Source organism: Lycium ferocissimum, chromosome 1 (genome assembly GCF_029784015.1).
Source record: "Lycium ferocissimum isolate CSIRO_LF1 chromosome 1, AGI_CSIRO_Lferr_CH_V1, whole genome shotgun sequence".
Lineage (NCBI taxonomy): Eukaryota > Viridiplantae > Streptophyta > Magnoliopsida > Solanales > Solanaceae > Lycium > Lycium ferocissimum.
This window is the reverse complement of record NC_081342.1, coordinates 39,279,081-39,348,961: the sequence shown is the minus strand read 5'-3', so window position 1 is coordinate 39,348,961 and position 69,881 is coordinate 39,279,081. Positions and strand designations below refer to the sequence as shown.

Sequence of the window (69,881 nt, the reverse complement as noted above, 5' to 3'; positions counted from 1 at the left end):
TACTCCGTCCTTGGTTCGCCGGGAGTCTTGGTAGATTTGAACATGTAGTGAACTTTTGAGATAGCACAATTTTAAAATTGAGGCTTAAATTATGCCGTAAAACTTTTGTTGTTTCGCCTCATCCTTTGGAAGCTTACAATGGTATTCGAAGTTCCCCTTTTTATGCAAATGGTTACATCTACTACAAATCTTATTTTTATAACATTATTACATCTTATTTTAAAACTTTAGCAATACTTATAAAGTTATTTTTTCTACAATATTACATTTACATCTAGCCTAATTAAATTTAAGTCCCAGTTTGGATTAACCATTAGTAATGGAATTTAGAGATGCCTAATACCTTCCTCTAGATTAGTAGAACCCTTACCTAGATCTTTTGGTTTCGTAGACTTTAAAACAAAAATTAACTTTAGATAATAACTTTAATTAACCTTAGGTGCCCTAATTCACCGTAAATAATTAGGTGGCGACTCCTTAACTTTAAATAACCCCGGGATTACCCGGATGTTGTAAACTATTTTGACCCTGGTTAAAATAGGGTATGACAGTAGGCCTTTTTTAGGTCAATGAATACCATGTGCAAGTCCCTCTTCCGCTCCCTATACTACTCCACCAATCTCCATTCAAGATGGATGGATTCTGTAGTCGAGCGCCCCGGCATGAATCCGAACTGGTTCTCAGAAATAGACACGTCTCTCCGCACCCTCATCCCCACCAACCTTTCCCAAACTCTCATAGTATGGCTTAGCAGCTTGATACCCCTGTAGTTGTTGCAACTCTGAATGTCGCCCTTGTTCTTGTACAAAGGAACCATTGTACTCCACCTCCATTCTTCGGGCATTTTCGCAGTCTTAAAAATGACATTGAACAACTTCGTCAGCCACTCCACACCTGCCCTGCTTGCACTCTTCCAAAATTGCACCGGGATCTCGTTTGGTCGCTCTTCTCTTTCACATCCTTCAAACGGCATCCTTAACCTCCTCAACCTTTATCCCCCTACAATACCCAAAATCGCAACATCTCGTCGAGTGCTCCAAAATCTCCCAACATAATGTCTCCGTTCCCTTCTTCGTTCAAGAGTCTATGAAAGTACGATTGCCATCTCCATCTACTAAGAGCGTCCTCTACCAGTACTTTGCCGTCCTCGCCCTTAATGCACTTCACTTGATCCAGGTCACGTGCCCTCCTCTCCCTTATCTTAGCTAGCCTGTACAGCTTCTTATCCCCGCCTTTGTCCCCTAGCTCAACATACAAGCGTTCAAAAACTGTCGTTTTTTCCACCAAAATTGCTAACTTTGCCTCCCTTCTCGCCATCTTATACTTTTCCCTATTCGTCCACTTCTCCTTCTCATCCTTGCTGTCTACCAACTTCGCATACGCCACCTTCTTCACTTCCACCTTCCCTTAGACTTCTCCATTCCACCACCAGTCCATTTGATGCCTACCACGGCTACCTCTCGCGACCCCGAGCACCTCTAGCTGCTTCCCTAATGCAACTGGCCGTCCTATCCCACATATTGTTCGCATCCCCACTACTCTCCCATGCCCCCATAGCCATCAACTTCTCCCCCATCTCCTGGGCACTGGTCATAGTCAAACTCCCCCATCTGATCCTTGGTCGGTCATCCACGACCCTCTTCTTCTTCTTCCTCCTTATCTCCAAATCCATCACCACTGATACTAAGACCATTTGTGGATTTTATTTTTGCCCCAATACATATTATTTTAATAATCTTTTGTTGATTTAGCAAAAATCTATTAAGATTCTATTTAGCCAGTTTATTTATGGTTAAATAGTAATATCCTTGGAAAAGGACTCGTGTGTACCACCAACCCAAAAACTCACATTTACCCTCCTCCATTCCTTAATTTCCTAAGCCAAAGCCTCCGTTCGCACAAAATCGTCATAACCCCGAATTGATAAATAATGCCAAGGGACACAAGTAATTGATTTTCCATTTCAAAAAAAAATTCTTCTGTGGCCCACTAGTTATTTAAATTTGATCGCATATATACACAGATTAATTATATATACAAATATACAAGATAACATTTTATATACATATCACGAATTAATCATACATTTATTATACATAAATTATATATTAATTATACCTTTATTATACCCACATTAAAAAATAATGATATGATATTTTTTTTTACATATACAATAGCGATACATATTGTATAACAATGATACCCCCCCCCCCATACATTTTTTTTATGATATACTTTTTATACAAGGTAAGGTAGTAATTATATACAACGATAATTATATATACACAAAATAAAGATCCCCTATGTTTTTATACGTATGATACATTTTATATACATATACAACAAAGAATGTTCCAAAATTATATATTGATGATACGGACGATGTCGATACATATGATATATTATATATATATATATATATACGATGCGAAACATATTATATACACAATGAGATTTTTTTTTTTTTTTTTTTGATCCTCGCAATGGCGTCTTCATATGAATCATCTACCATTTTCTCAAACTCTTTCAAAATAAAATTGGAGAAGAAGTGTCGGAAGAGGAAAAGGAGGAGAAGATGGAGAAGAAGGTGGAAGAGGAAAAAGAAAAATGGAGAAGAGTCCACGCAACTTAAGGGAAAGTGGAATTAGTTTAGTGGTTATAATTTGAGTTTAAAACCACACAAGAGAGATATCGGCACTGGCGATAATTTGCGACGAGCTCGCCATTATGTCCTTTCCCCAATAATTGTCCATTTGGGACTCAGAGGAATCTACTTGGTCACAAAGTTTTGATGATGCCACGTGAGCCCATATGGCTATCACTGTAGCAATATAACATTCTCAAGTAATGAGGCTATATATATTGTTATGAATAAATTAAGTGGATTTCTATTTTGGTGTACCCACTGACGATGAGGTTTCTTTGTGTATAAATGAATAAATTGGTTTATATATAGCCATGTATATTTGATGGAAACACACACAATCTTAATAGAAAGAATACAGCTTACTATTACAGGGTTTCTTATCTCTCTCTCTTATTTACCTCACAAAAGAAAAGAATTTTTCAAAAGTTATACCCAAATCGAGAGTTATTCCTATATAGCAGACCAACTGCATATAATAATTTTACGGGAAAAAAATGGATTATTTTTGGTATTAAGCAATTATATTTGGCTGCACACTTAAAGTTCAGGAAATGTGATTATTTAAAATTGATATATGCAGAGTGCTACTGACGACAAACAGAAACATAAACCTATATAACGAGTGAAATCTGACTGAATACATGTCAATTTAGTGGCACCAAATAGTTATAAGTGGGGAAGACAGCCCTTTACATCCTTTATAACTCTTTCTTCAACTGCTGTTATGAATATAAGATACACTGGTGACTCCATATTTTCAAATTCCCATCTTAGCCTTTTCTTTGGAGAAATAGTATTTGTTATACATTATACTATATTTTCTTTTCTTCAAATTAATTTAAGAAGTTCAGTGAATTATTATTTTACAATGACTAAGTCACATGACTAAATTGTTATTGGATCTTATAATGGTAAAGAGCAGCTTTCCACATGTAACCAATATTTTTTTTTAGCTGGCATATTTAATTCATTTTAATTTGCTACAAGAATGGATACAATACATGAATTTTGTTATTGTGACACTAATTTATGATCACTTGAACCTAAGAGTTCTAAAAAAATGTTCGCAATCAAAAATGGTTATATTTTTAATGTCTTGTTGAAGATTAATTCACTTACGCAAACGATCACAAAGTGGGATATTTTTAAAGGCTCAATTTTTTTCCAAATACACTTTTTTTTTTTTTTTTTTTAAAGGTAAAGTTTCTAATTTAATCTAATGCAACAAACAAATGAATACATTGAGTCCATCATATGGGATTGAGCAAAAATAACATTTAAGTCTATAATTTTATATTGATGATATGATGATGACAGAGCAAATTAATAGGGGAATTGACAAAAATATACAACCCTTAAATAATATTGGCATGTTTGTAACCAAATATTTTATTTAGAAATGAAACCCAAAAGAAATGGCATTTAGTAGCCATTTGTATATCTATTTAAAAATAGGGAGGGAATATTTCTTCCCCTAATGTCACGCTATTCACTCCCCTAAAAATAGGAATGAATATCTTTTAATATATTTGATTAGAATCTCTTATCAATTGTGGGGGAAAAAAAACACTATACTTGAAGGTTATACAGTTCATAGGTATTTTTATATTTTTTTATACATAATAAATATACATTGTTTAATTGTATAATAATTAGAATGTATACATGGTACTTTACATTATATAACAAAATGTATACATGGTACTTCACAATATATAACAAAATGTATACATGGTACGTCACAATATATATCAGAATGTATACATGGTACTTCACAATATATATATATATATATATATCGTTTGTATACACGTACTTCACAATATACACCGAATTATTACATGACTCTTTCTTCTCTATCGAATTCTTAATGTATACATGATAATGTATATTAGAAATGTATACATGGTACTTCAAAATATATAAAGATGTATACAAATACTTCTTCTTCTCTAAGAAATTCATCGAATCTATACACGTACTTTAAAATATATATCGAATGTATACATTTCACAATATATACGTAATGGTAGAATGTATACATGGTACTCTTCTTTCTATTGAATTCATAATGTATACATGATAATGTATATTAGAATATTAACAATATTTTTTAGCTATCGGAATGTATACATGGTAATCTTCTTCCCTATTGAATTCCCAAAATGTATACATGGTACTTTAAAATATATATCAGAATGTATACATGGTACTTCATAATATATATCTAAATGTATGCATAGTACTCCACAATATATATCAAAATGTATACATGGTACTTTAAAAAATATATATGAGAATGTATCGTATACATAGTACTTCACAATATATATCAAAAAGTATACATGGTACTTTACAATATGACAAATTAAAATTCTCTAACTCAACAAAACGTTCAAAAGCTATATCAATTTTTTCGGTAATTTTGAAGATTATAGGTATTAAGGGGGGAAAATAAATATCTATATAGGATTTCTAATATACTACTCAAAATAGATGAAGAGATTAGCATGTAATGTGGCTTATTTAAGGATAAAAACATTAATGGATGAGAGAGAGAATCAGTTATAGATCCTATTTTTTGGGTGAACGAATTGGCTGGATAATGCCAAACATTTTAAGGGAAATGCATATTTGGTTATGAGATGGCAATTTTTTTTTTTTTAAAAGTAGGCTTTTTTATGCCAATTAATAGCCCACGTTGTCATGCCATGCCAAATTCCCAAATTAATATGATCTTGATAAAATTGTGAAGTCCGTCCCACTGATAGAGGACAAAATAATAATAGCCTTCATTATGGTAATTATAAAAGGAAAAACACTATGTGTCCTCAAAATGGAACTTCAATGGGTGAAGATAATTTTTATCATCAATGTGATATGAAAGGTCATTGAGCATGCGGTTATTGTGCGACCTAATTTAATAGATTTTATAAATTCTCCATCAAAAGAAAGGAATACAAAATGGAGGAGCACTTGACCTTTCAAATTAAAGTGATGCTGAGGTTGGTCATATAAATATAATAAATTTCAAGGCATGACAAGGAACTTATAATGAACATTTATGAAGCACATACAAATGATTATAGTTCATTCCTTGAAAAAATGTAACTTGTGATAAGCACCGTGATTGCTGGCCCATTCTTTAAAGTAAATGTGGCAAGATGTGATAATATATATGCATAAATACATGCTTATGTATGGTTATACTATACCACAACTCACCTCATGGGGAGGTTTGAGAGAAATCAATATTGTGATATAAGTGGTCATTGATCACCTTGCCGATGATGATTATTTAAGGGAAAAGGTTAAAGCAAGAAACGGTTCTTGCCTATAATAACTTTGATCATGCTCAAAATGATATAATTTTCTCCTTTAAAGGGGATGTTCATCATACGGATGGTGTTATGAAATATGTGGTAGTACACAATTAATTGGCAACTCCGGAAGAGCTAATTTATTACTACATTGGAGGAATTAAATTGATTATCAAGAAAGCATTCTACTGTAGTAAGTCTCAAAGAAACTTATTGAGTTTCAAAGGTATTCGCCAAAGTGGGCATTCATAATGAGACTATAAATTAATGAAAGATTTAATATATTCGCATTACTACAGTCATAGCGGGTAAGAAATATAAATGTGAAATACCCTGCTTCCCTCCTGTTTGTACTACACATAATATAATTATGATGATGGAATCACATATGATAGTAAACTAGGATTTTGTTGAAATAAACATCAGTTGGCATGACCGATGGCCATCCCGGTTTAAATATAATGCAAAAATAATTGAGAATTCACGTGGTTCTATATAGAAGAAATGAAAGATTCTTCAAGAAATTCTCTTGTGCTGCTTATGATTATAAATCTATTATTAGACCAGCTAAGGTTGGGATCAGGATCCCCGTATATTTGAAACGTATAAAAGGTGGTATGTATACATGAGCTCAGTCACCTGCCATGTGGACAATTTACTATTATATGATTTTAATAGATGCATCTATGATTTGGTCACATGTGCGTTTGGTATCTACTTGTCATTTGATTTTTGCAAGGTATTAAGAGCATGGTTCCAAACAATACAATTATGTTAATAATGCTGGTTTATATCCATAGTTGGTTTGGAAGAATTGTATGCCTCCAATGATAGCTGAACCATTGAGTATGAGAATAAAACTCCCAATTTAGTATGGGATATGCTATTTAGCATGTAGTAGTGCTTGTATGCATCAAGCCAAACAAGTAATAATAAATCCCCTATCACGATTGGTTCAGGGTCAGGAACCAAATAATATCCATCTAGAAACATTTGAATGTGCGGTAATAAATTCAATTGCACCACCACAACGCACAAAGATGGATCCCCAAAGAAGGTTGGGGATATATGTTAGTCTTACTAGCATCAGGGGGAGAAATGATAAGTAATTGGAAAATATATTATGTGGAATAAATTATCATTAGCATAATCCTCATTCAAAAGGATAATTCAAGTCAAATGTCAGACGCATTTAATTGACCCAAAAGAATATTATATGCCAGCTACAAATGCTACATTTAGAATTAAAGTCCCTGAAGGACAGAGTCTACGGCATGCCTGAAGCGTGGTAGACCGATCGGTTCCAAAGATAAAAATCCTTGAAAGGAGAGGAGCAAATTATTATGATGGTCATAATAAGGAGGCAAGTGCTCTCGAAGAGCCCCAAGACATAACACTTCATCAAACCTTGAAAGAGGTTCAAGTACCTGAAATTTATGAATATAGAGAGATCTCGATAAATTATGTCTATGGAACTGATCCAAAAGATCGTCGACGACGTATATGATATAGCGCTTGATATTATGATGATATTCTTGAAGTTTAAATCTTTCATGATATAGATAAAGAAATGATTGGCCAAAATCAAAGGTGTAATCGAGTATTAGTGACTTCACATAAAAATAAAAATAAAAAATGTGAAGCTTGTGGACTTGTAGTCCAAACAAGTCCAAACACCTGAAAGTGGAAAGCCAGTGGGGTACATTATATATACTGCGGAAATAAGACGAAGAAAATAAAGTCGTTAGATATAAATCACGACTTGTAGCATTAAGGTTTTCTTTTCGCAAAGGCCTGACATTGATTATATGGAGACATATTCTCCTGTGGTGAATGCAATCACTTTCAGAGATCTTATTAGTCTGACAATACATGAAAACTCGATATGCATATAACGAATTTGTCACTATTAATATTGCCAGCTAGACAACAAAATCTTTATGAAAATTCCTGAAGGATTCAAAGTGCATGAAGCATAAAATAGTTCTCAGGAAGCTGGTTCGATAAAGTTTTGTAAGTCCTTATAAGGATTGAAAAATAAATCAGCTCGCATGTGGTATTATTGCCTTGTGTTTCTATAAAGAGGTGTGGATCTAAAGTCGTTATGATTATTGTGTATGACTGGGATATTATTTGAATTCTTAAGAGTTTCCAAAAGCAGTTGATTTTCTACTAAAGGATTTAAGATGAATGACTTTGAAAAGACAATTTCTTTTTGACCTACAAACAAATAGAATATTTGTCTATCAGTCAAGTTACACATAGAAAAGGTGATTCCACTGAATATCCCAATGGTTGTGAACTCACTTGTATAAATAAAGATCCATTTAGACCTCATGAAAATGATGGAATATTCTTTAGTGCAATAGGTGCACTTATATATCTTGCTAATACTATGATTATGGATAACATATTCTATTAATGTGCAGGCAAATATAACTCCTACACATTTATATGTGAAGGAAATCAAATATTGATATGAATTTTGTTTATTCTAACAAATATTGTCAACGTCTTGTTGTCTATACAAATTCAGGATATTTATATGATGCGTGAAGTTGTACGATCTCAGACAATTACTCATTTGCATGTGGGTGGCTCCCATATTATGCTATTCTATAAGGCAATTAATAATTGTTACTTGGGCAAGTCGCTCAAAGATACTAGTGACTCTAATACAAGCCGAGAATGCACATGGTTGATATCGATAACTCAACACATTTAGGAAGGAACTGTGGTCTCTCCTTGAAGATAAAGATTCCAACAATATTGAAAGCTAAGGCTGATGGAGACAGAACAAACACATTTCACCAAAATTCTTTCTCACATATGATCTTCAATAGAATGGTGAAATTGTTGTTCAACAAATTCGGTCAAAGTGATACTTTGGCGGATTTATTTACTAAGGGGTTGCCAACATCAATATTCAAGAAATTGAACCGCATGATTGAAATATGCCCTCACCGAGATACAAAATGATGCTCTTATCAGGGGGAATAAAATATGCGCTGCACTCTTTTTTCCTTAATCAAGGTTTTATTCCACTGGGTTTTCCTGGTAAGGTTTTTAATGAGGCAGCAAGCAATGCGTATTAGGAATAACTTGTATATTTTTCTTCACTAGAATTTTATCTTTTACATGAACATCCAAGGGGGAGTGTTATGAATAAATTAAGCGGATGACCATGTGGGCCACCACTACTACTGTAGCAAGCTTGCCTTTGCAAGTCACTACATTTTAAGGCTTTATATATAGCCATGTATAATTGATGGAAACACACACAATTCAGAATAGAAAGAAAAACAATACTATTACACTTGCTTTTTATGCTCTCTATTTTGCTACTTTATTTTATTACACCATTTTTATTTTATAATAAGCCAGTCATTCTGTTGATGGAGAGACCAACCAAAAATAGTAAAACAAAGTATAATATTGCTCCTCTCTCTCTCTCTCTCTCTGACTTTTACTACTTACTTATTTTAGTACTTAGCTCCATTTTATAACACGTTATCAGCATAATGCTCTACCATTTTGAGTATTTTCTTTTAAAGATTATTACTTATCTTACTACTTGTCAAAGGGTCAAGTATTTTCATTATAATGAGTAGCATAAAGGTTTTCTGGCAACTATTATACGTACCAATTCTTGTTAATCATGGAAATTGTATTACTGGAAATTACCGTAAGTAGTATATGTCCTATTTACATGTGATTATTTCCTTGCAATAGTTGGTTAACTTTATGAAATTTCAAGGCTCAGAATCTTACGTACCAAGGAAGTCATTCATCTATACGTAAGGTTGTAGTGATGCAGGTAAGTCCCTGTATAATTTTAAATTCATTTTGGAAGGCTTGTTATGGCTTATGATAATGATGGCCTCACAAGGAGTATATATGGCTATCACGAGTTTGCTACTAATTGTACAACTCGTTGGGTTCATTTGATTCATGGGAACCTAATTAGTTCTAGATTATTTATGCCTTAAAGTTGTTCCTGGAGAACAATAAAGAGTCATTATGATGTTAAGTTCACATCCCTTAATGGCTAAATGGGAGAATGCAAGAAATATATGATCACCAGAAGTGACAATATTTCTTATGCATTGTTGTGGCTACAATTGAAGATGTGTTAGAGGTAAATTCTCTACATAATGTATGCCGCGATTTGCTCCTTAAGTAGCAATATCTTAAAAGAGGTTCTAAGCTATCACGATTTGATATGCTTAAGGCACGTTCAAATGATTGTGTTCTATTTCTGAAGAATGAGAACTTTTGATAAAAGCTAAAAATATAGATCTATTCCCTGAAGTGAATGTGATAATATTTAGTGAAGCTATAAGTATGGACGTGCGTTTGGTTGTGAAGTTATCACGACTCATCTCCAGAAGAGATAGAATAATTGAGAAGAAATATTCTGAATATTCTATCTTTACTCCCGAAGTAGTAAAACTTTAAAATTTACTCCCGAAGTAATAGAATTTTGAAATATACTCTCGATGTAGTAAAATCTTACTTTACTCCCAAAGTGGCAAACTTGAAACTTTTAACATTAGACTTGAAGTAGTAAAACTATTTCAAACTTTACTTGCTGCTTCATAAGCAGAAAGAACTAGTAAAATATCTGAGAAATATTCTGAAGCAACGTCTTATTGTGTTTGAGCAAAATAACGAGCCATTGATGAACGTCGTATTTCAAGCACATTTGACTAAACGGTTTTCATTCCCTAAAGTGAACGAAGAAATATCACAAACTATCTCCTGTAGAGATAAAATACAAGGAATATACACGTTATTTTTGTGGTATATCTTAAAAGAGATTAGGACATTGATATGCTTAAGACACGTTCGTATAATTATGTTTTATTCCGTGAAACATATTAAAGTATCAATCTAAGGTAAAAGGAAGCAAAGTAGAATGTTTTTTACTATAACCACATTGATGCATTGTGATTAGTTGTTATTGATTTCCTTGAAGGAAATAAACATTAATGTATCCCTTCCTGAAGTATGTGATTACTATGTGGTTGCCGCTTTTGATACAAAATATTTAGATGTTAATGGCTAATCTCCGTGAAGGAGATAATTGAAATACAAAAGTTCGAGAAAAAAAAATTAACGTTTACTTGTGTCATAATTTACGAACATTGCAACACGTTAAATTTGTCTTTAAATTTTCATTTGATTATTGTTTTCCTATAACACATTGATAAATATGGTTAGTCTGCCAAATTTTCTTTCGTGATACCAATTAATGTATCTAAAAGTAATTGGTAGTAAAAACTAATGATCAAGGGCTCTAGAAGAGCTAATTGTTTATCTATAAGTATCATGACACAAGCAGTGTCTAAGTAGTATATGATTATGGTAAATAAATTAAAGTCTCTCGAAGATAATATATATCATAGCATCATTTGTCCTAGATCGTAATCGTTACGATCGGAACACAGATTATAGTAAACCTGAAGTTTACTAGCAATAAAATTGGTTATCATATTGGGACTACAAATGATTGGAATATTGAATATCTTTAAGTTACTACGGGTAAGAAATAAGTATGTGAAACATTACCCAAGCATGATAAAATCACATACCGCAATAAACCAGAATTTTATTGATATAAAATCTCATGCAATAGTAAATCAGAAGTTTACTAAAATAAATAGCACTCGTCATGGTAAACTTGAAGTTGAGGGTACATATAATTTTATTAGTTGACAAGACCACTTTGGTCATCTTGATTTAAATTTGATGTGCTAATTGAGTATTCAAAATATATTGAAGAACTAGAAGATTCTTCAAGAATTTGTTTGTGTTGCTTGTTCTCATGATAAGTTGATTATACCAGCTAATGTTGGGACTGAATCCCCAAAATTCTGAAAAATATAAAAGGTGAATGTGGGCCCCTTCACCCGCAATGTGATGTCTTAAATAGATGCATCTATGAGATGGTCGCATGTATGTTTATCGTCAACTGAAAGTTTGACATTTACGAAGTTGCTTGCTCAAAATAATTGAGTTGGAAGCACAATTTTCAGAATATGTAATCAAGACAATTCATCTTGATAATGTTGGTTTATATCTAAGTTAGTTTGGCATTAGATGCCTCCATAATACAGCTAAACCATTGCTTATGAGAACAGAGTTTCAGATGTTGGTCTGAGATATGATATATTGCATACTAGTTACCTTTTACTCAAAAAAAGATATGATATATTGCATACAACAGCATTTGTATGCTTCAGATCAATAAATTTTGATAAATTCTCCCCTCATATTTGGTTCGAGGTCGAAATAGATATTTCCATCTTTTAGCATTTGATGTGCGATATATGATTAATGGATATACCATGATGCACACGGATGGATTTTTCCTAAGAAAATGGGGACATATGTGACTAAAATAAGGGGAGAGAATAAGAAGCTAAGAAATATGTTGTGAATTATTAGTATGATCCTCAGATAATTCAAGTTAAATGTTGGAAGCATTTACTGACCCAACTATTTCATCTGCAAAATGCTCCTAATGTCCCTGAAGGACAGAGTCTACAACATGCATGGAGCATGATAGACCAATCGGTTCCAAATATAATAATCCTTGAAAAAAAAAAAGGAAGGAGCAAATGATCATAATAAGGAGGCAAAGTGCTCTTGAAGAGCCGACGACATAACACTTCATGAAACCTTATGCGAGGTTCAGGCACCTGAAAATAATGAAGTGATGAGATCTCAGTAAGTTATGTCGAATTGCGAACCGATACAATATGATATCTTGTCGACAATATTTTGATACAATATAGCGCGCAATATTGTAAAAGATTATGAGGATCTAAATTCTACGTCTATTAAAGCATGCTAACGTAGAAATTATTATCAAGTGAAATGACGCATCTTGGTAAGCGTAAAGCTTATTGGACCAACGTTTTCCGGACACCGGAAAATGTCACATCATTTAAATAGAAATAGATGTTGTCACAGCCTATATGAATCACTTGATAATGAAATCTATATGAAAATTCCTGAAGGATTTAAAATGCCTGAAGCTATTAGCTCAAAGTCTCGGGAAATGTATTCAATCAGATTACAAAGATCATTATATGGTTTAAAACAATCAGGGCGTATGTGGTATAATCGCCTAAGTGAGTACTTGATAAATGGAGGATATATAAATGATGCCATTTGTCCATGTGTTTTTATTAAGAAAACAAAATCAGGGTTCATTATACTTGCTGTTTATGTTGATGACATAAACCTCATTGGAACTCCAGAAGAGCTCCAAAAGGCGATTGAATATTTGAAGGAAGAATTTGAGATGAAAGATCTCGGAAAGACAAAACTCTGTCTTGGTCTGCAAATTGAACATTTCACAAAAGGGATCTTTATCCATCAATCTGCCTATATAGAGAAAGTTTTAAAACGGTTTTACATGGACAATGCGCATCCTTTAAGTACTCCAATGATTGTTCGCTCACTTGAAGTGAGTAAAGATCCGTTCCGACCTCAAGAAGAAAATGAAGAGCTTTTTGGTCCTGAAGTACCATATCTTAGTGCAATTGGTGCACTTATGTATCTTGCTAACGCTACAAGACCTCGACATAGCGTTCTCTTAATTTGCTAGCAAAGATATAGCTCTTCTCCTACACGAAGACATTGGAACGAAGTTAAGCATATATTGCGATATCTGAAGGGAACTAGCGATATGGGTCTGTTTTATACTAACAAAGGCTATCTGTTTACATGCGGAGGTACTGCTATATCATGGTGATCCACAAAGCAGTCCATTGTTGCTACTTCTTAGAATCATGCAGAGATAATAGCTATTCATGAAGCAAGTAGAGAATGTATGTGGTTGAGATCAGTGATACATTTCATCAGAGAAAGATGTGGCTTGAAATGTAATGCAAAAATACCCACAGTATTATATGAAGATAATGCTGCATGCATAACTCAATTAAAAGGAGGATTTATAAAAGGAGATAGAACGAAGCACACTTCACCAAAGTTATTTTTCACACATGATCTCTAGAAGAATGGTGATATTGATGTGCAACAAATTCGTTCAAGTTACAATCCTGCAGATTTGTTCACCAAATCTTTGCCAACTTCAACTCTTGAGAAGATGATATTCAAGATTGGAATGCGAAGACTCCGACATCTGAATGTTGGTCTTCGTCAGGGGGAGTGAAATACGCGTTGTACTCTTTTTTCCTTAACCAAGTTTTGTCCCATTGGGTTTTCTTGGTAAGGTTTTTAATGAAAGCGGCCCTCTCAAAGCGTATTACTAGATATGTGTACTCTTTTTCCTTCATTAGGACTTTTTCCCACGGGGTTTTTTTTTCTAATAAGGTTTTAATGAGGCACGTCATCTAATTAATGGACATCCAAGGGGGAGTGTTATGAAATGATAGTGGATGTCCATTAGTGGAGATAGTGGACAGTAGTGGAGATAATGTTATGAAAGTTATGATGACAAAGTCATGATGATGTTGCCATGTGAGCCCATATGACCATCATTGTATGAGGCTATATATATCCATTCATTCTGTTGATAGAGATGTGAACAAAAATTTAGTAAAACAAAGTATTCTTCGTTTCTCTCTCTGTGAGTAATACTACTTACTTATTTTTAGTGCTTAGTTTTATAACAAATTGACTAATTAAGCTCTCTCTCTCTCTCTCTCTCTCTTGAATCAAACGTGCATTTTTCAGGCCAATATTAATTGTGAATGCTTTGTAATATGGGATTAATTTATTATTAATAAAATAGTGGTTCCATAACATAGACTACCAACTGTTGGCAAGACTCTTTATCAACATAAATATAATGACTATGATTTTTGACTTCCACAGTGTATGAAATACGTATTGAAACTAGTTTGAATATATGATGTTTTGTCTGAATTTATGATTTTTAAGTGTCATTCTGCTTTAGGTCATTCATGTGTATATTTTGTTGGTCCTACGAGCTTTGTATTGTGGTTCGTCTCTTATGTGTGGGCTGACACCTGTTGAACAATTTAAATGTGATTCGGGTCTCATAGTTGATTGCTGTTTGTTAAAGATTGGTTTCTTCTTATTATTATCTCATGTGTATGGAATATGGTTTTTCTCTCTTATCTCTCTCTAGACAAACATATGTATGGGATATGTATGTGTAATATGTGTGTGAATGTGGTTTTTACTTTTATGTCATCTAAGACGAGACAACATTGTATGGAATATGTATGTAATATGTATGGAATGTGGTTTTTTCTTTTATGTCATCTAAGACGGTCATATATTGTATGGAATGTGTATGAAATGTGGTATCCTAAAATCATTCATAGTTTAATTGACATGTTTTCTACAATTGATGTGATTATGTATTACACGAGGAAAAAGGCCAAGTATGGGCCAAATAATCCGGCCAATACGTAACGATTGATGAATTTTTTTCAAGTCGTGGGTTGAGTTGATTTACAATCGGTTCAAGGATAACCATAATGATCCTACACTATCACTCCGAACATGATGTCGCGCAAGTTATCCGTGTATAAGTTGCTTGCAAATATCGCTTGGGATAAAGTCGACTATGTGCTTTTGATTAATGTAGGCCGTAAACATCATTGGGTCTTTGTATGTGATTTTCTATACAAATTTATGTCTTTATGTCTATGATTCACTCCCGGGAGGTCATTCATGTGTTAGAGAAATTGTTCAAAAAGCGGCAAAAATGATACCACTCTTCTTTAACGTGGATTTTATGGCAAAAGGGATGATGTAGGCCGGAAGAATAACATAGAATACATTGAGAAGGGTGTTTCGATCCTTTGGATTATGTCTTCGTGGAGAATTTGCGAACAAGATCCGATCAAAGTACGTATATTTATTCTATGAAATATGGTCTTTTGCAATTTTTAACATCTGTTGATAGTTTTCATACATAAAAAATTCTTTTCTCATACATTCCATCATCATTTTCTTTTCAGTGATTGTGGAGTCTATGTATGTGCATTTTTTAATATATATGTCTTGAAATCCCAAAGGACGAGTTCGATCATCATCTTCACCGTAGTAGGTATGGTGCCCTGTGTATTATGCAAGGCAAAAGCGGTTTTTTCTATTAGTGAGTGTGAAGCCACCGGATTGGTTACCGGTAAATTAGGTGGGCCAAGAATTCGCAAGAACCCCGTATGGGAAAAATTACCGAGACCTAAACGAAAAGTGAAAAATTAGTTTTTTAAGTTACTAGTTTGTAGTGTTTGATGTAAAAACATAGTTTGTTGGTGATTATGGGTATGATACATTTTGTCGGGATCTATCTTAAGTTTTTGCTTGTTTTGTTATGCAAATATTGTAACTCATCTTGCTATGAATCTTTGAGTGGTTATGATACATTTTGTTGGGATCTATCTTAAGTTTTTGCCGTTTTGTTATGCAAATATTGTAACTCATCTTGCTATGAATCTTTGAGTTTATTAATCATATTTGATACGTCTTTCATACAATTTGGTTTGAGAGGCGTTTTGAATCGTATCCGCTAAGTTGCTTGTAAAAATGCCAAATTGAAAATAATGTAATGTGAGCTATTTATTTACCACAATACATTAGGGGCTGTTAAATACATGCATTTGTTTGGGGTGGTCTTTAAATTTTGCCCCTCATATTTGAAATGTTTGATTCACTCCCGCTCGGGCATAAAATAAAAAAATAATTTCGCACACCGGATCTCGAATACAATCCTTAAATAGAGAAATTGTTCAAAAAATTTTTTTGCAAACTTTTTTAACGCAAAAAAATGACTTTTAGTTATGCTCTTCTTTAACATACTTAAGGATTTTATAAGGCAAAAAAATATATATATATGCTATGAGGAAAGTTATGCCCCTCGACAAGTTTAACATAGAATACATTGAGAAGGGTTTTCATACTTTTGGATTATAAATTAGTAATTAAAGAATAACCTTAGTCATTATGTTTCCTTTGGGACATATTTTAGTTATTCAACAAGATACGGAATCAAAGTTATAGCGTATATTTATTCTATGAAATATCAACTCTTTTGCAATTTTTAACATTTTCATAAAAGTTTGCCCATTAAATTTTGTTATAGTTTTCATACATAAAAAACTTCTTTTCTAGATTCGGCTTTTTAGTTCCATCATCACTTTTAGCTAAGGCATTACTTGTGGAGTCTATGTAAAGTTAAAAAAAATATATATATATATATCCAATTTCTTGGAAATCCCAAAGACTAGTTCGATCATCATCTTCAACGTAGTAGGTAAAAACCAAACACGTAATGTTGTGCCTAACCAAATTCATAAACTTTTCAACATTATTATTATTGCAAGGCAAAAGGAAAACTTTTATTGTGTTTTAGCTAAGGCATTATTGTAAATAAGGTGGGCCAATTTTAGTTATTCATACAAGACCATACATATATATAAGATTTTATTATAGCCAACCAAACCAAACACGTAATGTTGATAACCAAATTCATATCAACTTTTCAACATTATTATTATTAAAATTGTACTCGGTTCTACTCTTACTAAAAAAAAAAAAAAAAAAAACAGTTTATCTTGTCATTAAAAAAATATCACCGCCATAACATTGTCGACTATTTAATTTCCCTTTGGAATATTGCTACAAGTCTTCTTATTGTGGCCTTACGTACCACATCTGCTGCATGTATCACTTTGTTGATTTCTTAAATTTCCCCTCGTGGAATGGTTTCATTCGTTTGGTAAGCTTGTTTTGGTCTTTTACCATCTGGTGGCAACACAATCTCTTCTTTTACATGCCTCGGTATATCCCATGTACTTTCACATGGAAGAGGCACAACTATTGCATATGTATCGAGGAAATTCTTATTCTTTGTAGTAGGCGGTATATTCCGCTCCATGTTGGTGCCTATACACTATAGCAGCCATAGCATGCGCCCGCAAGGTATCTCATCCGTTGAAATCTTCCACAAGTACACGTCCTAGCTCGAAGACACACTGTGAACCTCTTAACACCATCAATCACTGTATGTAGAAATTCAGTGGAAGCTCGTACCTACAATCAAAATTACATTTGTACAAGTAATTCAGAAATTATACACTAAACATACAACATATATACACATATTATAGAGTTTTCATACATATGACGAAAAAAAAGGATACAAGTTAACGAAGGATTATCTTACACATACGGTGTGATAATACCCCATTCTTGTTGATAATTTCTTGATACTTTTTAGTAAGATCGTGAATGTATTCTTTGCTTCTTCATTGTGCGTCGCATTCCATCTTTCAACCAGTTCCCTCATGAAATCCAATAATTTTGCCACCGGCAATTCCCTAGCATTCTTCGTAGCATTGTTTATAGATTCAGCTATGTTTGAAGTCTGTGTCCATGTTCTTTTTACTGTTGCATGTATCCGTGTCCATTTATGATAACCAATCTCAAACAAGTATCTCCTCAGCTTCCTATCTATTTTGGTCACCCTTCCCATGCATTCATTAAACTCTTGGAGGTGTATGCCTTAGCCATTGCATAGTATAATTTCCTCGTCTATTCTTTGTTTACGTGGCATTGCTTAATTAAATTGTTCCACAAATGCCAAATACGGGCATAATGAGGCGAAAGCTTTGCTGCACTCGCATTCCATATACTTTCATGCTCGTCCGACACAAAGCACATGTTCTCCCTCTCACCAAAAGCTTCCCCCGAACCGCTCAAAGAACCGTGTCCAAGATGAATCATTTTCGGAATCAACTATACCATATGAAAGAAATCTACATTCTACCTGTTTCCATACACAAATAATACAATCAGTTATAAACTTTTTTTTTTTTTTAAAAAAAAAGAAGATAAAAAACAAACCTCCTGGATCCAATGTACAAGCAATTAGCATAGTCCCCTTGTAAGTTGATTTAAGATGGGTTCCGTCAACCACCACTATAGGTCTGCAATACTCCCATCCTCTAATACAAGCTTCCGTGCTACAAAGGTATACAAGAAACGGTCTTCCTCTGTTTTTTCCAATCTTACAACCGATCCCGGATATGTCTTCTGTAAAATGTATAAGTAGGCTGGAAGTTTACTGTACGAGTCGGTCGGATCCCCTCGCAACATAATCATTGCCTTTTGCTTCGCTCTATAAGCTTGCATGTAGGTCAATGTTACACCATGTTGTTTCCTCATGTCCCTAGATATATCCTTGGGTGTGTATATTGTTTTTGGATCTTCATACTTATCCATTATAATAATGCTGACGACATTGGAAGTTGCTTGACGTTGTTCATAAATTCTATCCTTTAACAAGCATGTGTGCACATCACAGAAATTCCTAATCTTGAAAAGCCTTGACTCATTTAGACTTGAGGCCTTTAAACACCATGAACAATTGTCACCAGGGCATACGAGATGATAGCTATTGATGAAGAAGTACACATCAGAAACATTGAAAATATACCTTTTTATACATACATCATAATTTTTATACATACACCCACCTATATTCTATATGTGATTTACATACATACATGCTTCATACATTTTTTATTTATCTACAATAAACAATAATATTTGTTCGTACCTTTTTGTACCGGACCTTTTCACCCGAAATTGAAAGCGCTTCATAAAGGCATATTGCCTCATAACCGCATTGAGTGTTTCTTTATCCTTGTAAATCTGTTTTTCCGCAACAAATTCATGTCGAGGGTCGCTTATTATTTCAGTTTCACAACTATCCAACAACTCAACATGTTCACTTGAAGCCATATCAATCTGTTCAATAATATTTCCCATGTATGAAGATTGAATCTCTCGACCCCTATTTATTGAACTGGAACTGCTTTCACCATCATGATGGAATTCAATTCCCTCCATTTCACTATCCTCCAATGTGATACATAAAGGAAACCTACTCAAGAAATCTTTGTACTCTTTTTTTTTTATCTAAATATACCCAAACACCCATGTCGTTGTGTATGATCATTGGTGGGCATCGGTCACTAGCAATGTATTTAATCATCATGGTTTGGACTGTGGTATCTATCCCCAGTTGAGCGACAATTGTAGAAATCAATCCATTATAGTTCGAATTTGAATCGTACTGGATTCCTTCAATTTTGAATTCTACATATCGACCTGTTACACGAAGTTGAGCTATACTTTAAACCAAAATTCATACATACTAAAATAGACAAAATTTGTCTGAACCAAATTAGTTCCACACTACAGACTCTACCTAGTATACAGAGTTCATACAACTTTCAACCAAAATCCGTACATACTCCAATAGACAATTTTTTCCTGAACAAAATCAGTTCCACATCAGAATCTACCTAGTATACGGAGTTCATACAACTTTCAACCAAAATCCATACATACTCCAATAGACAAATTTTTCCTGAACAAAATCAGTTCCACACTACAGAATCTACCTATTATATGAAGTTCATACAACTGTCAACCAAAATTCATACATACTTCAATAGACAAATTTTTCCTGAACAAAATCAATTCCACACTACAGAATCTACTTATTATATGAAGTTCATACAACTTTTCATACAAATTCTTTCATGCACGAGATTACATGCTTTTAATTGACTTCAAAACAATTAAAGTATTTGGAGTTCAAATATATTCACCTGATGCGTCCCATCTTCCACTGTGTTGTATCATTATTGACTGCATTGTGCTATCCGCCATTGTTACACTAATAAAGCTTTGATCCGTATGATTTTGATTATGACTTCTGAAATTTCAATCGCGTATAATTGATAATTTGTTTAGGTAATTGATGCATCAATCGCCTTCTATTAAATCAGATTGTATTCTTCCACAAAATATCAACAACAAAAAAAGGAAAATACCTGCTCCTTTTTTTTTTTTTTTGGAACTCGAATATGTATTGCTTCTGATACTTCAATGGTTTTTGATTGAGGAATTGATTGTTTATCAACGTTGCAATTGTTTCTTCAACCACATTCGAATCCTCAATGAAAACTGAAGAGATAGGGCGAAAACATTGAGCGAAATTGGGGGAGAAAAATCGCGGAAATATTATGGGAAGAGTAGGAACCAACGGTATTTGCGTGATTCCATGGGTTTTGGCCGTCTAATTGGGTTTTGTATATCTTGGTTTGTTTTGTAAATATTTACTCTAAAGATGTATATATATGTATTTTGCCCTAAAATATTAGCAATGACTATGAAGAGGCATATGAGTTAATACACATTCATGCGTTTTTAATATTGTAAATAATGTAATTATTTAGCTTTTTAGATTTTTAAAAATAACTTAAACTAAAGATGTATATATATGTATTTTCTATGCCTAGCTTTATATTATATATAGATTAGTATTTCATTGTATCTTTGTTAAGTAACATATTTATTGGTATATCAAATTACACTAAAATTATCTATTTATTATAAAATATAAATCCACACATTTAATAAAATAATAATTAAATATCGTTGTGCCTAAATTATTTATCGGATCATCAAACCAAACGAATCCTTTTATATTTGTAAAAGATACTTGATCACGATTAGATTAATAATAGAGAAAACAAATGATCATGTATATATTGTGTTTAAGGATGTGATCATCTCATTTAAAAGAATTTACATTATTAAAAAGAATGCATATTTATTTACTAAGAATCGTGATTCTTTTCTGTGAATCAAGTACATAATTTTGTTTTCCTTAATAAAAATGCATTTGAACTCAAATTTCTAAGCCCCTGTTTGGCCATAAGAATTATTCACTTTATTCTCGATTTTTTTTCACTTTTTCCTGAATCAGCATTTGGCCATGAAAATTCTAAATACAACTTGAAGTTGTATTCCGGAATACTAAAAACTCAAAAAACTTGTTTTTCAATTTTTTTTCATTTTTTTCACTTTTTTACAACTACATTTTATCAAAAACTACAATTTCAAAAACTATGGCCAAACACAACTCCAACTCCAAAATTTCAAAAAAAAATGATTTTTTTTTTTGTATCTATGGACGGGCCTAAAACTTTGATATTAAGTTGAAGTATGAAGGGTGTGAAGTCCGAGCTAGCGTTTGGCCATATTTTTAGAACAAATTTTAAAAATTTATCTTCAAATATTTGTTTGACCATAGATGTTCAATCATATTTTGAAAATTTGTCTTAAAAAATTGTCAAGTTTCAAAAATTGGTCGAGATCAGTAAATTAGTTTTTGAGACTTCCACTCACAAAGCTTAAAATTCTTTCCAAATAAAATACATGTCGAAACACAATTTTAAATACAAAAAATTATAACTTCAAAAACTCAAAATTTTCAAGTTTTAACTTTAAAATCTAAAGCCAAACGGAGCTAAGCTGCGACAAACCAACCTTCTAAACATGATACTAGTATTTAAATGGAAAATAGAAAAACATAAAAGGAAAAGAAATGAATTTGACTGGGACCCACATACCACCTCAATCAATCTTCTAATAGTATCATGCAAATACAGTACTGAAGCCGTATTTCTCTCTTGTCACTTCTAAAAATCACTTCATTTTTTTGCCCTTTTCGTTTTAGTATTCTCTAAAAACAAACAAACCCTAGTTGTTGTTTTGTATGTTTGTATGTTGGTTGAAGAATTATGGGTATACTTGAAAAAATAACTGAAGCGTTGCATAACAATGAGGAGGAAACAGTAGAGTTAAGGCGAAAAATACTGAAGTTAATTTTGGATGACTTAAAATTGTCCAACAACTGTTTGAAAGAATGCTTGAGTGAAGAGTTGCAATCAAATTGGAAGGCTTTGAGTGTTGCAAGAAAAGGGTTTGCTGAGACTGTAAAGTTAAGGGAAGAGAAGTTAAATGATCAAGAAAAGATGGTGGAAAGGGTTTGGGAAGAGGTTGAATTTGAGAGGAAACAAATAGAGGAAAAGTTAATGGGGATTAATGTGAAAGAAAAAGAGTTGAATAAGATACAGAGATGGGTTTATCAAGAAACACATGCTATTGACTTGAAAGATCAAGAATTGGCTAAAAAGATTGAAGAATTTCATGTTAAGGAAGATGCCCTTGAGTTGAAAGATCAAGAATTGCTTGAAAAAATGGAAGATTTTCATGTAAAGGAAGTTAATTTGATGAGCATGAAGGAGAATCTTGAAGTTAAGGAAATGGGGTGGGAATCTGTGAAGAAAGGGCTTGTTATAAAGGGGAGTAAGTTGGATAATGGGAAGAAAGAACTAAGGGTGGATGAGAATGACTTGGATTTTGTGAAAAAAGAACTGAAGGAGAATGAAAATAAGTTGGTATTTGTGAAGAAGGATGTCACTGTTCAAGAAAGTAAGTTGGATAGTGTGAAGAAAGAATTAAGGGTGGATGAGAATAAGTTGGATTGTGTGAAAAAAGAACTAAAGGAGAGTGAAAATAAGTTGGAATCTGTGAAGAAGGATGTCACTGTTGAGGTAAGTAAGTTGGATAGTGTGAAGAAAGAAGTTGGAGTAAACGAAAGTAAAATGGAGATTTTGAATGAAGAACTTAGAGAAAAGGAAAATGACTTGGAAGCTGTGAACAAGGCACTTGCTGTTAAGGAAAATAGGCTGGATTGTGTGAAGAAATTGTTAAGAGCGAAAGAAGGTATCTTAGAGATGCTTAGAGAAAAGGAAAAGAAATTGGATTATGTGAAAAGGGATTTAAACGAGAATGAATATAAGTTGGAGTCTATGAAGAAGGATCTCACTGTTGAGGAAAGTAAGGTGGATAGTGTGAAGAAAGAAGTTGGAGTAAATGAAAGTAAATTGCAGATTTTGAAGAAAGAAGTTAGAGAAAAGGAAAATAACTTGGAATATGTGAATAACGTACTTGCTGTTAAGGAGAACAGGTTGGATGGTGTGAATAACGTGTTAAGAGAGAAGGAAAGTAGCTTATATTATTTGGAGGAGGAATTTAGAGAAACACAAAAAGGTTTGGATTATGTGAAAAAGGATTTAAACGAGAATGTAAATAACCTGGAAGCTGTAAACCAGGCACTTGCTGTTAGGGAAAGTAGGTTGGAGATCTTGAAGAGAGAACTTACAGAAAAGGAAAATAACCTGGAAGCTGTGAATAAGGCACTTGCTGTTAAGGAAAATAGGTTGGATGGTGTGAAGAAAGCATTAAAAGTGCAGCAAAGTAACTTAGATTATCTGAAGAAGGAACTTAGGGTAAAGGAAAAAACAATAGATTATTTGAAAAAAGAACTAAGGGAGAAGGAAACTAACTTAGATTCTATGAAGAAGGAACTTGCTGTTAAGGAAAACATGTTGGATACTATGAAGAAAGAACTGACACTGAATGAAAGTAACTTAGATGTTGTGATGAAGGAGCTTAAAGAAAAGGGAAAAAACTTGGATGTTGTCAAAACGGAGCTGAGGGAGAGGGAGAATGAATTGGAGTCAGTGAAAAAGGAATTCAAAGCTGAAGTAGATAACTTGAATGCTCTTAGAAAGCAAGTTGAATCTGAGGAGGAGATCCTGTCCTCAACGAAGAAGAAACATGAGCACAAGGAGAAGTTTCAGGATGCAATGAAGAAGAAACTTGAACTCCAGGAGGAACACTTGAAATCATTCAGTGAGAGGCTCCATTTAAGGGAGAGAGAGCTTGATTATACTCAAGAAGCATATAAGCAGCGTTTTGAAGAACTTCATTCAAAGGAGAGGAAACTTGGTTCAGCAGAGGAAGTTACGGGAAAAAGCTATGAGGGCTTTCAATCAGAAAAGAGAAAATTCCTGGTAGAGCAAGGACTCTTTGAGCAACGCATGAAAGATGTTATACTTAGAGAGGAGAGGATTAAGAATATATTAGAAGAGCTTGAATCAAGAGAGAAACATTTTGAGGATCGGTCTAAAGAGCTCAGAGAGAAAGAGAAGCAGTTGAATGATATTTCTAATGCGCACTTAAAGACAGAACTTAATGAAGATGTAGCTGTTGACAGGGTCAATACTATTGTTGGTAATTCTGCTGTTACAAAATTTATTGTCATAATGGATGGGAAGAGTTTACAGATATTCTTAAACGAGCATGAGAAAGAGCTGGATTTGATGTCTGATGACGTTTTTGAAGCTCTTCAGATGTCTCCTGACCCTGCAAAATTGGTGCTTGATGCAATGGAAGGGTTTTATCCTCCCCATTTGAGAAAGGGAGAAACAGAGTTCGAGGCTAGTGTTGCCCGACGGAGCTGCATTCTTCTGTTGGAGCAGTTAATTAGGGTTTCACCAGAGATTCGGGATTTTGAGAGGGGAGTAGCAAGAAAGATTGCAAGGGATTGGAAAGTTAAAATTGAGGCTACAAAAGGGAACCAAGACGAGATCTTGGGTTTCTTGTATCTTTTGGCTGCGTACAATTTGGTTTCTTCCTTTGGTGCACATGAGCTTATTATCCTTCTGGAGATTGTTGCTAAGCATGACAAATTCGCAGAATTGTGTCGCTCTCTTGGTATGAAGCAGAATTTCAATTTACCTTGTAAGTATATTGGTATTTTTTAATTTTTATTATGTTGATAAACTAAGATTCCTGCCATATGTTACTTTATTCACCAAAAAAAAAAAAAAAAAAAAAAAAAAAATTCCTGCCATAGTTTGCTAATATACTTCCAGGCTCCAACACTGCTGAATTCACTTTAGTTCTCCAGTGACATTGCTCTGCATGCTTTGATAATTTCCTTCCAGTGTGCTCCTTGGTCATTGCCATATCTCCATAGCGTTTTCATTAGGGGACTTTTAGTTCTTTGATAAGGGTAAGAGTTTTATTGGAACCAAAACAGCACAAGGATTGTGCTTATGTAAGCTACACAATTCGTGCTTTCCGCTGTCCAGGTTGATAATGTCATCTGCATCTTGTACAAGGAGCTTATTACACCAAAAAGTCAGAAACAAATCTATTCGTAGAGGCTAATTACATTTTCATTTTGCATGAAACTCGACTTTTATTATTTATTGCTAAAATATGATAATATCCCTCCCTGCTCCTTTGGTAGCATAACCCGATCAGGTTGATAATGTCTTCTGCATCTTGTACAAGGACCTGATTACACCAAAATCAGAAAGAAAAAGATCTAATTACATTTTCATTTGGCATAAGGAGACTTTTATTATTTATTGCCAGAATAATATCCCTCCCTGCTCCTTTGGTAGCATAACCCTTCCCATTTCACCCTTCCCTGTTCCCTTCCATAAGAAATTTCTTCTGATTTTGTCCAATTGTAAGAACTTCGCTAAGAGTTGGAAATATAGACATGAAATAGTTGGGAATTCTATCCTAGACACTTAATCAGTTGGCCCTTGATTGGACCAAGTGGGCTGTCGATTGGGAGATCATGTTGCAAGAGTAGAAACTACAATGGTTTTCAGATTATATAACATGACACTCCATTTCTTTCGAGCTATTCGATTCTCAATTAATAGTTTGTTTGCCATACAAGTGAGATGTCTTTCTGGACAGTTAAAAGTTTGACTTGTATCTGAGATTTTTTTCCTTAAGTCTTTTTAGTACGTTGGCCACTAGTTGTTCTGGAATCTTGTTACATGTGCACATAATTGTCTTATTATAAATTGTAAATGAGAAAATCATTGCCCTTTCATTCTTTGGGAAAGTTTGTTACAAACTAAAACAACCTACTCATAATGATTTCAGGTTTTGTCCAGAATCTTCTAATGAAGCAGCAACATCTTGAAGCTATTAGATATGCTTATGCTTTTGAACTTGTGGACCAGTTCCCACCCACAGCCATTCTGAAAGATTACTTGGAATGTGTTGAACGTAATTTTGTGGATGTCTACAAGAAAGAGACCTGCTCAATCGAAGAAAAGGTACTATGCCACTTCTGTTGCCAATATTTTAACCTTCTCCTTTAATATCAAAGACTCAGTTTTTACGGTTTTCTATTTAAAATTTTGCTAATAGATTGAAGCCATTGAACGAAGGGTTGCTTCTGTTAGAGCTGTTATCAGATGTATCCTGCATTACAAGCTTCAGTCTCAATATCCGGTAGAAGAACTTGAAGAGCGGATAGAATTGCTTACAAGGCAGAAGGAAGATCAAGCTGCATTATCTGTCATTTGTGATGCTAAAAAGCCAGAGCAAGCTAATGTGAATCAGATGGGATCTAGTAATCCATCTTTTCTCACCGGCACCAAGGCCCCCGCTTGCACTTTAGGTCATTCCAATGCTATGGCAATTATCCTTATGAACATGAGGGGAAAGAATTTGCAGAATTTTTTGAACAAGCATTTGAAGGAGCATAAGTTGTTGCGCAGTGAAGTCTTTAGTGCTATTCTAATGTCACTGGACTCGGGTATGCTTGTGTTGGAAGCACTGGAAGGGTTTTATGCTCCCGAGCATCAGAAAGAAGAGATTGGATTTCATCGTGATATTATCAGGCGGAGTTGCATCCTTTTATTAGAACAATTGATGGAACTTTCACCGGGGATTAAACCAGAGGCTAAATTAGAAGCAAGCAAGCTTGCATTTGCCTGGAAAGCAAAGATGATGGCTGAAATGGAAAACCATTTGGCAATCTTGGGTTTTCTGCTTCTTGTAGGTTGCTATAGATTGACATCTGCCTTTGATAAAGATGAACTTGAGAGTTTGTATCACAAGGTAGCACAGCATGTGAATACATCTGAAATCTGTCATGTCCTTGGTATTTCAAATAACACTTCAAGTAAGTAGTCAGATCTAAGAATTGTTTATATGGCCGTGTCAGATTGTCTCCTAGCCATTGTGTTAATGTTGCGTTTTCAGGAACTGATGATTATCCTTCAGTAGAAGAATCCAAGAGACATAAGGCTCAAGGCTGTACAGATAAATCTATTTGCAACAACATGGATATGAAAGGAGAAGGACAAGATGTAATCTGCAATTGTGCGTCAAGTTTACATCGTACATCAAATCCTGCTTTGCTTGTATTGGATGCTCTTCGGAGCTGTCATCCCGTAAAATTAGTGAGGTTTGAAAACTTCCCATCAGTTATGAGGAGTTTCTCTGATCTGTTGGACCAGCTGAGAGAAGTTTCTCCAGATATTGAACATCATGTTAAAATGGAGGCTATTGTATTCGCAGTAGACTGGTATTCTAAATTGAATGTGCCCCAACTAAATCCTACTGAGATCACGGCATTTTTGCAGCTTTTAGCTATTTATAGAATAACAGACTCTTTCCATTCAGATGGACTTTTAGCTCTCCTGGAGAAAGTTCAGCCAACTGAAAGGATTGTTACTTTGGTCAAAATCCTTGGGCTGACAGATAAGATCCGATGTATGTTTCCTCTCTTTCTATTGTTGTTTGTTTCACTATGAAATTTACTCGCCCGTGTACCCACTCAATCACCTCTCAATATTAATAATGTGCTGCACTGCCGCTGGTCATATGCAGGGTCACAAATTTCTACCAGCGTTCATTTCTCATGAAATGTTCCTACTTCATAATATAATAATTGCCTTTTTAATTGGTTAGATGCTGTTAATATCCTTTGAAGAGGCAGAATTTGTAGGATACTTCTTGTTGTTTTATATTATGCATACTACAAAAAGGGATAATTTGATCAGACATGCTAGGACCAGCATTCATTTCGTATGATGATTTTATCAGTCGTTGAAGTTAGTTTAACTTTGCCCAAGGAACATGGAAATACTCCTGGGTGGCTGTGATCTTGGCAATCTACAGGTTTATTTTATTTGCTGAAATAATCCCATCTATGTGGGCTTTCTCACATTGTCAGTTTATAAAGGAGGAGGATTGTGGTAGGTTGACTTTTATTGTAAACTAGCGATTTATGTTGAATCAGCAGTCACAGAAGGTTGGACGACACTAGAAATGATCACGTTTGACAAAAGGTGAAAGGAGTACACAGTGGATTAAATAAGAGAAGGTCGCTTGCGATGATTTAGTCTTGTCCTTATGTAGACCTTGAGATGTACCAGTGCAGGTGTGCATGAATGGAGAAGTTATCTAGAAAGGTGTATAACCTCTTTAGATCCATCTAGACTTATTGAAGAATAGAGTATAATGATAGAAAAAGAAATACAATTTAGTTAACCCTCAGGGGTTGGCCTGGTGGCAATTGACTTGAGCCTTGGGGTGCTCCCTTTCAAGGTCTCAAGTTCGAAACCCGCCGGGTGCAAACAATTTCGAGGGCCATCGGACCGGGGAAACCACTCGAATTACCCGTGGTGCACTTGCGGGAAACTCCTTGCCGAGGGCCTGTGCACCCCCGGGATTAGTCGGGGCTCAAAGAGACTCGGACACCCGGTGCTTAATAAAAAAAAAAAAGAAATACAATTTAGTTGCGATTTTTTTATTTTTATTTTTTATGCTAACCCCCTTAGTTGGGATTAAGGCTTAGTTTTATTATTACACTTACTTTAGGTCCAATATTAGGAGTTTATCTTGTTACGATTTGTATTGCAGTAGAAAAGATAGAGAATTTCTAGTGTCAAAGAACTTCAATTATTAAACATTAGTTGGAGATGGGCCTAAATGGAGTGACATGGATTGTGAGGAGTTCTGATGTCGTTGCTCAGTATAAAATGGGTGATAATTTTGGAGCTGATAAACTATTATTTACTTTTTTGTTTTTCTTTGATTTTTTATTATTTTTTTTTCAAATCTTTTTATGCTAATATAACTAGAAAATGCATTCAGTTCAGTTATTTTGAGGGCGGGGTTTGGTGTTTGAAAACATCAGCATTGGCTAAAATTCTTGTTCCTTCTAACATACAATTTCTTTATCTGCTACCCGCTATTGGAACAAATTTTTTACTGTAGCTGATATTTCCTTTTGACTCCCTTCGTAGAAACTGAAGATAACCAAACACTGGACCACCTTTGCCTTTATCTGACTGATCATTTCTTCCCTTTTTTTTTTTTTTTTTTTGGGTCTTTGTTGGGTTGCAGACTTTGTCCAAAATCTTAGAAATAAAAAGCAGTGGCTAGTGGCATTCAAATATGTCTATGCGTTTGAGCTTTTTGACTTGGTTTCACCAGTGTCGCTCCTGAAGGATTATGTAAGGCACTCAGAACAGATTGCCGAGCAAAAACTCCATGCTGGAAATAGTTCTCATCAATCCCAAGTATGTAGTCTTCTCTTTCCTTTTAGCAAATAGCATCATGATCGTTTCTTCTGAAGTCCAAAATCAAGTTTAATCTAAACTTTCTCGCAGATGAAGGCTATAAACTTTGAAATGAATGCACTAAGAATTACAGTTAAACAGATTGTGGATCATGGTCTTCAGTCGGAATATTCACCTTCCTATCTTCAAGAACGGATAGAAAAGCTTCTATATCAGCTGTCAAACTTGAGGCAATCAAACTCAAATCGGGACTTTACTGCTATGTTCCAACAAGTTAGAACAAATAAAGATACTTGTGGATCTGCTCCACTTGCTCAAGTGCAAAAAGAGCTCACGAAGAAACGTTCTGCCCCAGCTGGTGGCACTGACGTTATCCACAGGGCTGAACAAAAACAGAATTTTAAGCGCCATTGTCATTTATCCATGAGGAGTTGAGTTGTATCAAGTGTTATATTGACATCCTTCACGGTTATCTTCTGTACGAACATTGTGGGTTTTACTTTGTGGAGGATGATTTTGAAGGGGTGAGGAGTTTAAAGATAATGTTTCTTTTAGGGAGAAAGACACGAGGTTAAGTTTTGGGGTTTTTGGTTAGGTTGGAGGGGGGGGGGGGTGTGGTTTGGGGGGACAGGTGGTGTGGGGATAAAATTTTGAGGCTTACATTTCCGAAATTTTTATATAAATTTTTGCCAGCAGGAGGTAAACAGTTCAACGAATCCGGAGGCTACTGGATGGACTTGAGTTTTAGGAGGGACTTGCAAGATTGGAAGGTGTCAGAATTTTAAAGCCTGATTGAATTGCTTCACAAACAAAGCACACATCAGAGGACTACGAGAAGGTAGCTTCTCTTTACATCTCAGCTTGGATCCCTAAGATTCCAAGATACACCAAACCATAGCAGAATATTCCCATATAAGCAAGAGACGGCCCTACAATGTAGAAAAACATGATCCACTAGCATTATGTAGGTTGTTTGGAGGGAGAAACATGTAAGTTTTTGAAGGGGTAGAGACTGATTCTGAACCGTTGATAGCCTCTTATGCCGTATTTCTTTTTCGTGCACCCATGAGGTTCCTGGTTGTATAGACGCTTGGGTGTGACTTGTATAAAATCATATCTTTTTGTAGGTTATCCATGTTTTTGTACATGTCTTGTATATGTGTGTTCGTACCTGGACTTTTGATAAAATTATCTACCTTCCAGAAAACTGCTCTGTACAGTCATTTCCTGAGCTCACATCTATAGATGCTCAAGATTGTGCATTGCACCAGTCCACTCAATAAAAGAATCTTCTCTGCCTGTGGAGGTGAAGCATCAACCCTCCATGGGTCACATGCGTATGTTTGCTGCTTGTGTTATGTGGTATTAAAAACAATCTGTTCGACATTTTTGCTACTAATTTTTCAGATGCTTTCACGAAGTGGATAAATGATTTACCTAATTATAGGCTTAATACGTAGACATCCCCTTAAATTTGCTTAACAAATTTCATTTAGACACTCGAATTAAGGGTTGTTTCAGTTGGATACCTAAATGTATGAAGTGTTCTTATAGGAAAGTTTTGGTTCAATTTTTTTTTTTTTTTTTTTAAATTGTGCGTGTTCTCAAGTGTTCATTACATCTAAACATTTAAAATATGTCACAACTTTTAATTTTATATATATATATATATATATATATATATATATGTACGTGCCGCATTTGCCACAATAATCCACAAAACTTCAGGCCTATTTTAATTGAGGCTGATAAGTGTACTTAAAGGAAAGGGGATGACATATAATTTAACTATCTAATTGAAGCTTGAACGTACACGCAAGTTTTTATTTTTTTTTATTTTTTAATTATAAATTTTAATCGAAAATATTTAGTAGAAATACTTTATTATGTGTTGAGGTGCTCAATTGAAACAAATCAAAATTTGAGTATATAAATGGAATTTAGTTGCGAGTTTAAGAGTTTGCATTAGACCTCAATTATACATTGTCTCGTAGCAAATGGTGGATGCAATGTTAAGTCAAGGATCAGACCCCATTGAATCCAACTTTAAGGATGGGAATTGGAATCCGTATATTCCCATACCCGGAGAACATTACAAGAATTTTATCGAAGTAGTAAAGCATGAGGTGCTAAGATAAGTTGAAGAGTGTTCTTGTCTAATGGATGTGTCAAAGAGTGGACTAAAGAAGCGCTGCTATTTGTTGGCATAGATTTTTCAGTGCGCCATATTGACATCGATTTTTCAAATGTAGGCCAAATTGTCAAGAACTTAAATATTATTATTTGATACAAGGTGTCAAGATTCAAGAATTCAGTTATGAGGTGTGCTGGCTCATTTTCTTGGCATATCAGTAACGGTTAATTTTACATCAAATTTTTGCACTAAAAATATTATATCTCTTCCAAGAGTGTTTTCTTCTTTTAATATATCATGTTTAAGAAAAAATGTATACTTGGGAAAATCATATTTTCATCAATAAATAATTTCAACTGGTAAAGTATCAAACTGAATGAAAAAATAAACAAATAACGGCAACAACCTTTAGGTTGATTAACTTAGAGATTTGGTGTAGCTTCTTCTCTGGGAAAAAGAAGAATATGGAAGCTATTGTCATCACTTTGCTTTATACTACTAGTCTCTAGGCACGCGCGTTGCAGGTGTACCCTATGTCGATAAGTACAAATTCTTATAAAGTCACATAAATATTATTTCAATATGTGATACTAAATCTCGATCAATTCATTTTTCTATTTTTGTACTTTAAAAACAAGGGTGAAACTATAACATTATTATATTAGATCCCGTGTATTTTAACTTTAAAGCAATGAACCAAACCTTCTATAGATAGTCTATAGAAACCTTGAACATCTCGAATCAAATGAATTTGGTTAATGTATATATAAGGTAATCAAACTTGGTTGTTGTCATACAATTGTGGAAGTCATACTTGATATTTATAACCTCATGAATTCATCTTCCTCAAAATCCTTTCGATGTTGCTAAATAAAGTGAAGACACCAAACTTGCTATACTCTCTGTTGTTACTCTCAGATCATAGACGCCGAATGAAGTTGAAAGACCAAAGACATGCCTCAATAAATATACAAAGATCTAATGTCATTCAGAGAAAAAGAATATAGGTTTTGATGTTCCGTAATTTATAAGAGAAAGATCATACTGGTTTCAGAAATCAAAAGCAGAGAGTATCGTTATTAATATTAGACCAAAATAATCATTTACTTAAAAATAAATAAATAAATGATAATTAAAGCAGTTCAGAGTACTTGATAAATTAAAAACCTGCTAGGTTAATATGCATCAAGTAAAAGAAAGAGAGCTTTTTAACTCACCTAACATTTCATAGCTCTATACAAAATTATTGCTAAGTGTTGGCTGCTAGACTCCAAAAAGTACTACCTTCAATAATCTCAGAGGCAAAATCAGGGTTTGTATCAGGTAGGAAACCTCAGACAATGTAATTCTGGCCCATGAATTGGTGAAGTCCAATGCTAGCAAACACATCTCACCGAGATGTATGATAAAAGTTAATATGCAGAAGGCCTATGATTTGGTGGAGTGGCCCTACTTGGAGCAAGTTATGGAGGGACTTGGATTTCCTACAAAATTCAGAAATTGGATATTTGGTTGTGTTAAAATTGTGAACTATTCAATAGTTATAAATGGGGAATCAACTAAATCTTTCAATGCAGCTAAAGAGCTAAGGCATGGGGATCCCATCTCTCCATTCCTCTTTGCCATAGCCATGGAGTATTTGAGTAGAAACCTCAATGAGCTCAAAGAGGATAAACAGTTTAAATACCATCCAAGATGTGGCAAACTAGGCATCATCCATTTAAGTTTTGCTGATGATCTACTCTTATTCACAAGAGGTGATCACAAATCAGTTGCAAAACTTCAAGAGAAGTTTCTGACCTTCTCAAAGTCATCTGAACTCCAAGCAAACTTAAATAAAAGTTCTGTGTATTTGGGAGGTGTTGAGGACTCTGAAAAAGACCTAATCATGAGATAGTTGGGATATGTGATTGGGGAATTACCTTCCAAATATCTAGGTATTCCCCTAGATACAAAGAAGCTGAAAATTGCACAGTGGCAAGCACTATTACTAAGATAGTTGCAAGAATTTCATCATGGACTACAAAAAAATTGTCTTATGCTGGTCGAGTTCAATTGGTAAAGACTGTAATCTTTGGCATTCAGTCATACTGGGCTCAAATTTTTGTCTTCCCAGCCAAAGTTACGAAAGCAATGGAAGCATATTGTAGGAGTTACATCTAGTCCGGAGCCAACATTATCACTAAAAGAGCTCTGGTGTCCTGGTAGATAATGTGCTCCCCTAAGACTGCTGGGGGATTGAATTTGCCAAATCTAAAGCTATGGAATAAGGCAGTTGTAGCAAAGAATTGCTGGGATCTGGCCAAGAAACAGGACAAAATGTGGATTAAATGGATCCATGTTTATTATATGAAAAGGCAAACACTGGATCAGAATGAACATCCCATCTCAAGCAAGTTGGATGGTTAAAAAAATCATAGGTTCCAGGGAGGAGATAAGGCAAGTCACGTCACTTGGAACACCAAAAGGAGCTTAATCAAGCAGATTTATGTACAACTCCTAGGGTCACTGCCTAAAGTAAGTTGGAGGACACTAATGTTCAGGAACACAGCCAGGCCTAAAGCTCTCTTCACTTTATGGTTACAGGTGCAAAACAGGCTTCTGACGGTGGATAGGTTGTTGAAATGGGGCTTATCAGTTGATCCATTATGTGTGTTGTGTACAGTTGAGAATGAGAATAGAGATCACTTATTTCTTCACAGCATATTTACTCAAAATCTATGGAGAAGATTAATGATCTGGCTACGATTAAAATGGTCAGATAGAGGGAACTGGGAGCTACACATGAAGGAGGTTTTTACTAGAACTAAAGGCAAGACAACTCAAGCATGCTTGTTGAGACTGCTTTATACAGAGTATGTCAATGCAGTTTGGAGGGAGAGGAACACGAGAGTAATTGAAAAGCACCAACAAACAGAGGAAACAATTGCAAGGGACATTGCATGTACCTGCAATTTTCGAGCTACTCCAACAGTTAGTCTATTGCTTAGAAAATGCTTATTTTGAGTTGAGAATAGATGTGGTATTGAGGTTCATGTTACTACTCGCTTACTGAAACAATGGAAACTCTCCCTTGGAGGTGTGCCACCTGTTTCCTGGCAGTTGGACAGGACTAGAGATGAGATTGTACATAGCAAAAGCAGCCTGTGGTTGGGCTTGCTCAGTTTTGTAATGTTTATACTTGGTAGTGAATAAAATGCATAGTTACCAAAAAAAAAAAAAAAAAAAACATTTCATAGCACCGGGAGAGATTATGTTATTGTCCCTAGCTAGAACTTGGCCACTAAAATTTCTTCTTCATCTCTTTCTCAACTACTGATTTAGTTTGAACAAAAGCAAAATAAACCAATAGAGATAAACTTAGAAAAGACGACTCTCTTCCCGTCGTGTCCATTTGTATTCCATAATATTTTATTAATTTAGTCGGGAACATAATAAGTATAATTATCAGTTATTTAGGAATACTAAAAGTACCATAAGCAAATAGCACCAGATATATTGCATAGGTTAATATAGTGTTTTTACATTTGTACACAGTAACTTTGAAGAAATAATATAGTTTTAAAAGTTTGTAAAAGACCATCAAACATTTTGAGGATGTTTTATCTATCGATAGTATACTTTTGGGATAAAGAAGACTTGCATTAAGTAGCTTGTGCAACTTTCAAGATCAGAGAAAGGTGAGATGATGGCATTTCCAAACTGAAAATTTTGAATTTGGTATATATTGTTTTAAGTGCAACTCTTTAAATTCTTCAGTTTAAGATTAAAGGGAGAAGGCTTGATTCATGTACCCATTTGAGAAGAATCATTTAATTTTCATTATTTAGGAATTACAACTCTTTACATTCTTCCGTTGTTGAGTTTCACGGAGAAAAGCCTAGTTCACGTACCAAATTATGAAGGGATAATGTAGTTTTCTAAGGAATTTAAGTCCATCAACATTAAGCTAGGAGGTGAAAAGGTTGTGAAATAAGTCAAGGAACACGTTCTACTATATTAATAACTCATCATTTAATATGATCCTATTTAACCACATTCTCTATTGCTAATTAGAGTCTTTAATTAGATTTTGATATACTGCATTAAAATTTTACTATTTGATTAGAAATTTAATTAGATTTTAATATACTAAAGGGGCGAAATGGTAATCCAACTTTACACTAAGGAGCTTCCCACTTTTTAAAATATATGATGATTTGTAGGGGAATACTAATAATACTACTGTAGGCAGAGGCGGATCTAGGATTTAAATTTTATGGGTTCAATCTTAAGATTTTTAGCATTGAACTCATTATATTTTTAAAGTTAGGGGTTCATATCTACAATTTATTGCAATTTTAATAATTTTTTACACATAAATTTAGGCTCAGTGTAGAAAGTTTGGGGTTCAATTGAACCCCTATCTTGTAGGCTAGATACGGATCTGCTGATAAGGGAAACTAGACAATGCTCGACTAGCTACTAGCTTTCTGTCCTAATCCTCGACCTCCATATCCTCCTATCCATGCAGGGTCATGTCCTGGGTAAGCTGTAGGTGTTTCATATTCCACCTAATCACCTCTCACCAATACTTCTTCGGCCTATATTTACCTCTCCTAAGGCCCACCACACCCAACGTCTCACACCTCCTCACTGGGGCATCTGTGCATCTCCTCTTCACATGCCCGAACAATCTTAGTCTCGCCTTCCTCATATAGTCCACCATGGTGGTCACTCCCACCTTGTTCCGAATATCATCATTCCTAATCTATCTCTCCTAGTATGTCCAGACATCCATCTCAACATTCTCATTTCCGCCACTTTTATCTTCTGGACGTGCGAGTTATTGGCCGTTCAATACTCCACCCCATACAACATAGTTGGTCTAACAACCAGTTTATAAAATTTACCTTTCAATCTTGTCCACCACAAAAGCTACTCCCACCTGTCCTGAATAAGTTAAGAGAATAAGTACTGTTAATCCCAAATTGTCATCTGTGTAAGTCTCAACCTCGTGATGCAAGGTTTGATGACAAGGTAACTAGATGCATGTTTGGGCAACTTTGAAAGTGTCAATTGATAGGAATCTTAAACGCGGAAACCAAAGAAATGAAGGAATTGCAATAAAAAGTTTAGGTTAGACCAAACAAAGTATTAACTAACTAAAAAATAATTGACAAAATCAATCACCCAACAATTAACAAGACAAAGTGAAACTAACACTACCCTCAAGAGAAAATATTTCCTCTTGTGAATACCTCTTAAAAAATTTGGATCAACAAGTTTAAAGTCATTGCTTCGTAAATGTTATCTTCAATATCCAAAACAAGTTAGAATGAAATAATCACTGTCCTTAATCTTTTGTACTTGGTCTAAATAGCATAAACGAAAAACATAAGAACCTTCCTTTGAAAGGGACCTAAACTACTATACTAAAAGAGGCATAAATTTGCAAAATATCCCGTCTCCGACAATCACGGCCTAGGTATCGTGAAGGTGGAACTTTGCCTTCGGGTTGGTTCGCAAACGCACCATATCTCCTCGCAATCGCGAAGGTCTGCAACTGCTCATTTCTCAAGATTATGAAGGTTTGTTGGTGCTACAATCTGCACTTTGCCAAATCAAATTTTGATTTATTTGAAATTCTAATTGGCCTTCTTCTACGTCCTCCTCCCGAGGGAATATGATAATACATTATACGGAAAAGGCTCAAATATGCCATCGAACTATCGAAAATGACTCATTTATGCCACTCATCAATAGTTTGGCTCATTTATGTCATGACCGTTATCAAAATGGCTCATCCATGCCATTTTTCATTAACACCAATTTTACCATACCAGATATGACACATGGCCTCTAATTACAGGTCCACGTCGTTTAATCAAACCAAAGACAAATTAAATCCTAAGTTAAACTAAAATCCGACCCATAAATTTGTGTTGATTTGATTAAACTACATGGACCTGTAATTGGAGCCCAAGTGTCATATCTAGTATTGTAAAATCGACGTTAATGAAAAATGGCATGGATGAGCCATTTTGGTAAAGGCGATGGCATAAATGAGCCAAACTATTGATGAGTGGCATGAATGAGTCATTTGCGATAGTTTGATGACATATTTGAGCCTTTTCCGTACATTATAAGTGTGCAAGGACTCTCCAACTTGATCTCCCTATCCCAATTCTTTGTAAGAATTTGTAAATTCATGAACTTTTATGCTAGTGACCTAGCACGAGGTTGTGATGTTTGTTATGATCTTTGATTGATATCACATATAATAGGACTAGTTGATCCTTGCAATTCATTTAAAATTTAAGTATCAAATAATATTTAGGTGCTCTTTCATTATTAAATATTTCTTCATGTTTGTCCAATATTTAGGCTTTCTTTCACTAGTAAATGATTCATCAGGTTTGTTAGTGCATGTAAACATCTGATAGTTTTGTGCACGTGACATGCACAAATATTAAATGCGTACTTATTATTAGGAAATACTGAACATGCAGTATGACAAGATCCAGTAATCCCCATTAGTACGTAAATAGGATTATTTATCTCTTATACTAATATTCAATTAATCCGAAAAAGTTTTTGTTTGTTAAGTCGATGGTATAAATGGTGTCATTGTCATTGTAGCAAAAAAAAAACAAAAAAGATCTTAATCTTATGGCCTACTAGCATTGATAGAAATCTCTCACACAATAGGAGTAAGTTCAATTCTCACTATCCTTCTTTCATCTTCTCCATTGTTGACCCCACAACATAATAAAAATTTTAAAAATCAAAGGTCTAGGGTTCAACTTGCCATTTCTAAAGCCCAAATATTCTTAATGGGCGAAATTGAAAACAAAAAAATTTATAGGCCCAACCCACCCAAATTCACTTCAAACACCCTTCCCTACTGCTTCCATCTGAATCTTGTATGTAAACAAGAAAGAACCCTTCTAATTCTTTTAGGAGAAATGAAATATCATAATCAACACTGTCCACATCCTTAGAGAAATGAAATATCATAATCAACACTGTCCACATCCTTAGACAGAACAACTATGGCAATACTGGCCACATCCTTAATTTTATACCCACAGAAAGATATAAATATCATAACTCTCAATTTAAGTTCAAAATCAAGAACCAATCACACAGGACTAGATAGAAGTAATTATAAGGCTCTTAATATGTTGCCACCTTCAAAGGAAATTAACATGAGAATATGGGAAAAATGATTCAGATCTAAGAACTGTGTTTGTATGTGACATGCAACTGTTTTTGATTTTCTTTCATGTATTTTACACTTGTTTGTATTTGGGTAAAGAGAAAATTGACGGGATGATCTAAAAGATGGGTTCTTGAAATTAAAAAAATAGAGTTTTTTAACTTCCAGCTCCTCCTCTTGAGGGAATATTCATAAAACATGTAAGCGTGCAAGAAATCTCCAATTTGATTCTTCAATGTTTCCCAATTCTTTGTAAGGATTTGTAAATCCACGAACTTTCTTGCTTGTGATCTAGAAAGGGTCGTGATGTTGTTGTGATCTTTGATCCATATCACATATAACAGGACTGGTTGATCTTCTCAATTCATTTAATATTTAAGTAACAAATAATATTCAAATCCATTTTCACTAGTAAATAATTCATCATGCATGTCCAATTAATTAATGGAATAAGTAATATCCTAATTAACAACGAAAAATCATGTTTGTTAGTGCATGTAAGCATCTAATAGATTTGAGCATGTGACATGCACAAAGATATTATATGCATACATATTATTAGGAAAAATCAAACATGTAGTATGACAAGATTGAGTAATCTCCATTAGTACGTAAAAATAAGATTATGTATCTCTTATTCTAATATTCAAGTAATCCGAAAAAGTTTTTGTTTGTTTAGCTGATGGTATAAATGGTGCCATTGTCAATATTGTAGCGAAAAAATAAATCAAAAAAGCTCTTGATCTTACTGCCTAGCTAGTGGCATTGATAGAAATCTCTCACATGTGTGAGTTCAATTCTCACTGTCCTTCTTTCATCCTCTCCATTCTTGACCCCACTACATAATAAAATTTGAAAAATCAAATGTCTAGGGTTCAACTTTCCCTTTCTAAAGTGCAAAATATCATAATGGCCGAAATTTAAAACCAAAAAACTTATGGGCCCAACCCACCCAACTTCACATCAAACACCTTCCCTACTGCTTTCATCTTGACCTTATGTGGAAATAAGAAAAAAACCCTTCTAAACCTTTTGGAGAAATGGAATTTTAGAATCAACACTGTCAACAATCTTAGGCAGGACAACTATGATAATACTGTCCGCATCCTTAATTTTTATCACCACAGAAAGATATAAATATCATAACTCTCAATTTAATTTCAAAACCAAGGACGAATAACAAAGGACAAGATAGAAGTAACAACAAGTCTCTTAATATGTTGCTACCTTCAAAGGAAATTAACATGAAAATATGGGGAAAAAAATTCACATCTAAGAAGTGTGTTTGTATGAGACATGCAACTGTTTCTGATTTTTTTTTCCCCATGTGTATTACACTTGTTTGTATTTGGGTAATGATAAATTTGACGGAATGATCTAAAATATGAGTCCTTAAAAAAAAGAGTTTTTAACTTCTAGCTCATACACTTAAGAATATTCATGAAACATGTAAGCGTGCAAATAAACTCCAATTTGATTCATCAAGGTTTTCCAATTCTTTGTAAGAATTTGTAAATCCACGAACTTTCTTGCTTGTGATCTAGTAAAGGGTCTTGATGTTTATGATCTTTGAACGATATCACATATAATATGACTAGTTAATCCTCTCAATTCATTTAAAATTTAAGTATCAAATAATATTCAGATGCTTTTTCACTAGTAAATAATTCATCACGCATGTCTAATTAAATTATAAAATAAGTAATATCCTAATTAACAACGAAAAATCACGTTTGTTAGTGCATGTAAACATCTAATAGCTTCATGCACGCGACATGCACAAAAATATTAAATGCATACATATTATTAGTAAATATTGAACATGCTGTATGACTAGATCGAGTAATCTTCCTTAGTACGTAATAATAAGATTATGTATCTCCTATTCTAATATTCAAGTAATCCGAAAAAGTTTTTGTTTGTTTAGCTGATGGTATAAATGTGGTTATTGTCATTGTAGCGAGAAAATAAATCAAAAGATCTTGATTTTACGGCCTAGTTGCATTGACAAAAATCTCTCACAAAATAGGTGTGAGTCTAATTCTCACAAAATAGGTGTGAGTCTAATTCTCAATGTCCTTCTTTGACCTTCTCCATTTCTGACCCCACAATATAATTAAAATGGAAAAATCAAAGGTCTAGGGTTCAACTTGCCCTTTCTAAAGTCCAAAATTTCTTAATGAGCGAAATTGAAAACCAAAAAACTTATGAGCCCAATCCACCCAAATTCACTTCAAACACCCTTCCCTACTACTTCTATCTTGATCTTGTATGGAAATAAGAACCCCCCCCCCCCCCCCCCTTCTAATCCTTTTGGAGAAATTAAATATAAGAATCAACACTGTCAACTTCCTTAGGCAGAACAACTATGGCAATACTGTCCACATCCTTTAACTTTTATCCCCACAAAAAGATATGAATATCATAACTCTCAATTTAAGTTCAAAATCAAGAACCAATAACAAAGGACTGGATAGAAGTAATAATAACGTTCTTAATATATTGCCAACTTCAAATGAAATTAACATGAAAATATGGGGGAAAAGATTCAGATCTAAGAAGTGTGTTTGTATGTGACATGCAACTGTCTCTGTATATACACTTGTTTGTATTTGGGTAAATAGAAATTTGACGGGATGATCTAAAAGATGAGTCCTTGAAAAAATAAAGTTTTTAACTTCCAGCTCCTTCTCTTGAGGGATTATTGATAAAACATGTAAGCGTGCAAGGAATCTCCAATTTGATTCTTCAATGTTTCCCAATTCTTCGTAAGGATTTGTAAATCCACGAACTTTCTTGCGTGTGATCTTGTAAAGGGTCTTGATGTTTGTTGTGATCTTTGATCGATATCACATATAACAGGACTAGTTGATCCTCTCAATTCGTTTAATATCTAAGTATCAAAAAATATTAAGATGCTTTTTCACTAGTAAATAATTCATCATGCATGTCCAATTAATTAACCAACCAACGGATAAAAAAAAAAAAATCAACCTTTTGAAACAACACAAAAAAGAAAAAATAGTTTGTGAGTTATTGCATTCTACTACCATAATTACCGTTATGGCTTCGCGCCCGACAACACAAATTTAAATTAACTGGGATCCGCAAATATCAACCAACCAATGGATAAGAAATAAAAAAATGTCAACCTTTTGAAACAACAGGAAAAAAAAAGTTTCCTAAGTTATTGGGTTGTACCACCATAACTACCGTTATGATTTTGCGCCCGACAATGCGAACTTATATTAATTAGGATTCCGCGAATATCAACCAACCAACAGATAAGAAATTTAAAAAATAAATTAACTTTTTGAAACAAAAAAAAAGTTGCTTATAGTACAATAATTTCTCTTTTGGCTTCTCGAACACCCAAAGCCTCAACCATGAGTGAATCATGTGGCCTTTCTAACTGACTAAAGTGGTCTCTAATGAGTTTTCATGAGAATTATGAACTAGCATATCGATTCCTGCTATTCTCGAAGCAATATCATGGAATAAGTAATGTCCTAATTAACAACGAAAAATCATGTTTGTTAGTGCATGTAAGCATCTAATAGCTTTGTGCACGTGACATGCACAAAGATATCAAATGCATACATATTATTAGGAATCATCGAACATGCAGTATGAAAAGATCGAGCAATCTCCATAAGTACATAAAAATAAGATTATGTATCTCTTATTCTAATTAAAGTTCTCGGATTCAACTTGCCCTTTCTAAAGCCCAAAACTTTTTAATGGGCCAAATTGAAAACCAAAAAACTTAAATGGACCCAGCCAGCCCAACCAAATTCAATTCAAAACCCCCTCCCCTATTTCTTCCATTGATCTTGTATGGAGAAAAAAAAAAAAAACACCTTGTAATCCTTTTGAGGGAATAGAAATTTAAGAAGAAATCAAGGTTTTTCCCCATTTCCTAAAATTTTCAAATTATTCTCAACTGAAGTCTTTCTCTCTCTATATTTCCTTCAATAACTTTTTCATCCCTAGCGCGTGACTCTTAAATGGTAAGCATACTTCTCATGTATATTTATTTTAATTTTTTAAAATATATATTTGTGTCTGTTTATGTTGTTTCCCTATTTTTCTTGTGATTTAGGGTTTTGGATCATATTTGTGTTACAAGTTTTTAACTTTCAGCTCCGCCTCTTCAGGAAATATTCATAAAACATGTAAGCGTGCGAGGAATCTCTGATTCTTCAATGTTTTCCAATTCTTTGTAAGGATTTGAAAATCCACGAACTTTCTTGCTTGTGATCTAGTGAAGGATTTTGATGTTTGTTATGATCTTTGATCGATATCATACATAACAGGATTTAAAATTTAAGTATTTCAAATAATATTAAGATGCTTTTTCACTAGTAAATAATTCATGATGCATGTCCAATTAATTAATTAATGGAATATGTAATTTCCTAATTAACAACAAAAAAATCATGTTTGTTAGTGCATGTAAGCATCTAATAGTTTTGTGCACGTGACATGCACAAAGATATTAAATGCATACTTATTATTAGGAAACATCGAAAATGCAGTATGACAAATCGAGTAATCTCCATTAGTACGTAGAAAATAGGATTATGTATCTCTTATTTTAATATTCAAGTAATTTGAAAAAGTTGTTGTTTGTTTAGCTAATGGTATTAATGGTTTCATCGTCATTGTAGCGAAAACAATAAAACAAAAGATCTTGATCTTAAGGCCTAGTGTCATTGATAGAAATCTTTCACACAATAGGTGTGAGTTCAATTCTCACTGACCTTCTTTCATCTCTCCATTTCTGACTCCACAACATAATCATTTTAAAAATTAAAATAAAATAAAATAAGGCGTAATACATAGATAGGTCTCTCGAACTTGCTTAGAAATTTCACTTGAACATCCCAATTGATCTTTGTACCACCTGAACCATCAAAGAGGATGTTTACTGTGCCACTTGGGCACAAAATTAATATGCAGCCAAACACAAAAAGTGCATGCTATTGACACGTTAAAATAAAAAATAAAATAGAGACACCTGAATTTTAACTTAAAGAAATTTAAAAAAAAAAGATATAAAAAAATAAATATATTGTTCTCTTTCTTCCGGAAACAACGCCCCCCCACCCCCTCCTCATCTTCTGCGGTTCTTCTCCTCTTCTTCGGACACTCGACGAGGAGCTTCTATCTTCGGTGAACAGGAGCAACCACAAAAATGTCACACCCCGAATCATGGCCTGGGCGTAACACAACACTTGGTGCCTTTCTACATGTGACCGAGTGAACCACATGGCTTGCTGAATCAACATGGAGCATGTACTAATGCAGAATACACTTTAAAACATGGATAGTCTGAATAACACGAGTCTTCATAAGTATTAATGAAAATGCTATTTAATCATGATGCGGAAGTAGTCTGAAAATATAATAAATACCGAGCCATTACTGGCTATACGACTCTGAACATCTGACTTAACATAACTGAACTAGTCTATGAAACCTCTGACATGAGTCTAACTGCTAAACTGTTTACCGGGACAAGACCCCTGGCATACCTTAATTGCATAACTAACATGAAAATAAATAAAGATAACACCCCGAATGAAATGGGCCTCACTAATAGCTGATACGAGCAAAGTCCTAATGAGCTGATCCATCGTCCTATAAATCTACATCGTGAAATCCAGGCCCCCGGGCAAATAAAAGGGGACTTCAGTACATTCAAATTGTATTGGTATGTAAAGCAACTGAATGAAATAAGTATGGCACGTGAAATAATAGAACTAAAACTATAAGCTAAACATGAACATGAGTATATATGTATGTATGAATATATATATATTATGTAGTGGTATGAGAGCCTATATATATATATATATATATATATATATATGTATGTATATGTATGTATAATCATCACGTGAGCACGTGGCGTCTGATCTCTGCCCAATCAGCTAAACCATCTTGTACCTTACCGGGGTACAAGACATGAACATGACATGAATGGATCCAATAACCCGTAATGGGTAAACATGAAGAAATCATCCTAACTGGGCGGAGCGATCCTTATCCTACGCTGGCATACGTAGTTTCAGACTGTCTGAGCCTTCTCGGTAATTTGTGCAACTCCCAAAACATGAACATGGATAAAATTGGGTTGATAGCCCTTGAATTAAATAAACATGATTGTAAACATGATATATAGTATAACTTGTATTAAAACATGGAAGATAGATATATATAGTATAACTTTAAGAACCCATGGATTCAAGACAAATTCATGGAAGCATGTAGAAATTCATTAAAACACGCATAATAGTTCATATATTGCATTTAAGAACCCATGGAATTCAAGACATTGGATTCATGGATTACAGACGGATTCTCAATAACCACAATGGAATATCAAGAATACAATGACGAATAATAATCCAAACATGATATAACATGATACTTGTAACTTAGGGTTATTATGAGTTTATAATAGAAACCCTAGATTTATGGAACTTCTTGTTTTCAAGGATGAACATGGTGTGGGGAAGAACAATGATGTTCCAACACATAGATAGAAATCCCATATATCTTAATCGCTTCAAAACTTGTAGACAAGATCTGAACTTGGAGAAGAAATCCACAAGCCTTAATCTTGAACCCTTGAGATGGGTTTTCTTGAAAACCCTATGTTAGTTGATATGGGTTTTCTTGAAAACCTTATGTTAGAAACAATGGACTTGGCTTAGAATTCCTGTAGGTATGTTAGAAATACTTAAAGTTACTTGGAATATGCTTACCTTGACGTCGTAGGATCAGGAGAGGAGAAAACCTTCGTTCTAGGGCTTTGAGAATATGAAAAGGATGGATCAAGAACTGAAAACACGTTTATATAGTGTCTAGAAAGGATTTACGGTCCGTGAAAGGTGACCGTAAATTCATTAATGACTCGATATTCCTTCTCCTCATTTACGGTCCAAAAGATGGACCGTAAAATATTCTACGGTACAAAGTATGGTCCGTAAAAATTATACGGATCGTAAAACCCACCGTAAATCAGTTACAATGAGCTGGGTCTTCTGGGGTTCATCTACGGTCCGTTTTACGCAAACAATTTACGGTCCGTTTTACGGGCCGTAAACAATTTACGATCCGTAAAACCTGACGTAAAAATGTAAATCGCTAAATTGAAGCGAATTTTAATCCTAACACTCTCCGTCTGGTTTTCTAAGTCCTGAATCATGAACATAACTTAGTTTAAAGGTACAAGGTGTTACAAAAATCACCACGATGCCCACTGCTCACCTCTATGCTCTCCCTCCTTTTCCTGTAACACTGAACTCTCGAAATTGCCGGAGAAGACGCCCAGATCGGGTCGTGTTGACTCTTTTTCGGTGTTGCTTCGGCAAAAGCCGTTGAAGCAACGCCGTTAATGACTGTTGGGTTTCTTTGTCGTACGTATTTTCACAAATTTGGCTAGAAAGAGTGAAACTACGACGAAGCTTCGTCTTCCCGGTCGCCTATTGTTTGTTGCTCTATTGTTTACTATTGTTTCTGATTACAATTGTTTTTTGTGACTGTTTACATTTTCCGGCGATGCTAGATACTTTAAAGAACTCCATAGGTTTCGATGAGCTCTCTACTTTATCATATTGTTGCTTTGCTTGGGCTGATGCGGTGATGTTCTGAATTTTTCGATAATTGGCTTGTCCAGAGGAGAATGAGATTGGGATGAAAAAGATGACCATTCCTTTTTTTTTTTTTTAGTTAATTTTTTTTCTTTAGTGATTATTCATCTATAGTCACATACTTCCAAGCTGAAAAAGAAATCATTATTTGAAATTGTTTAACGCATTCAAGAGCAAGTGGAATGCATGCATGGTGTCGCCTCAACAAATTATGTCCAAGTGGCACTGTAAACACCTTCTTGGACTGTTCAAGTGATACGAAGCCCAATTGGGGTGTCCAAGTAGAATTCCTGGACAAGTTCAGGGACCTATCTATATATTACACCAAAAATCAAAGGTCTCGATGAAAAAGATGACCATTCCTTTTTTTTTTTTTTAGTTAATTTTTTTTCTTTAGTGATTATTCATCTATAGTCACATACTTCCAAGCTGAAAAAGAAATCATTATTTGAAATTGTTTAACGCATTCACAAGTTTATCTGAGTCCGAATAAAAGTTTGCGACGGTAAAAGTCCCCCAACAAATTATGTCCAAGTTATCACCGAAACACCTTCGACCGTAAATTTGGTAATTCATAACAAGATACGAAGCCCGGCATACACGCGACCCAAACCTTGCCTTGCAATTTTTTTTTTTTTTTAATTTATGCTTAAGCGGGAGTTCGAACTCGAACCCTACGATTTCGCGTGAACGTTCGAGTTATCTATATATTACACCAAAAATCAAATTTAAAGACCACAAATATGAGGGACAAAATTTAAAGACCACCCCAAAAGAAGGGCAAACCGCGCAAAAAAATGGTTCAACTTGCCCTTTCCAAAGCCCAAAACTTCTTAATGGGCCAAATTGAAAACCCAAAAAACTTAAATGGGCCCACCCCAGCCCAACCAAATTCCATTCAAAACAACCTTCCCTGTTTTCTTCCACTTGTATGGAAATAACCAAAAAAAACCCTTGTAATCCTTTTGAGGGAATTGAAATTTCAGTAAGAAATCAGGGTTTTTCCCCTCTTCTTGAAATTTTCAAATTATTCTCAACTGAAGTCTTTTTCTCTCTATATTTCCATCAATAACTTCTTCATCCCAAGCGCGTGACTCTAAGTGGTAAGCATACTTCTCATGTTCCTTTTATTTATAATTTTTTTTTAGATATATATATTTCTATCTTACGTGTATGTTGTTTCCCTATTTTTCTTGTGATTTTGGGTTTTGGATCACATCTGTGTTACAAGTTTGAAGTGTTTGGACAGTCAGTGTTGAACCTTCTTTTCTCAATTTGGGGTTTAAAAAATTGCAATTTTCATAATTGAATTTTTAGGGTTTTGAATGTTCGTTGATCTGTTTTTTGGTGTTTGAATTCTGGGTTTTCCCTATTAATAATTGCTTCTCTTTGTTCATTTTTGATAAAATTTGAGCTGCATGGAGATCTCAAAGTGTGTGATAAGTGATAACCTCACATTTTAGCAAAATTCTAGTGGAGTTACCTTAACTGAGACTAAAAATGTTCAGAATTGTAGTACCGAATATGCTTTGGTGCAGATTAGTTGAAATGAGCTATTGTTTGGTGCAGATTTTGATATCTTCATATAAGCTTTTTTTTTAATGAACTGGTAACAATTGTATTAAAAAAAGCACAAAGGAAGTGCTGGGATTCTGTTCAAGTGAGCAAAAAAGCCACAGTATAGCCTCTTCTAGTCTTAGAGTGTTTACCTGGTATCTGTTACTGGTGGGGAGGTGACAGTTATCTCGTGGAATTAGTCGAGGTGCGCTCAAACTAACCCCGACACCATGGTTATCAAAAAAAAAAAAAAAAAAAAAAAAACCTTAGAGGGATTTTATGAGTTCTAGTATAGTTTCTGCCTTGTTTGCAGCTTCCTTATTACACCTAATGTGAAATAACATGATAATTCATATAAGCTTCTGGTTTTTCTGTGATTTTTATCAGCCACTTCATCAAAACCTAACTGCTCCAAAAGCACATATGTCATAACCGAAGGTAAAATTCCTTCTCCAGAGCTGTGAATAATAAAAATGCATTTTTCTATTATTTGTCTTGAGAATTGCATCATTTCCTTTTTGCTACCTTTTAGTACTCTTGCTTTGCTTTGTATATGTATGTCATTGTGTTAATACACTGCTTTGGTTTCTGTTTATATGCACACTTTTTTGCGACATTGATATAATTTTCCTTTTCTCTTGTATGGTTATAGAATTGGGATGAGGAAGACAAGCTAGAAACGTATGCTTAACTTGGCTGGTTGATTTATTATAAGTGCAAACTGCGATGGACTGCAACAAGGATGAGGCCCTAAGGGCCAAAGAGGTTGCGGAGAAGAAAATGTTGAATAATGACTTTGAAGGGGCTAAAAAGATTGCAGAGAAAGCAGAACGACTTTACCCTCAACTAGAGAACATATCCCAGTTACTTACTGTCTGTAATGTTCACTGTTCAGCTCAAAGCAACAGAGTAGGATCAGAAAGGGACTGGTACGGGATTCTTCAAATTGATAGGTTTTCTGATGAATTGACCATCAAGAAACAATATCGGAGACTTGCCCTTATGCTTCATCCTGACAAGAATAAGTTGCCTGGAGCAGAGGCAGCTTTCAAGCTAATTGTGGAAGCAAATATGGTTCTCTCAGACCAAGTCAAAAGGTCTTTATACGATAATAAGTACAGAGTTATATCCGGAGCTGGAGTAGCAAAGCAACCGCCTCATCTGGTTAATCGAAATTCATTTGTCAGGCAAAACAACATTCCAAATGGTTTCAATGCTCAGTTCAGTAATTTAAATCACCATAAATATACGCAACCAACTTCATCTGCAGTGCAGGAAACGTTCTGGACACAATGTCCCAGTTGCAAAATTAGGTACCAGTATTACAGTAATTATGTGAACAGTGTTCTACGTTGCCAGAAGTGCTTGGAGACTTTCACTGCATATGATTTAGGTTATCAAGGTGCTGCCCCTTGTGTACCTAAATGGAGTCAGCCTGGAGGTCAGGCTGTGCCCCTCAAAACTAATCTCAACCAGCCTTCTGAGCAGAAAGAGCTTCCTAACCAAGGAACCTCGAAAATGACTGCAGGCAGTGCTGGGTTTCCACCCACCCAAATGGGTTACCGATCAGGTTTTAGCAGCAGAACAGCAGGGCCTGAACCAGAGAAATCCAGAGGAAAGACTGCTCCAGTGTTCGAGAATATAAGGACCAAACAAAAAGATGTAAAGCATGAAAAGCTAAAGAGAGGTAAGAGAGAAGGACCTGCAAGGCCAAAGGTGGATCGTAAAAGCAGGAAAAGGAGTCGGAAACAGATAGTTGAATCAAGTGAGAGTGATGATACTTCAACCAGTGTCGAGACAGAAGATGTGGAAATTGAGAATGGAAACGATCCACCTGCTGGACAAGGAAATGGAGCTGATAGCTATGGTGCTAGGAGATCATCTCGGCGTAGGCAGAATATTTCATACAGTGAAGGTGTAAGTGGTGATGAGACTGATCTGGCAAGCCCTCTGAAGAAGGCACGGTCTAACCAGTCAGCTGGAGACAGCAAACCTCGGCAGAAAGAAGCTGTTGGTGGTGATGATCAACATCGAGCCAATGTAACTATGCCGTGCAGTAATTCTGTGGAAAGATTAAATCAAAATGGAGTGGGCTTTCCTGAAGGCGATGTGCAAAACAACAATTCCAAGATTGGGACAGTTAAGGAACAGGCTTCTAGACCGCCCTCAGGTGGCGGAAAAAAAGTTGAACTTATTGTTGATTCTGATTCAGAACCAGATACAGTTCCTGATAGTAATCTTCCGGAGGTTTATGATTATCCTGATCCTGAATTTAGTGATTTTGACAAGCTTAAAGCACAAAATTGCTTTGCAATTGATCAGATCTGGGCTTGCTATGATACAGCTGATAGTATGCCAAGATTCTATGCCCACATTAGGAAGGTATACAGTCCTGAATTTAAGGTGATGTTCACTTGGCTTGAGGCTCATCCGGAAGATCAAAGGGGCAGAGCTTGGGTCACGGCAGAGTTGCCTGTTGGCTGTGGGAAATTTAGACGTGGGAGTACAGAATTCACTTCTGATCGACTTACATTTTCTCATCAAGTGCAGTGCGAAATGGGCAAGAGAGGTCTGTACATTGTATATCCTAGGAAAGGAGAAACGTGGGCCCTTTTCAAAGATTGGGATATTAGTTGGGGCTCTGATCCAGATAATCATAGGAAGTACAAGTATGAAATTGTGGAGATTCTTTCTGATTATGTAGTGGATGTTGGTGTCCAAGTTGGTTACTTAGATAAAATGACCAGATTTGTTAGCCTTTTCAAGCGAACAAGGCTGACTGAAGTTGGTTCGTTCTTTGTAAAGCCAAATGAACTTTACAAGTTCTCTCATCGAATTCCTTCTTTCAAAATGACTGGAACTGAAGGAGAGGGTGTACCTGCAGGATCCTTTGAACTTGATCCTGCTTCTTTACCCGTCAATCCAGATGATATTTGGTACCCTGAAAAGGTTATGCAAGACAACAGGGCTGCAAATTCTGAACCTAGGGAACATGTTTCTCCTGCAGTTCCCCCTGGAACTAGTGATAAGTCCAGGATGTCTGAGAATGTGACGATATCTCTGAAGTCTGGAGAGGTGAAAGGCATCCGTGCTGCTAATAGAGAGTTTTCTAAGGTTCGAAGATCTCCTAGAGGAGTGAACCTATCCGAGGAAAAGCAAAGTAATATGAGCTCTCGTTCTGCCAATGACAGTCCTTCCCCTGATTTTGATGATAATTGTGTTAAAAGTGACCGTCACTCAAGTGCCAGCGTACCAAGTCATTTGTCAAGTCAAGCTGATGAAGAGTTGCATCCATGCACAAAGAACTTTGATCTCAGCAACTCCTCTGGAACCTCCAAGAATCCAATAACTTTGTCAGATGATAAAGGTTTTGAAGAAGTTTTTTGTGATTTTAGGATGGATATATCAGTGGGGAAGTTTCAAGTAGATCAGGTATGGGCTCTTTATGGTCAAAATAGAATGCCAAGGACTTATGCTCAGATTAAGAAGATTTTTCCTGCCCCATTCAAATTGCATGTAGTCCTTCTTGAGGCGGGTGGAGGGCCTAAAAATGCTCAGTCTGGTTGTGGAACGTTCAAAATCCAGAATGAAAGACACCAAGTCTATGCTCCTAGTTCCTTCTCCCATGTGGTGAAAGCAGTATCTATTAATAGAAACAGGTTTGAGATCTATCCAAGAGAAGGAGATATTTGGGCACTGTACAAGAACTGGAAAAAATTAAGTTTGCATCCAGACACATCTGAGTATGAGATAGTGGAGGTCATTGAGAATTCAAAAGACCGGATAAAAGTTTCATCCATGGTGCGTGTGAATGGTTTCAAGTCAGTCTTTAGGTCTCCAAGAATACAAAGATCAAATCCTTCTATTCTAGAAATACCTAAAGATGAGTTCGGGAGATTTTCTCATCAGATCCCAGCATTTCAGCTGACCGGGGAAAAAGGAGGAGTTTTGAGAGGCTGCTGGGAGCTTGATCCTGCTTCAGTTCCATGTTCTCGGTAAAGTAATGCACCAGGTATAGTGTGATGGGACTCTAACGAGAATTGGTTCTCCCGCTTTTAGAGAATCTTGGTAGTGAAATCTTCCCCTCTCAGTTGCTCCACACTGATGGCGCATTTGTTCTCTCATCAGTTTCTTGCTCGATTTGATGATGACCTGTAGATATGACAGATTCTTCAGTCTTCTGCTTTACTTCAGTCCAGGGTCTGTTTCACTAGAATTTACATATGCTGTCATTAGTATAACTTTAAAAGAGGACACTACAATTAGAGTATCGTTGGTATTTGGCGTGAACACATTGTTAAATGCTGTATGTTTGCAACAGCAGCTATTAATATAAGTTAGCCCTTTGCTGCAAGTCTGGTGAATGAAATTGTATCATCAGATGGTTGCTGAAACATGTAAGCAGGATATTAGACAGATGACATTCTTGTTATTTAAATGGCTTCGTGGTTTTTGTAATCTATTGCCTTTGCTCTGGCAAGTGAGAAAAGTTGCAAGTGTCCGGCCTTTCTTGTTTTCAACAAGCTAGTCTTGATACTTCCTGTGGTCATTTAACTTTACTTTGAATTGGATGACTTTAATGACTTGGGTAAGCTAGAAACTGGTATTATCATTAAAGTTAAGCTATATCAAGGGTGTGTTTGGTATGAAGGAAATTGTTTTCCATGAAAAATGTTTTGCTTGAAAATTAGTGGGTTTCTTATTTATTTCTAGAGCATGGTAAACAAAAAAAATTATATTATTCGAAGAACATTTATATGTAATCTAGCAAAATACTATGAGATGAGATGAGGTAGGTAGTTGATTCGCGGGTGGTGGAGTGTTGGATGGTCAATAGGTGGGGAGGAGACAATGAACTTGCATTGTCATTTATGAACTTGTTTTCTCTACTTATTTTTTCGTGAAAAAAATGTTTTGGAACCAAACATGAGAATTGAAATTTTCGAGCATACCAAACACGCCCTAAATGAAGAATATGTATAGAGCTAAAAGTTCGAATGAGGGCCTACTAATCTGATGAGTGCAAAAACACTAGAATAAAATAAAGCTCATGTTGCATCAAAAATAGTATAGAAAGATCTCGTCTCCGCAGGAATTGCAGTAATTCTCAATAAATTTCTTCTTGGCTAAAGTGAAGCTATAAAGATTTGATATGATTTTACGAAAACTTAAAGCAAGAAGTAAATGTGATCTTAAAGTTAAAACTAATATTCACAAAGTTTATCAATAAAAAAAAAAAAAAAAAAGATAGGGAACTTGATTTGGGATGATAAATAAAGGACTTGTTCTTTGATTAATACATATTATAACTATAATTGTTGATTATTTCTCGTGATTATAATCGTATGTTGCAAGAAGCAATTAAGCTAAAGTCTTCTCTCGAATAACTATAACAATTCTAGAAACGCTTTAAGAATCCAATTTGACGTGCATGTTTATAGGATGACTAATTCAACAATATCAGAACTTCTCTCGAGTATCCCAATTTTTAGTGATACTTCTACAACCAATTCTTCTCTCGAATAATGGATTATAGAAATCATTCTTATATTAAATTCTTCCTCCGAATAAACAAACTATAGGAATCAATTCAACCATACGGTTCACTCTTGAATATAAAAGAGTTGATTTGGGGAATATACTGTCAAACATACACAATAAACATTAAACCTTGAAACTAAGATCTAAATTAAATCATCATCGAGTTCTCAAAATATATGTTATTCCGTGAAGGATGAAAAATATACCACAATAAGAAATAACAAGTTAGAAGACATTACAATCAAGTTATTGAATGCTTTTGTCGCTTGTCCTCTCCCTGCGTTCTTTTTGGCACAGGCGGCTATAAAAATCCAAGATAACCTAATTAGGATGAGTCAAAACCTTATATAGCTTCTCGGGTTCATTCATGAAATGCCAAAATTAGCCTTGATTAAATATTTCTCGCCAACACGCTACACGATCCTGCAACTGAATCCCTAAACGCGCAATACTGCACAACAGCTTCAACACCAATTCAGCTCTCTGCCTCTTTTGCACAATCGCGCAACTCATTTTCTCCCTTTTTCTGCGTGTTTCTTCTTTAGTTTTGTTTATCTTCTTTTCAAGTTGGATTCATCTTCAACTATATACAAAATGACTTAGTTAAGCAATATCCACACATAACATCTCTTCTTCACATAATAATCACATCAAATGAGTTTATAAAACTCGAGGAACATACAACCATCATAATCATATTGTATATTCAACAGGACCTTGATATAAATATTCCTTCAAATGAGTGGAGCTAAAATTAAAAATGATTTAATTCAACAGCACCCCCGTCCTCCATCTCTTAAAAAATAAATTTAGTAGTATGATCTATACAAGGTAAATTCATTTATTTTTAGAACAATGTGAATTTATTTCACCAAATTGGACAACACAGTATAAACGGAGACGAATTTAATGTTGTAATGTTGCTACCGGAAGGATGAAAAATTGTCCAACGAGTGTATTAAGATTTGATATACTACTAGGATATTATAGGGAATACAGGTAAAAATAGATGAGTGAAGAAAAGGAAAAATTCAGCCGTCATAAAGTAGGCAACTGTTCAAATCCTACTATGAAGCTCGCATACTTCTTCATACTTTTTCGATTTAATTAAGAAACTTATCAATATATAACAAAGCATATTTGTAAAGATGCAGTGAGAATGGTGTACATATGTGGTACTTTCTCCATCCTCTTACAAGTGTTCTAGCCATTTCAATTTGTTTTAAAATAAGTTATTTTGTAACAAACCAAGAATGTATTAATTTCTTCTTCTCGAAATCACTCTTGCCTAATAAGCATTTAACAAATTTCTAATTAATAATATCAATCCATAAACTTATAGCTTAGAAAAAGTTTATAATAAAACCTTTATAGTTGTAGTTTAGAATATATGTTCGATTAGTTAATTATTTTTTATTCTATTTTACAGGTTTGACTTCGATGTTTGAGTTTGTCTTATTTAGTTCTTTTTAATAATCACGGTGTCCAGACCAGCTTGCGAGCATCTTGACTAATTCCACGAGATACCTACCGCTTTCGTTTTATTTGAGTTAATAGCAATTTTGTCTTATTCTTATTTTTTCATTTTCATTTAAGAAAAAAAAATAATGAGAGTAGAAGGAAATGCTAACAAACGTATGGAACTTAAATATATATGATGATTCACATGCATAGCTTTAGTAGCTACTCTCTCCTTTCACTTTTACTGTCAACTATATTAAAAATAAATTTTTGTATTTACTTATCCACTTTAGCAAATCAAGGAAGGATAATGTTTTTTCTTCTTTTACCCTTAATATTAATTACTCATTTTCAAATCATTCTCTAAGTCCAATAAGACTATACACTAATTACTATGAGTATTATAATAAAATACTTATTTCATTTATTAATTCGGTACGCAAAGTCAAAAGTAAATAAGTAAAAGTAAACGGAGTGAGTAGTAAAGAAGTGGTGAACTCCTAATTAATTGAGTAGCAATTATAGCGACCGTCTTTTTAAGCCAATGAAACGCACAATTAAACCACATTTTTTTATAGAAAAAAAAAATACATAAAATTTGGAAAATGATTCCTATATCAGGGGACAAACTTCACATAGTTTCAAAAGCATGGTAGAAAAACCTACGTTGGTTCAAAATTTAACTATCTGAGGCTTCAAGGTAACTTTCTTCTCTTGTTCCATTCTCTACTCACTATTATATGTACTGTATATGAGTTTTTAGCAACGTAGAATAAGGTATCATATGAATAGTTGTTTGATGATAAAACCAATCATAGTACAATGAGATGTTTTTGAAGTATTGAATAGATGTTTTTCGAAAATGTTGTTTGATCTTTGGGTGTATTCTGTATGAAGAAAATGTTTTTCGCGGAAAATATTTTTTAGGAAAATAAGTTGGGTTCTTTTTTTTTTTTTTTTTTTTTTTTTGGCGTTCGGTACGTAAGGAAAAATATTATCCTAAAAACATTCGTATATAATCTAGATAAATATTATGGGTGTGGGGTGGGGTGAAGGTGGGGGTGGATGGTGTGGAGGTTGTGGATGGGGTCGGGGGTGGGTGGTGAGGTTTGGGTGGGGTGAAGATGAGGTGAGGGTAGGAAGGAGTGGAATGCTATTTGTGGCACTTGTTTTCCCTACTTCCATTAGAGTTCCTCATTTTTAGAACTTGTTTTCCTAAAGGAAATGTTTTCTAAAAATTTGACTAACCGAATATGAGAAAATTGAAAAATATATTTTCTCCTCCATACCGAACACACCCTTTATTTTGAAGGATTGTGATCCTTGCTTCAAGTTTGAAACTTTTGGCTTTGCTGGGGTTTCTCTTTTGATCCTTTCTCATTTAATGAAATTCTATGGTTTAATATGCTAGTCTTCTTTGCTAATTTCATGCTTAATAAAAAAAAAAAAAAAAAAAAAAGCTAATTTTCCCATGAAATTTGTCGTGTGATAAAGTCATCCTTTGAACCTATATTTAAATTTCCCGATTGGTTAAAAGTTTGAAACTTTTGCTTTCTTTGAAATTATGTCTTGAGCCTTTTGCATTTGATTATATTCTAGCTTATCTGTTGTTTATTGTACTTCGATTATTTTATTTCTTTATGGTAGTACTGGTTCCTTTTTTTTAGACTGTTTTATCATGATTTTTTCGCTTTCGTTATTTCATTTTCATACTGCTTTGAATTTCTTATCCTTATCTAACCTTTTTTTGCCATGCTTTCTCTTGAGCCGGGGGTCTTTCGGAAACAACCTACCTACCTTCCAAGATAGGGGTAAGGTCTGCTTAAACTTTACCCTCCCCAGACCCCACATTGGGCGATTTCACTAGTTATGTTTTTTTTCTTGTTGTTGTTGTTGTGCTAATTTCACGTTTCACAGCAGAAATGTCTAATATTGTCATGAAATTTTTTGTATAGGGTTTTCTCTGTGCCGATTTTGAAATTTTCTGATTCTTGTGTGAAGTTTTGACTTTTTGTTTTGTTAGGGATTCCTTTTTAACACTATTGCATTTGATGATTTCCTATGTCTTATGATAGGGATTCCTTTTGACATCTTGTTTCGTCATTGTATATCTCTTTTGACGAACTTTATTTTGCTAATCCGTTGTAGCCATATCATGGTTCACTAAATATAGATTAGAGAGAGTTAATGTTTTCATCGCTAAAATAACATTATACTAGAGAAAAAAAATCTTCGCAAAATGTATTAACTAAGTGACAAACTTGTTTGTTGAAAAAGCTCAATTGTTTTGTAGTTCTAATTTTATGTTCATAATGATATGATGGGGATCACAGACTATTCTGCTTGAGATACCTGCATAGGTGGTGAGTTACCTTTTTTTTTGCTGACTAACATTTAGTTAATGCTTTTTTCTTCCTACAGCGACAGTTTTTATTGACTTGCTGGTTTTCGATTTCTTACTGTATTTAGGATTGTGTTTTGTTCCAAGATCATGATGCTTGAGATGTACTAACTTAAATGATTTTTTTTTATTTTTATTTAGATGCTTGGTTAGTCGCTTTAGTGCCCTTCCTTATGGAGTACTCCCTCCATCCCAATTATGTGGCAATTTTTGCTTCCCGAGAGTAATTTGACTTATCTTTGAAGCTAAACTGTAGATCAATCAATGTTTTGAAATTAAAATTTAGATACTCAAACAGTATACAAAAACTATTAGTTACAATTCTTCTCATGTTAATATGATGAAAAATATATCTTAAAATGTTGGTCAAAGTTTACTTAGTTTGAATCTCGAAAAACAAAAAATGCCACATAAACTGGGATGGCATAGTATTATTTTGCAGATTCGGCGTTGATAAGTAACTCTCTTTAAATTTATTTTTATTTTCTTGATCAGGTTTTTAGATTTCAAGATTGTTATCCTTCTCAAGGAAAAAAGAAGAAGAAAAGTTTCAGGGTTGTTACTCTTTGAGCCTCTGTGGTCTTGTGCACTACATCGTGATGGAACTGAAGAAAAGACACTGTCTTGTTTCTGTCACTGGGGCTGGAAGAAAACGGTGCAAGCAGATGGATCCACTTTGTATGTGGGAGATATTACTGATCAGGTCATTGTGAAGACAGGCATAAAGTACAATGATTTTGTGAATGCAGTTTTTGGCCAATAAGTCTTTGATCCTTCAGATAAGATTTTGCATTATACAATGAAGTCTGATAAGTCCGAATTGATACCGCTGAGGGATCAAGAAGGTGTCGATGCGCTGTTACAATTTAATGATAGTTCTGCTCATGTTTATGCATCAAGTTTGGAGGAGGAGCCTAATTCTGTACCGCCATCAGACAGTGCGAAAGAAATAGAACTTATTGTTGTTTCTGATTCAGAACCAGATATTACTCCTGAAGGTGATGTTGAGAATGATTTGGGAAGACCTCTGAAGAAGGCACAGTTCCAGTCAGCTGAAGACAGTGAACCTCAGCAGAAAGAAGCTGTTGGTGATGATGGTCAAAAGCATGCCAGTGTTACTAGGTCGTGCGGTAGTTACGTGGAAACATAAAATCAAAATGGAGTCGGCGTTCCTGAAGGGGAGGCGCTGAACAACAATTCCAAGATTGGGACAGTTAATGAACAGGCTTATAGACAACCATCAGGTGGCACAGAAGAAGTTGAAAATATAGTTTATTCTGATTCAGAAACAGATACAACTCCTGATAGTTATTCTTCAGAGGATGATATTCTTTATCCTGATTTCAGTGATTTTGACAAGCATAAAGCAAAAAATTGCTTTGCAACTGATCAGATCTGGGCATGCTATGATGATGATGATATGCCAAGATGCTATGCCCTCATTAGGAATGTATCCTGTCATGAATTTAGGATAAAGCTCAGATGGCTGGAGCCTCGTCCAGAATATCCAAGGGAGAAGGCTTGGGTCAGGGGACTCTTGCCTGTTGCCTGTGGAAGATTTAAATGTGGGAGTATTGACCATACTTCGGATCTCCATATATTTTCTCATCAAGTGCAGTACTTAAAGAGCAAGAGATCAGGTCCATATATGGTATATCCTAGGAAAGGTGAAACATGGGCCCTCTTCAAAGATTGGGATAATGGTTGGAGCTACAGTCCAAGCAATCATAGGGAATACAAGTATGAAGTTGTGGAGATTCTTTCTGATTATGAATATGGTGTTAGTCTCCTAGTTGGTTACTTAGATAAAATTCCCGGATTTGTTAGCCTTTTCGAGCTAACAAGGCTGACTGGTGTTGATACATTCTTTATAAAGCCAAAAGATTATTACAGGTCTCTCATCAAATTCCCTCTTTCAAAATGACTGGAACTGAAGGAGAGGGTGACCAGCAGGATCGTTTGAACTTGATTTTTATGCTCTTCCGGTCAATACAGATGATATTTGGTACCCAGGGAAAGTTAAAGAAGATAGCGAGACTTCAGATTCTGAACCTCTAGAAAACGTTTTGCCTGCAGTTCCCCCTGGAACTAGAGATAAGTCCAGTACACCTGAGAATGCGTCGACATCTCTGAAGTCTGGGAACTTGAAAGATATCCATGTTACTGATGGAGATCCTTCTATGCTTGTTGACTTGGAACTGAAATTATGGTTTTGATGAGACTAAAAAATGAATTGGTTCTCCCGGATTTATAGAAACTTGGAACTGAAGTTTTTCTTTGTCAGTTGCTCCGTTAACACACTGATGGCCTGCTGTCTCATCAGTTTCTTGTTTGATAGGGAGGGCAATGCACTAACACACATGAATCTGGAGTTTTTGGAACTACCAGTTATTTATTATGATACCCCTCCCCGTTTTGTTATGGGTTTATACACCCAAGATTATCAAGTAACTTAAAATAGCTATTCCTTGTTACTGGTGGCTCTTCTCATTTGGCACCTTGGGTTATTTTGGTGATGGACCATAACTCAATTTTGTCAGCTTGAAGGACTATTAATGTTCAAGATAATATGAATTAAGAATTAAGTAGACCTTGTAAAAGATTATTTTGGTATTTTTCTGCCCTCCATCCAAATCCCAACTCGAAAAAGATTTCTCATGTATGAAAAATGAGGAGCAACTGTCTGTTTTGTGATGCACTAACAGACAGGCGTCGTGCCAAGTTTGGCAGTGCAAACTAGATTACATTTACAGCTAAAATAAGCGGATCAGAAACTCTTGACACTTTTGTCCAGGAATACAACTATACCTTTGAAGTCGGGGGACTTGAATGACATCCATGCTACTGGTGGAGAGTCTTCTAAGCAAATGAACATCTCTGAGAAAAAAAAAAGCGAACTTAGAGAGCTCTCATTCTGCCAATTATGACAGTCCTTCCACTGATTTTGATGATAATCGTGTTAAGAAAAGAAGTCACTCATGTCTACCAATTCATTTGTCATGTCAAGGTGACCGAGAGTTGCATTCACACACAACTTTAGTCTCAGCAAATGAAAGAATACTTCAAAGACCTTGATCGATCCATCGACTATTGAGATCGATGGATCAACCAAGACTAATAACATAAATGAGTACTTCAAATGGCCTTGGTTTATCCTCCGATTACTGACCGATCGATCAACCAAGGCAAATAATAGAAATAAGTCTCTCAAATAGCCTTGTTTGATCTATCGACCGCTGAGGGTCGATGGATTAACTAAGGCAACTAAAGGGACACGCTAACAACATTAAAAACAAAGAAAGAGTATAAAGCATATGTTAGTTAATTTAGATAAAAATTATTAATTTGGTTAATAATATAATATTTATATAATTACACTAGAAGTTAACTATATGATATTAATAAATTAGCGTGATCCGATGAACTTACGAGATAACTAGTTAATGATGTAAATACATAATAAGACAAGACATTAGCTAAGGACAAATGATCTAATTAATTTAACTATAATCAAACTATATAATAACATTTAACAAAAGTTCCACTGAGATGAAGAAAAAAGAAAGAATATTTATGGGCAGTTAAATATAGGTTAACATATAATTTTTTAGTTATGCAAAAACAATGTTGGCTCGATCTAACTAAGGGTAATATCTTGCTGTGTGTATATATCTATAATCTGTACGCATATTATTCATATATATAATTTGATTTGAATATAACTTAGATAATGTAGTTTCGAAAAAATGTTAATGCTAATGTATGAACTTAGATATATATGATGGCATAGCTTTAGTAGGTACTCATTAAATAGCCGTCACTTCTTTTACATTGGAGAAAGTGAAATTTATTTTTAAAGGAAAGAAATAGTTGGAGAGATTGAAGTTCACTCACCTACTTGGACAGAGGCATAATGAGAACGTACGATCTCTTTTGCAACTTGAAAGTAGCTTTTCTCCCTTGCTCCATTCTCTACTCAGATATACTTGAGTATGTAGTGTCGTAGAGGAACAAGGTACCATGTAGTTCTTTGATGATGATCAATCGCATTTTGCGAGGGGAAGTGGGAGAACTTGCAAGTTTCAGGCTTTTTCTTGTTATAATTTTTGTGGTCATTCAACTTTAGCTTTGAATTGGATGACTTCATGATATGGGTGAGTTTAGGAAACTAGTATTATCATTAAAGTTCAGCTATATATATATATATATATATATATATATATATATATATATATATATATATATATATATATATATATATATATATATATATATATATATATATATATTAATAGAAGATTATGTATAGAGCTAAAAGTTCAATAGTGAACCTAGTTATTTTATCGAATATTTAACAGGAATTCGGATATAAACATTCCTTCAAATGAGTGGAGCTAAGGTTAATAACGATTCAATTTGATCGCACCTCCATCTCTTAAAAAATAAAATTAGTGTAGTATGATCTATACAAGGTACTTCATTTATTTCACCAAATTGGGCAACGTACACAAGAGAATGAAGTCGAATCTAAAGTAATAATGTAGATATCGGATTCAGGAGGATGAAAACTTGTCCAATAAGTGTATTAAGATCTGATACATTGATATGTGAAAAAAAAGATGGAAAATTCACTGGCCATAAAGTAGTCAATAGTTCAAATCTTATAATGAAGCTCATGTACCTTATTTGTTCCTCACAATTTTTCGATCCTCGTTTCTACGTATCAAAAGAAAACTGCTATCCACAGATTGTTCATGTCTATGTTTTTTTTTTTTATTAATTAGGAAACTTATCAATATATAAAACGGAAAATGACTAAAAATACCCCTAGCGTATTGAGAATGACTAAAAATGTCCGAGTGGCCCTTTTGGTCTATAAATACCTCGACGTTTTCAAATTTGTATAACTAATATACCTCCTATAATGGATTTTGTAACTAACAGTCCAAGCTGACATGGATTTTGGACTTTAAAATAGTCGCGTGACATGTTATGAGCTTGTCACGTGTATAATTCAAGAATAAAATTAAAAGCACCCATTTATGAAGGAAAATCAACTTGCTTAACCCGCTAACTGTATTCTAGGAAAGGAAAAAGATATATATGATATCATAGCTTTAGTAGGATAGCCGTCACTTTTTTTACATTGGAGAAAGTAAAATTTATTTTTAAAGTAAGGAAATAGCTGCAGAAATTGAATTTTACGGAAAAAGACTTTTGAAGGAAAGAAATAGCTGCAGAAATTGAATTTTACGGAAAAAGACTTTTGTCGAGAAAGAATTATTATTCCTTACTTTTATATCTTTTGACTCTTTCTTATTACTGCCCTTCTTACCTTTACTCACTTTAATTCACATCACCAAAAGGTGAAAAGTGTATTTAATTACGTGTATCATTGCATAGACACAAAAAAGTTGTTGGGTCACATTTCCCATCTCTCTCTCCTCCCCCAATGCATTTCTTCAGCCATGAAAAACAATCCACAAAAGATCCATCGACAAGTATGTTTTACTACAAAATTTCACTTATTTTTTTTTCTTTCTAAATGATTAAAAGGGAAAATATTAAACTAAAAATAAAAAATATCATGGTCATAAAGTGTATATATTAATATTTTTATTTATTCTTTATTTTTTAAAATAAGTAAAAGCTAAATTTTAATTTTTCAAAAAATCTAAAATAAAATAAAATCAAACTTATCACACTATATCTTATTATATATCAAAAGCCTAAACAATTAACATGAATAAAGTCCTTAACAAAATTAAATAGATTGACCAAAGCAAATAATAGGATTGAGATTGTCAAATGGTCTTCGTTGATCGATCGACTACTAACTTTCGATTGGTCAGTATACACAAATAATAGGATTGAGTCCCTCAAATGGTCTCCGATGAAGACTATTTGAGAGACACACTAACAACATTATATTAAATGTATTTATTATTAATTAATTTTTTAAATGCATAAATACAAGATATTAGTTTAGTTATATTAATATATGATAAACCAAAGATCTAGTTAAGTATATATTAATACAAGACATTAATTACTAGATGATTTGATTAACTATGATCAAACTATTTGATTAACTATGATCAAACTATCGTTTAACTATTATCAACTATTTAAAGAAAATTATCATCCTCAATTAATTTATCCTAGCTACCTTATATTATGTATAAATATGAAAGTTATTATTCTTCACAACCTTTTTAAGCCATAACAATTACTTAATTAATTAATTAAACAACATGATTTCAAACTATATCTTTAAAAGTCAATCTTATCATCAAGCCTTTTCGAAAAGTCCCTTTGGCCTAGATGTCACTTTTTTTTTCCTGTTTTCTTTTTAATTGATTAAAACGTGAAACTATTAAAACTAAAATAAAATAAAAAATAACATGGTCATAAAAGTTTATATACTAATATTTGTATTTATTCTTTTGTCTTGATTTTTAAAATAGGAAAAGATTAAATATTTTAATTTTTGAAAAATAATGAGAAAATGGCTAAAATGCACCCAAACTATGCCCGAATTTGCTATAACACACCTAACCTTTACTTTTTTTGTCCTACTACCCCCTGACTATTTTTTTATTGTGTTTTATTGGCAATTATTTGGTGTTTAAAATATGACCCCAAATATTTTAAATCCGGTGCAACACACACGTCTATAAAAAGCCCAAAAGATCCTTAATCGATCATTTCACTAAAAGAAACCCTCCGACTCTTACAACTTCGCCAAAAAAACCCTCTAACTCTCTTTGATTTTCCATGGATTTTCTGGTTGAATCCATGGAAATTTAACCTCGATATTTACTACATCTCTCAAACAATTGATTCTTGGCTTGTTTGTGGTTCGATTTTGGCTTTCGTCGGTGCCACACAACTGATCATCTTTGGGTCTTCATTATCCGTCCAAAGCCTATTCAACTCTGATTTTAGCTTTTTCATGATTGACCCTAAACAAAAAAATTTGGGGAAATTAGTTTCCCTAACCTTCAAAATATAAGATCGAAATGAAAAAAGAGAAGAAATTTACACAATTTGTAGCTTACCTCTTGAAGCCATCCGTTAATTTGAAGGTTAGGGTTTGAATGTTTTAGCTTCAATGGTTCTAATGTTTGGCTAAGATGGTGATGAAATCTGGTCTAAAATGGAGATTTAAGGGATTAAACAAATAACTGTTGGGAGGGCCACGTGGCAAGAATTGAACGGGTTAGCTGAGTTTTAAATGGCCCTTACGCGCTTCTTGTGTGTGTTCCCACCTTCCCGTCAAGCTCACCAGATAATTGCCAATAAAACACACTAAAAACCAGTCGGAGGGGGGAGGGGGGGGGTAATAAGACCCCCGTAAAAGTTGGGCGTGTTATAGCAAATCAGAGCATAGTATGGGTTGCATTTTAGCCATTTTCCTAAAAATAATCTAAAACAAATTCAAACCAAAATTATTACACTATTTAATTATCTTTACTATATGTCAAAATTAAACCTAAGCAATTAACATGAATAAAGTCCTCAATATAATTAGATAGGTTGACCAAAGCAAATAGTAAGATTGAGACTGTCAAACTTCGTTGATCGGTCGACTAGCTGTCGATCAATTGGAAAACACAAATAATAGGATTGAGTCCCTCAAATGGTCTCCGCCGATCGATCGATTACATGTAGTCAGCCGATTTGCGGAGACTATTTGCACACTAACAATATTATATCGAATATAAATATTTTTAGTTAGTTTTTTAAATACAAAATATTAGTTTAGTTATATAAATATATGGTAAACCAAAGATCTGGTTAAGCATCTATTAATACAAGACATTACTATATGATTTGATTAACTTTAATCAAACTATAGTTTAACTATTATCAACTTTTTAAATTAAAAATCATCCTCAATTATTTATCCTAGCTACCTTATATTATGTATAACTATGAAAGTTGATATTATTAACAACCTTTTTTTAAACCATATCAATTACCTTTATTTCCTATGTGACCTACTTTATTATTGCCTTTTCTAAGCCGAGGGTCTATCGGAAACAACCTATCTACCTCCCGAGGTAAGGGTAAGGTATGCGTACACTCTATCCTTCTCAGATTTCACTTGTGGAATTTCACTGGGTATGTTGTTGTTGTTCACAATTACCTTTATTAATTAAATACCATGACTTTTAAATTATAACTTTAAGAGAATATTATCATCAAGCTTTTTCAAAAAGTCCCTTTGGCCTATACTATTTCACTTATTTTTTTCTTTTTAATTAATTAAAAGGGGAAAATATTAAACTTAAAACAATAAATACCATGATCATGATAAAAGTGTATAGTAATATTTTGTATTTATTCTTTTGTCTTGATTCTTAAAATAGGAAAAGAATAAATGTTTTAATTTTTTAAAATAATCTAACAAAATCAAATCAAAATTATTACACTATGTAATTATCTTTATTATAGACCAAAATTAAACTTAAGAAATGAATATGAATAAAGTCTTAAACATAATAAGATAGGTTGACCAGAGCAAATAATAGGATTGAGATTCTCAAGTGGTCTTCGCTGATCGATCGGCTACTAGTTGTCGATTGATCAACATAGACAAATAATAGGATTGAGTCCCTCAGATAGTCTCTGCCGATCGATCGAGTACAGGTAGTCGACCGAGCGGCGGAGACCATTTGAGAGACACACTAACAATATTATATTAAATATAAATAATATAAATTAATTTTATAAATACATAAATACAAGATATTAGTTTAGTTATATAAATATATGATAAACCAAATATTTGGTCAAGTATGTCTTAGTACAAGGCATTAATATATGATTTGATTAACTATTATCAAACTATAACTTAATTATTATCAACATTTTAAATAAAACTATCATCCTAAATTAATTTATCCTAGCTACCTTATATTATGTATAACTATGAAAGCTAATATTATTAACAATCTTTTTTGTACGCCATAACAATTACCTTAATTAATTAAACACCATGACTTTAAACTAGAACTTTAAAAGTTAATATTATCATCAACCTTTTTCGAAAGGTCCTCTGGCCTAAATTTCACTTGCTTTTTTTAGTTTTTTTTTAAAAAATTGATTAAAAGGGAAAAATATTAAACTAAAAATAATAAATACCATGGTCATAAAGTGTATATATTAATATTTGATGTATAATAAAGATTATTAAATAGCATAATTATGACCATGATATTTATTAATTTTAGTTTAATATTTTTCATGTATAAATTTAATATAAAATATAAATATATGAATTAATCTCTCAAATAAAAAAGAAAGGAAGAAAGAAGAGGAGCTCAAATAAGAAATGTGATGTAAATGAGGAAGGAGAACCGATGGATTTCTTACCCTTCGTAAAAAAAATTAAAGTTTGTTGGACTTTTTTCCAAAAAGTCTTTGACATGTTAGTGATGTGACTAAAGAGTAAGGATAATGAAATGACTAAAGAGAAATTGACATTTTAACCACTCTATCTATAAACAGTACAAGGGACACTCACTAACCTCCATTTTTGACAAAAATTCTCGACAAATAACCTCATCCGAAGTTCATTCACCTAGTTAGATAGAGATATAATGAGTATGGTTGCTTTTGCCCCTTGAAGATAACATTTTGCCTCTGCTCCATTCTCGACTCACTAATACTTGAGTGTGTAGTGTTGTAGAGGAACAACGGATGATGCAGTGCTTGGATAATGATCTATCGCCTTTTGCGAGGGGAAGAGGGAAAACTTGGGAAGTTTCGGGCATTTCTTGTTTTCAATAAGATATTCTTTTCATATTCTTGTGAACATTCAACTTTAGCTTTGAATTGGATGACTTCTGATATGGGTGAGTTCAGGAAACTAGTATTATCATTAAATTTCAGCTATAGATATTAAAAGAAGAATATGTATAGAGCTAAAAGTTTGAACTCGTGAGCCTAGTAATCATATTTTATTCAACAGGAACTCGGATATAAATAGTCCTTCAAAAATAAATTTAGCAGGATGCTCTACGGTAATTCATTTATGTGTAGAATAATATGAATTTATTTCACCAAATTGGGCAACACAAGAGAAATGAACTTGAATCTAATAGAACAATGATACTATCAGAAGGATGAAAAAGTTGGCCTATATGAACTACATGAAGATAGTAGGTCAGTAATGTTCTGATTTTTTAATTTACTTAAATACCCTTATGAGTACATCACAAAGACAATAAACATTTGCACTTTATCGTCATTATACCTTTATAGTTTTGTAGAAAATGAATAGATTAGAGTGCAAATCACCAAAAAAATAAAATAAAAAAATAGAGCGCAAATTTAAAAAGAGATCATACATTATGAATGCAAAACGCAAAGAACTAGACTTTAATATTTTACAAATAGGAAAATTTTAATGACGTTTCAATGTAATTAACCCTAGATAGCCGTCACTTTTCTTACCTTGGAAAAGGTGAAACTTATTAGAAATTGCTGAAGAGATTGAAGTTCAGTCACCTGTTTAATGAGGTATAATGAGATTGAACAGCATTGTTGACATTCTTGACCTGAGCAAACAACTTTTTTAATTAACATTTACTGTATTTTTCAGTGGTTCTCACAGTGAATCAATGCAAAATGAGCCTATAAGTACAACAAAGAAGATGAAAAGGATTTAATTCTTCTCCTAATCTCATATAGTTGTCCACATTAATTAAAACATTCGTCCCAAAATACTTGTCAATTTACAAAATCAAAATAGAATTAATTAAAAAATTTCTATTTTATGGTTAACATTAATTATTTTTTAAAGTAATCAATATTAGTTAAAATGCAATTTATTGGAGAGAGATAAAAGTAATGTATATGATTTCTTAAAGTGTGTGTAAAGGAAAAAGTGGACAAGTAATATGGGAAGGAGGGAGTATCAAAGTAATGTGGGATAACACTGGGTATATTGTTGTTGTTGTTTATTTTATGTTTTATGATGATATGACGGGGATCAGAGAATATCCTGGCAGGCTGTGGATAATGATATTTTATTAAATTTAAATCCACAAGAAATTTGGATTATATTAAATTCAAGATATATTAGTCCAAATAAATATTATGGGCTAATATGATTGACTTAATTAACTTAAGTTAAAATTTACTTGGCATAGGTTCCATTATTACTATTTATGGAACATAACTAAACTTTTCAATAATTATATTTAGTAGCTAAAATATCATATTTACTTCACATGCATTCACAATAGTTTCTGCACTCATCCGATAACTCCCACCCTCAAATTTAAGCAAAAAAAAACGTGTCTCTCTCCTTCATCCTAAATAAGAAACATTATTCACCATATCCATTACTTTCATCGAATTTCAAATCGCTTTTTCAATTATTCAACTTCCTTTTATATCTAATTAACTACTCATTGATTTCTCTCACGTTTCAAATCTAATTCCCAAAATAAAGTAAGATTCTATCTGATTTTTATTTTTTACCGCGTATTTAACCTATATTTTGGGTTTTTTTTTTCGTTTGAATCGGGAATGCAAGTCTAAGTAGTAACTATCGGTGTTTGTTCTTGGTTTTTTTTCTTAGATTCAATGGAATAATGACTAAGAAAATTTACTCCAGGTAGGAAATACGGTATAAGAACCGAATTTGCGATTCCTAATTTTTTCTTTGACAGACTTCTCAGCATCAAGCCGGCCATTCAAAGCCTTTATGCCGAGAATCGTTCAAAAAGAATTAACGATCTCATTATAAGGGATATGTTGATTCGAAGAAACAAATATAAAAATTGAAAAATGTTTCTCGAAACGGAGAAACAAAAGAAGAGAAAGTATCGGGACAATGTTGTTAATTTAACAAGAAAATTTCTAAAACCAAACG

The 69,881-nt window shown here is 34.1% G+C and overlaps 5 protein-coding genes across 8 annotated transcripts; 4 read left to right on the top strand and 1 right to left on the bottom strand.

Annotated features, from left to right (window-relative positions):
* Nucleotides 1-17,862: 17,862 nt before the first annotated feature.
* Nucleotides 17,863-18,451, bottom strand: LOC132064451 (uncharacterized). Its single transcript, XM_059457438.1, has 2 exons — nt 18,149-18,451; nt 17,863-18,009 (listed from the first exon to the last, which is right to left on the bottom strand). The coding sequence occupies exons 1-2, from the start codon at nt 18,449-18,451 to the stop codon at nt 17,863-17,865; spliced, it is 450 nt and encodes a 149-aa protein (XP_059313421.1).
* Nucleotides 18,452-22,466: 4,015 nt separating this feature from the next.
* LOC132054453 (uncharacterized) lies at nt 22,467-31,191 on the top strand. Of its 2 annotated transcripts, XR_009414304.1 has the most exons (7): nt 22,467-25,401; nt 26,599-26,774; nt 26,869-27,628; nt 27,709-28,221; nt 29,860-30,035; nt 30,126-30,579; nt 30,735-31,191. XR_009414304.1 is itself a non-coding variant. In XM_059446461.1 (6 exons), the coding sequence occupies exons 1-6, from the start codon at nt 22,578-22,580 to the stop codon at nt 30,468-30,470; spliced, it is 4,794 nt and encodes a 1,597-aa protein (XP_059302444.1). In that variant the 5' UTR covers nt 22,467-22,577; the 3' UTR covers nt 30,471-31,191. The 2 variants fall into 2 exon arrangements, 1 of the variants encoding a protein (XP_059302444.1); XM_059446461.1 differs by having other exon boundaries at nt 30,126-31,191.
* Nucleotides 31,192-34,704: 3,513 nt separating this feature from the next.
* Nucleotides 34,705-35,175, top strand: LOC132064434 (uncharacterized). Its single transcript, XM_059457416.1, has one exon. It carries the CDS (start codon nt 34,705-34,707, stop codon nt 35,173-35,175), a length of 471 nt encoding a protein of 156 aa, XP_059313399.1.
* An 8,108-nt stretch (nt 35,176-43,283) lies between these two features.
* On the top strand, nt 43,284-53,085 carry LOC132054428 (uncharacterized). 3 transcript variants are annotated; one of them, XM_059446452.1, is made up of 3 exons: nt 47,955-48,134; nt 48,976-49,026; nt 49,241-53,085. In XM_059446452.1, the coding sequence occupies exon 3, from the start codon at nt 49,315-49,317 to the stop codon at nt 52,585-52,587; it is 3,273 nt and encodes a 1,090-aa protein (XP_059302435.1). In that variant the 5' UTR covers nt 47,955-48,134; nt 48,976-49,026; nt 49,241-49,314; the 3' UTR covers nt 52,588-53,085. The 3 variants fall into 3 exon arrangements, with proteins under 3 accessions (XP_059302428.1, XP_059302435.1, XP_059302422.1); XM_059446445.1 differs by lacking the exons at nt 47,955-48,134; nt 48,976-49,026 and adding an exon at nt 43,284-43,380; XM_059446439.1 differs by lacking the exon at nt 48,976-49,026.
* A 2,859-nt stretch (nt 53,086-55,944) lies between these two features.
* Nucleotides 55,945-60,579, top strand: LOC132054419 (uncharacterized). The gene is made up of 2 exons (XM_059446432.1): nt 55,945-56,290; nt 58,487-60,579. The coding sequence occupies exon 2, from the start codon at nt 58,791-58,793 to the stop codon at nt 59,139-59,141; it is 351 nt and encodes a 116-aa protein (XP_059302415.1). The 5' UTR covers nt 55,945-56,290; nt 58,487-58,790; the 3' UTR covers nt 59,142-60,579.
* The last annotated feature ends 9,302 nt before the right edge of the window (nt 60,580-69,881 follow it).

Bases quoted from the DNA above. Each gene is read 5' to 3' on its own strand.
- LOC132054419 (XM_059446432.1), top strand. From the start codon at position 58,791: ATGAAGTCTGATAAGTCCGAATTGATACCGCTGAGGGATCAAGAAGGT.
- LOC132064434 (XM_059457416.1), top strand. From the start codon at position 34,705: ATGTTCAGGAACACAGCCAGGCCTAAAGCTCTCTTCACTTTATGGTTA.
- LOC132054453 (XM_059446461.1), top strand. From the start codon at position 22,578: ATGGGTATACTTGAAAAAATAACTGAAGCGTTGCATAACAATGAGGAG. The intron at 28,222-29,859 runs GTATGTTTCCTC...GTTGGGTTGCAG, and splicing joins GCTGACAGATAAGATCCGAT to ACTTTGTCCAAAATCTTAGA. The intron at 30,036-30,125 runs GTATGTAGTCTT...ACTTTCTCGCAG, and splicing joins ATAGTTCTCATCAATCCCAA to ATGAAGGCTATAAACTTTGA.
- LOC132064451 (XM_059457438.1), bottom strand. From the start codon at position 18,451: ATGGGAAGGGTGACCAAAATAGATAGGAAGCTGAGGAGATACTTGTTT. The intron at 18,010-18,148 runs GTATGTGTAAGA...TTTTGATTGTAG, and splicing joins GAATGGGGTATTATCACACC to GTACGAGCTTCCACTGAATT.
- LOC132054428 (XM_059446445.1), top strand. From the start codon at position 49,315: ATGGACTGCAACAAGGATGAGGCCCTAAGGGCCAAAGAGGTTGCGGAG.